This window comes from Hordeum vulgare, chromosome 2H (genome assembly GCF_904849725.1).
Source record: "Hordeum vulgare subsp. vulgare chromosome 2H, MorexV3_pseudomolecules_assembly, whole genome shotgun sequence".
Taxonomy (NCBI): Eukaryota; Viridiplantae; Streptophyta; class Magnoliopsida; order Poales; family Poaceae; genus Hordeum; species Hordeum vulgare.
In genome coordinates, this window is record NC_058519.1 from 628873118 (window position 1) to 628943998 (window position 70881).

The 70881-nt window shown below is 45.9% G+C and overlaps 4 protein-coding genes and 1 long non-coding RNA gene across 5 annotated transcripts; 3 read left to right on the forward strand and 2 right to left on the reverse strand.

Annotated features, from left to right (window-relative positions):
• The first annotated feature begins 8010 nt into the window (after positions 1 to 8010).
• LOC123428064 (probable protein phosphatase 2C 45) lies at positions 8011 to 11983 on the forward strand. Its single transcript, XM_045112229.1, has 8 exons — positions 8011 to 8217; positions 9387 to 9514; positions 9862 to 9960; positions 10055 to 10210; positions 10817 to 10903; positions 10982 to 11073; positions 11299 to 11373; positions 11468 to 11983. The coding sequence occupies exons 1-8, from the start codon at positions 8150 to 8152 to the stop codon at positions 11615 to 11617; spliced, it is 855 nt and encodes a 284-aa protein (XP_044968164.1). The 5' UTR covers positions 8011 to 8149; the 3' UTR covers positions 11618 to 11983.
• Positions 11984 to 12064: 81 nt separating this feature from the next.
• On the reverse strand, positions 12065 to 13185 carry LOC123428065. Its single transcript, XR_006622472.1, has 2 exons — positions 13028 to 13185; positions 12065 to 12398 (listed from the first exon to the last, which is right to left on the reverse strand). It is a non-coding gene; the product is annotated as an uncharacterized LOC123428065 (long non-coding RNA).
• A 12721-nt stretch (positions 13186 to 25906) lies between these two features.
• Positions 25907 to 29169, forward strand: LOC123428062. Its single transcript, XM_045112227.1, has 4 exons — positions 25907 to 26269; positions 26379 to 26612; positions 27059 to 28270; positions 28350 to 29169. Exons 1-4 carry the CDS (start codon positions 26010 to 26012, stop codon positions 28960 to 28962), a joined length of 2319 nt encoding a protein of 772 aa, XP_044968162.1. The 5' UTR covers positions 25907 to 26009; the 3' UTR covers positions 28963 to 29169.
• Positions 29170 to 29786: 617 nt separating this feature from the next.
• Positions 29787 to 33770, forward strand: LOC123428063 (glutamine synthetase leaf isozyme, chloroplastic). The gene is made up of 14 exons (XM_045112228.1): positions 29787 to 29895; positions 30020 to 30312; positions 30688 to 30727; positions 30868 to 30971; positions 31086 to 31134; positions 31258 to 31364; positions 31460 to 31547; positions 31660 to 31788; positions 31924 to 31998; positions 32314 to 32367; positions 32443 to 32480; positions 32851 to 33010; positions 33105 to 33165; positions 33372 to 33770. Exons 2-14 carry the CDS (start codon positions 30074 to 30076, stop codon positions 33509 to 33511), a joined length of 1284 nt encoding a protein of 427 aa, XP_044968163.1. The 5' UTR covers positions 29787 to 29895; positions 30020 to 30073; the 3' UTR covers positions 33512 to 33770.
• An 832-nt stretch (positions 33771 to 34602) lies between these two features.
• LOC123428066 lies at positions 34603 to 35436 on the reverse strand. Its single transcript, XM_045112231.1, has 2 exons — positions 35180 to 35436; positions 34603 to 34970 (listed from the first exon to the last, which is right to left on the reverse strand). Exons 1-2 carry the CDS (start codon positions 35372 to 35374, stop codon positions 34788 to 34790), a joined length of 378 nt encoding a protein of 125 aa, XP_044968166.1. The 5' UTR covers positions 35375 to 35436; the 3' UTR covers positions 34603 to 34787.
• Positions 35437 to 70881: the final 35445 nt, after the last annotated feature.

The window sequence follows — 70881 nt, forward strand, 5'->3', positions numbered from 1 at the left end:
CCTTCCGTTGTCTGTTCTTTTCTCTCTTACCCGGTGATTCATTGTGAAGATTCTCACGAGTTCTAGTGTATCATTCCTTCAACCTGGTTATCTTTTCCGGTGAATTTAATTCAGTTGTCCGTGTTCATCATATCCTTTTCATCCTTGTTAATTCTTTACTATGTTGGGAATTCTTACCAGCCTATGTTGTTTATTTATTCCTCTCTTTTCGATCCGGAGCGTTGAAGTTATCTCAGTATTTCTTGTTTTCAATCCTTTCTATTATTTCGAGGTGCTCAAACTCATCTAGTATTCATTTGTACCGGTGCAATATCAATCTTTCTAAGCAATCTTTTCTAACGGTTGTTTCTTTGAGTGGGCCCATAACTCATAGGTTTTCCCAGGATCTTTCCTGGCTCTTTTAATCTTTTCCCGAAGATCTCTAATTATTTCAACTATGACGTAAGTATGAATTTCATCAGTCATATTCCTTCTTCAAGATCGCTTCAAATTTATTTTTGTCATTGGCTCAACCTTCCATTATTCGTTCTTCCGGAGTATCTCAGTAGTTCTTGGTGGTGTCCTTCTCGTCGTTCTCTCCATTGAAGATTCGAAGGAGTGTTCCTCGTAAATCTTGGTTCAGTCTCTTGCAGATTCATCATTTCAGCTTTGTGCCATCATCTTATTTGCTCCAATCATGAGTGATTCATTTCTTGCAATCCGGTGCATTTCTGAGTTGTTTTTATTCTCGATCCTCCGAAGGCCATCACTTTAGAAGATTCTTCGTTCTCAGCTTTCAGCTTTCATCCTCAATTCTTCTCAATTGTTGTCTCTTCGTTCGTCTCTCGTTTATCTGGTGCCTTGCTCTAGTTTTCTCTCAGGTGGATCATGATCTCTTCATTCTCATGTATCCCCATTAATTTTTGGTATTTCCATTCAATTGTGATTTCTTACCGGTGCTTCCTTCAATTATGCCTCAAGTGGTGCTTATCTCTCTATATCTTCAAGATTCTTTCAAGAAGAATAAGTTGTATGCTTAATCCGTTGTTGTCATCAATTAAACTTGATGAAGGATTAGGATAACATAATTCTTATTCTTGTTTCATCAAATGATTTCAATTCTTCTTCCGGAGTGGCTCATGATATCAATTCCTTTTTCTCAAGTGTTCTAATCTTTTATTTCCGGAGTTCCAAGTTTTCTCAAGTATCTCTTTGTGAAGCTTCATCTAAATCTTGGCAAGGTCATAATCTTATTATTTTCTACCTTCATATCTTTGCATCATTCATTGGTATACGGAGGTCCTTCCTGGTGGTTCTTCAAGGATGTGATTTTTTTCTCAAATTGTTCTTCAAGATTCGTGTCGGAATACCTCAAGTATTCTTTCTCTTCCATTTTCAGTGCATTTTTCTTCCGTTATCCTTTGAGGTGGTATTATAGCATTCTTGTTAGTGTAGGAGCCTCGAAGAGTTTTCCTTTCAAGAATGAGATAATTAAACCCACCAATTCTATGATCATGAGATATTTCAACCCATGAATTATTCATTGAGCTATCTTGGTTTAGACTTCACCTAAAGCTTTTCCTATGGATTGTGCGATCATGGTGCTTGTCATTAATCCCAGTTCTCAATGCACCCTCTTGGTGTAAGAAGTTTTGATATCTTTGCTTTCAACTATCCTTGTTTCTTTTAGTGGTTGGTTGTCACCTCATAATTGTTGAGACGATTTTCATAAGCCCACTACTATCTTGTTTTTCGTTGTTGGTTTTTCCAACTACTACGTCAATTCTCTGTCCGGTGGCTCTTCAATTCTATTTTGATGGTAGTTGTCATTCTTTTCTTCATTCTCTTCTTCTGCTTGAGCTAGTTCCTATTCTCTTGTTCCGGAGGCATTGTAATGTTGCTCTTTTGGGTCTATTATGTTGTTCTATCAAGATCATGGTGTTCCCTTGTTCTACTTAGTTGCTTGTTATGAATATTGTCTAATTCTCTCTTCTTATCGAATTTTTTGTCCCATTTTCCTACCGAAGTGCTGCCGAAATTTTCCGTGAATTCTTGCTTGTTTGCCATATCAGTCCTCATCTCTTTGCAACCTTCAAGGATCGTTGGTGTCACTCGTTTGTCAAAGAAGCGACTAAGTTTTTACCTCTTGCTCTTTCTCATCATCTCCCCCCTTTCATTCTTAGATCTCGGGGCGAGATCCTCTTGTAGTGTAGGAGAGTTGTGACAGCCCGAGACCGACGTTTCAGAAGATTCCCCTTCTATTCCGTTTTCGTCGTGTGGTTATTTTTATTTGTTGCATCATCACCGATCATGCGCATCATCAGCATTGCATCGGCAAGCCGTTGCCGCCAGTTTTCAAAACTTGCATCCGTCCGTAGTTGTCATTTCTTCTTGTTCTCTCCGTTGACCGTTTTGAGACCAAGACCTTCTTTATTTATTTTTTATGGTTGGCTCATGAGTTGCATGCTACATGAGGTGTGCTTTATTTTTTTTGCATTATGCATCATCTCCATCATTTAGTGTTTTTTTCCTTTTCGTTCAAGTCGTGGTGCACCAACTTCCTCTCTTTTGTTTCAAACTCTAGTTGTGTCTATTTTAATAAATAGAATAGGAAAACCTATTTAAGATTAGAGAGAGAGAGAGGCCCATCCAGCAAGGAGCCCAAGCCCACCGCCACCTTTCTCCTTTCTCCGTCACCTCCTTGTACGAACCCATGGAGAACCGTCTGATCTCCTTGGCTCTGTTCTGATTGCTGCCGTACTGCCCCTTCCTCCTCTTAGCCACCCCCCTAGGGCGCCCGTGCAACCCTAGCTTCCTCCCTTCCCTCCTCACGTCGCCATCTCTCTTCATGGCCCTCTGGTTCTTCTCCTTCCTCAAGAAAACAGAGGCTGAGAGAAACAGTCGGCGTCCTTTATCGATCCCACGCCCGGGGGTCATCTTCGACGCCTTCTACACCGAGTCTCCGTCATCGACCCATTCTGGGTGGGAACTAGGCAGCCCCGCCTCCACGCCGACGGCCCCGTCATCGTCTTCCTCGCGGACCGGGAGCTACATCCGTCATCTTCTTCCTCAGGTTTCACCACCGCTGGTGGCCAGCGCCTCGCTTCTTCCTCTCCGTCGCCTCCCGGGCCTTCGTTTTGTGTCCTACGGGACCGAGGTGAGCTCCTGCACCTCCTATCTCTGCCCTTTAAGGATTCTTTCTGCATGCATCAATTCCGTCGTGTCCGAGCCATGGCTGTCGTGCTATCGCCATGGCCGATTTTGAATCGAGTAGATGCTCTCTTCCGCGGTTCCTGCATCCTCTCCGAGCAGGCATAGCACTCACGCATGCGCAGGGGCCACGTCTTGCGATGATTGCGTCTGTCGCGTGTAGCTTGTATGCCATGGTCGGGGTGTTCGGGCTCTTGCACTCTTGCACCTCCTGCACATACGCGCATGGCACACGCGTGTCCCGACACCGCTTCCCTCGCTAGTTTCCGCAACCCCGCTGGCGTTCTGCTTCTCCTGGAGTCGCTGGCATGCTCGAGTACGCCGGCTTCCAGCACCTCTGCGTGATCATGGTGACCCATGTAGTGCGTTGATGTCGCTATACTTGAGTATTTTTTTTCTTCCTTTTCTGTTCGAAGCTACCGCACTGGCAAAGTGGCTAGCGCCTCTCGAATCTGTTCAGGAGACCCCAGTTCGAACCCCACTCTTGCCCCAATTTTTATGTTCTTTTGTTCCCGTCCTTCACTTTGTTTTGGTCAAAGGCTAGTTTCAGCAGCACGTTTATTAGAACCAGAGTCCCAATTGTAACACATGCAATAATGCATCAGTCTAGCTGGTTAGCTTTCCATGCACTCAGCCAGGAGGTCTTGGGATCAAATCCTAGGGAGTTCTCAATTATTTTTGCTTATGTTAGTTAGTTATTTTTTTTCCATTCGACCACACACTCAGCCCCTTGGGCCTGATCCAATTCTGGGCCTATGTACTATGTTGTAATTCGGCCGTGCATATTTTTTTCCTGCTGCGATTTTATTAATTTCGAGGCATGCATTGTTGTATGAGTTGTGTGTCGTCCGTTTCGTATATGCCATGCTAGCTGCACGTTGTTTCCCTTTTGTCGTGCCCCCGACACATGGGAACCCGGTAACCGGGATCACCCCATCATTATATGGCATGTCACGCACGCGCTCCCTAATCGTTGACACCGGTATCTCCTCGAGTTATCGGGACCGAAACGTTGCGTGGCATCGTTTCCGTTTTGCCGCCAGGGTTCCCTTTCGATCGCCGTGGCGACACATGCTTCGTTGCATATCGAGCTTCACTTAATGTGTAGTGTTGTGTGAGGTGAATTGCCATGCCATGCCTTGCATCAGTGAACTGATCATGCATCATATTAGGTTGTGCATCATGTTGTGCTTCGTGTGGTGAATATCTGTGTTGATGTTTGTTTCCGGTTTGTTCTGTCTCGATAGAGTTCCGCAAGCGTGTCGGAATGTGAGGACCCGTTCGACTACAATCGGTTCGACTGCTTCTCGGAGTTGTTCTTCTTCCAAGCGGGGATCTCAGGCAAGATGACCATTTCCCAAGATACCATTACTATCATTGCCATGCTAGTTTTACCGTTTCTACCGTTTACGTCTCGTTGCCTACCACATGTTAAATATCAGCCTCTCTACAATGTCATGATAACCTTCAACCTGTTCGACCTAGCAAACCACTGATTGACTATGTTACTGCTTGCTTAACCATGTTGTTTGCATTACTAGTTGCAGGTGCAGTTGCTTCCATGTGAAAACATGGGCTCCTTGTTATATCACCATATTTAAATGCTATTTAATTTAATGCACCTATATACTTGGTAAAAGGTGGAAGGCTTGGCCTTTCTAGCCTGGTGTTTTGTTCCACCTTTGCCCCCTTAGTTTCGGCTACTGGTGTTATGTTCCATAATTGAGCGCTCCTAACACGATCGGGGTTGTTATGGGGACCCCCTTGATAATTCATTTTAGATTAAAGCTGGTCTGGCAAGGCCCAACATTGGTACTATTTGCCCAACATAATAATTTTGTTAATACTGAAAGCATAGGGCGTTATGAACCCGAGGAGTAATTTTACATAATACAGGGGGCCAGTGCTGATGGTGCTAGTCTAACACTAAAGCCGTTTGGGGGGCCAACCCGAGGCAACTTGGTAGATTTCTATCAGGCCACCGTACGTTGTGCTTATCCGTCGTGTCCTGAGAATGAGATATGTGGCTCCTATTGGGATCGTCGACGCGTCGGGCGGCCTTGCTGGATTAGTTTTACCTTTGACGAGATATCTTGTGCATCGGGATTCCGATGAAGCTTTGGGTAAACTCAGAGTTGAGGTTTTCCACTAGGGAATCTGACGAGATCGCGAGCTTCATGATTGAGGATTTCTATGCGGCTTGTGGTAATTTGTGATGGACTAGTTGGAGCACCCCTGCAGGGTTAAATCTTTTCGGAAAGCCGTGCCCGCGGTTATGTGGCAACGTGGAAACTTTGTTTAACACTGGTTCTAGATAACTTGAAGTTAATTTAATTAAAACTTGCCAACTGTGTGCGTAACCGTGACTGTCTCTTTCGTGAGTTCCTTCTCCGATCGAGGACGCGGTGGGGTTATGTCTTACGTAGGTAGGTGTTCAGGATCATTTTTTTGATCATCAGTATTTCACGTCCGCTATGCGTAGATCTTCCCCCTCTTATTTCCTGTACTCGTAAGTTTAGCCACCAAATATATGCTTAGCCGCTGCTGCAACCTCACCACTTAACCATGCCTCACCCACTAAGCTTTGCTAGTCTTGATACCTTTGGAAAATGAGATTGCTGAGTCCCCTGTGACTCACAGATTACTACAACACCAGTTGCAGGTACAGGTAAAGGTTACGTGACGCGAGCGCGTTGATTGTTCATTTGGAGTTGTTTCTTCTTCTTCTTCATCATCGATCTAGGATGGGTTCCAGGCTAGCAGCCTGGGATAGCAAGGGTGGACGTCGTTCTTATTTTCTCGTTTGTTTCCTTTCGTAGCCGGACCCTGCTCTTATTCATGATGTTGATGTATTATACTTATGTGACTCTGATGTAGCTTGTGGCGAGTGTAAGCCAATTCTATATATATATCCCTATTTTCAGTACATGTAATTGTAACGATATCCATTGTTGCGACACGACGAGATGTGCTTCTATCCCTGACGAGGCCCTCGTGCCAAATTGAGGATAGGGTCGCATCTTGGGCGTGACAAGATCGTCATCGAGCTGTACGTGTGCTGAACGCGGAGGTGCTGTCCGTTAGGCACTAGATCGGAACAGATCATGAGACGGATCGCAAGATGGTTCGTGTGACGGATTGCGAGACGGTTCGTGGCGTGGGACGGATCGCGGGACGGTTCGTGGGACGGATCGCGGAACGGTTCGTGGGACGGTTCGCGAGCCGGATCGAGGGACGTGAGGACGTTCCACTACATCAACCGCATTTCTTAACGCTTCCTGTTGTGCGACTTACAAGGGTACGTAGATCTAAATCTCCTCTCGTAGATGGACATCGTCATGATAGATCTTCGTATGCGTAGGAAATTTTTTGTTTACCATGCGACGTTTCCCAACATTTTGATCTCTTGATATTCCTTCCAAGTCTCAATTCTCCAACCTTATTCATCACCTTCTCGGCTGCTCCTTGTTGCTGCACCAGCACGTCACCGTTGCTTGTTGATGTTGCCCTTATCGTGATGTAGGTGCTTCCGCCATGTTGAACACCATCAATCATCATCGACGGTTTGCTGCTTCATCTATACCCGACTGTCGACGATGCTGCAGTGATGCACGGACCAATGCGACGGCCATCGGGTCATTAAAATGTCGCTGAACAACTAAAGGACCGAAGAAGGAAAGCAAGGTTGTTTTGAATCCGGTTAAGGAAAAGTGATTCGGAGATGGTTTGATGTTGCAGTAGAATTTTGATTTCCGAAAATGGACTTTAATGAAAACTTGGTGCGCGGGGTTCGAACTGTCATGTCCACGTAAACTTGTTTGCACCCTTTTTTATGCATGTTTTACTTCCAATTTTATTTCTTTGCCCCTTTTGGTTGCTTGCCACGCCCCGCATCACCTATTAAAAAACATTTTCTTTTACCTATTTGTGATGTAGAAAAGTGACCATGACTTTGTTACATGGCGCCTGGTGAACATGCTCCAAGGACATCTACAATGAATGAGCTACTGTTTGACCGCTTTATACATATTACTTCTTCCGTTCCTAAATATAAGTCTTTTAGACGATTTCACTAGAGGTCTACATACGGAGCAAAATGATTGTATACTCTAAAGTATGTCTATATACATCCATATGTAGTCCACTAGTGAAATCTCTACAAAGACTTATATTTAGGAACAAAGGGAGTAGAACATAAAAAATACTCCCTTCGTTTCTAAATATAAGACATTTTAGAGATTGTACTATAAACTACATACAGATGCACATAGACATATTTTAGAATGTAGATTCACTCGTTTTGTTTCGTATGTAGTCTTTTAATGAAATTCGTAAAAGATCTTATATTTTAAAACAAAAGAAGTATAAACCAATCAATAAAAGAATTAAACCAATCAATAAGAGAATATAAATCCCTAAAAGATCTTATATTTTGGGAGTCTGGTATCCCAAAAAGAAGCTGCAAAATGCCAATGCTCCAAAAAGCATACAGTTAAGCGCATGTCCAGTCTTCCGCAAAAAAAAAAAAAAAAAAAAAAAAAAAAAACCGCATGTCCAGCCTCACCATCACGCGCATCGTTTGGACGGTGGATCCGATCCGTCCTCGACCTTCTCGAAGAATCCTGACCCACGTTGGCTCACGTGGAAAGGGCCCGGGGGATCGGTCGTCGCGCCTCGCACGCCACTCCACCGCGTTAACGTGACGCGACACGACGTACTACGTAGGACGGACCCAAACAAAATTACGCGGTAACCCCGAGGGCCTACCCGCGAAAGAGCCCACGACGAGGCAGAGGCAGCTCCGCGTCCACTATACAAGAGAAAGAAATGGACCCGATCCCTCGCCCCCCGTCTCCGCTCCCCCCAAATCGTCCCCCGGATTTGACCCCTTTCTCCGCCGATTCGTGACAGCCCCCCCACCCCTCGGTTTCCGCTCGGGCCCCAGCGAGCTGGTCGAGGGATGGGGTACCTCAGCACCGTCATCGGCCACCCCACCGACGGATCGCCCGTCAGCGGCGGCGGCCTCAGGTTCGGACCGGCCCCCGGAATCCCTTCCCCCCCTCTCTGTGTTTACCCCCTCTGCCTGTGCTTGATCTGCTCGAATCGGCCTAGCGGCGGTCCGATTCGTCGTCAATTCGGTTCGGGGGGCGCGCACGGCCCTGTCACCGTGAATGCGGTAATCCTAGCCAGTCGCTGTGGTTCAGGCACCCAGTTTGGGCATGTTGGTTGGAGGCATCACACGAATTTAGCATGCCGACTAGCGGTGATCTCGTTGCTACGAGCGAGGAGATACTTCTCTGTTTTGTTCTTTTCAGCCGTGTCTGATACTGTAGTTGTTAGGCCACAAGTTGTAACATGCTACGTATTTTGGATCACCAAGGATGGTCATCCCAAAAGTATTTTTTGTTGCGCTTTGGAACTAACACAAAATTTGGTTGGAGTTATGTCTTAGGACATCCAGTAACCAGTTTCGCTTCATAAAAACACCTACTAGTTCATATGGAGACACAATACTTATGCCCAGACGACCAAATTATGCATTCACATCATATGCCTGAGCTAGGCATACCTAGTTGTCTTGGATACATTTTGAGGTTTTTTTGGAATGTAGGCAAATGAATTCTTGGCATTCTGAGTTGGTAAATAGCTGCAGATTGTCCTATTGGAAATACTACTGTAAGATTTCATTTGGGACTGCCTTAAAGGTGCTTTTACTTTCTATTAGTTCAGAATCAGGTGGATAATGATTGGCAAAGGAAGATAATCGGTTTTCTTACTTGTTTGAGAGAAAAAAAAGGTACTGTTGTTGATACAGGGAATCTTAACCGGCTCAGCTCCGCTACACTTCCCCACCAAGCCACCACCCACACAGAGAGTCGTGTGTAGTAGTTCCGGATCATGCCATGACAGCTCCTTCAGTAATACGAGACAATATTTCACCCTGATATGGATCGGCAAACTAATAATACATGACATGCATTCTATGAGCTGCGGCGTTTGAAAGTTATACTATTGTAGTGGCGTAATCCAGATACATGCATTGATATGTTTGTATCTACTCTGGGGCCTCTCGTAACATAGTAACTCCATATTTATATTACGTTTTTATTGGCTCAAAGACCAGTTAATTAAGACTATTGCTTTATACTAGTTATGATACCTGTTTGCTCAGTATTTCTCATTTATTTTTCTGCCAGCCAGAATAGTAAGTTTAGCTATGGTTATGCGAGCTCCCTGGGTAAAAGGGCTTCCATGGAAGACTTTTATGAGACAAGAATTGAAAGTGTCGATGGGCAGCTTATTGGTTTATTTGGAGTTTTTGATGGTATGTATCATCTCTCTTCACCTAGTTTCTGTTCATGGTTAATTTTTATTTAAGCTTAGAACTTCGCTAAGAGGGTGTTTTCACATTTGGCACAATGTGCCAAAAGATCACACTGATACTTCTTATGTTGGACTTGAATATGTAAAATATAGTGTAGCTAGCACCATAAAATTCTTTGCTCTTTGAAATGTATATTATTTTGTGTGGCTAAAGCAACCATTAATGGATAAAAGAACATATAAAATACTCACAGGGGGGTACGATAAAAAAGTTAAAGTTGAACAAGCCAAACGAATTCGCCATTTTCTTCCAAATTGGGTTGTTAAATGCATGACTCATTTTTATAGGTCATGGTGGTGCTAAAGTAGCAGAGTATGTGAAACACAACCTCTTCAGTCATCTTCTTAGGCATCCAAAGTTCATGAGTGACACAAAAGTGGCTATAGGTAATCTCCTTGTTCCTTTTGCTGCTAATCCGCTCGACCACCAAGTTGTGTGAATAAAACTAACATAATCATTGCATGGTGTTGCTATCTGCAGATGATTCTTATAAAAGTACCGACAGTGAGTTCTTGGAATCTGACAGTACTCAAAACCAGTGTGGGTCAACCGCATCAACTGCTGTACTTGTTGGTGATCGTCTCTTTGTCGCAAATGTTGGAGACTCGAGGGCTATCATATGCAGGGCAGGAAATGGTAACCAATGTTCAACCTTTTATTACTACCATGCCCCACCTATGACTTTCTTTTATTGCTTCTACTTCATACTTCCGGAGACAATGCGTTTTTGTTATAAACTTGTTCAATGATTATAGCAGAATGGACAAACTTGGTATAACTTCCAACCTACTACAAAGTTATATGATTACAGTATGGATCACTATTTTTCATTAGTAACTGGGCTTTAAGGTTTGTAGCGTATTATGGGAACATCCTGTATAGGAAACAGTGTGATGCAAATGTGTGTTACTAGGTTGAGAGCACATCATATACAGACATCTACTCAACAGCATGTTTTTATGCATGCTTGTAAAAGTTAAGAACATGTTATAAGATTATTTTGCATTTGACTGGATGTACGATTATTTTGTTTTTAATGGAGAGCTTTCCTAAATCCTGAAATATTTGCCTCGTTTTGTTAAGATGCTGTTTTTACCTGTAGACGCCAGTTCTTCTTTCATACTAAACTAGGCAATAGGCTAATAGACTCAAGCTATTTTGATGGTAAACTAATGCTATGGAAAGTACATGAGTGGTAGCACTTTTAACAGCTCTTCACTTAATGTGGTCTGGTTTTTGCAGCTGTGCCTGTTTCGAAAGATCACAAGCCTGATCAGACAGATGAGCGGCAACGTATTGAAGAAGCTGGAGGTTTTGTTATGTGGGCAGGTACTTTGCACTGCATCCTCTTGAAATTATCTGGATGAAATATGATTGCCTGCCTAATGATGATACTCTGTTCCATAGGAACATGGCGCGTTGGTGGTGTACTTGCTGTTTCTCGTGCTTTTGGTGACAAGCTCTTAAAGCAATATGTAGTTGTGGATCCAGAGATCCGGGTATGAATTTTTTGGAGTATTTACTATTTTTCATTTGTTTCTCTCTCTAACTGCATATACATGTAAGTAGGCATTCATCATCATGATTCATGTGAGTCACTGTGGAAATGAACCACTTAATTTTCTTTTTGTATATGCTGCGTTGAGGGTCTTAAGACTATTTGTTCTTTACATTCACCTTTAACAAGTGATGATCGTGTTTAGTAATGCTTTGCTGGGTCATAGGAGGAAATCGTTGATGAGTCCCTGGAGTTTCTCATCCTTGCAAGCGATGGACTTTGGGATGTGGTCTCTAACGAGGTAATTCAAGAAAACAGAAGGATTTCGAGACCTGTATTATCCTTATCATACTCCGCGTGTCTGATCTGCCCTCTACACAATATTTCCAATGCAGGAGGCTGTCGACATGACCCGGTCGATACAAGACCCAGAGGAAGCTGCGAAGAGGCTCTTGCAGGAGGCCTACAAGCGGGAGAGCAGCGACAACATAACCTGCGTCGTTGTGCGCTTCTTCCATGGTCAAGGGAGTAGCGGGCCTGCTTAAAGCAGGTGCGAAGAGTTACTCACAAGTGGCCGTTGTACTGTGATGACATACGTACATGCCTTGATTGATTCTCCCAGGTTTAAACGGACAGAAACTGGAAGTAGGATACGTGTACTCTGATGTGAGAACAAAAGTTTAGGAACCAGTGTGCCTTAGGGCTTAGGTTTAACAATAAATTTGCTGGTGATGATCGTGGTTTCGTAGTGGATGGTGTTGGATCTGACGACTGTGTTGTATCTTGTTGCGGATTGCCAAACCATGTGTGAGTGTGATGTAGTAATATCCATAACTCTCCAGGTAAAGTGACTATTGTTGTAATGAAACTGAGGAATGACAAGTATAATTGAGTTGCTGGATAGATCTTAATTTCGATGTTTTATTTTGTATGCGTGGAATCTGGAGATTTTATTCTACTGGATTGTGTTGTGTACATACAAAAACTTTGAAGAATGGCCTTGTACAGTTTCTTTCTTCTTTTGCGGGGAGAATAGCAACTTATTCTAGGATTTACAATCTAGTGGCAACAGGTCCTCGATACACGGAGGGCCCCTATGCAACCTGCAGCTACTCTGCAATTAGCGAAATGATCTGCTATCCTATTTTGACCTCTTCTAAGCACATGCTAAACCACACACAGAATGGCATGTTCAGGCTTCAGACCAGTAGAAGATCACACAGACAACGCCTCTACCGTGAATCTCTGAATTTAGTCGGGCTTCCTTCAGACGTATCACTAGTTTCGGCATTGCTCCCATGGGCGTCTTGATTTCTCTCGAAGAACCTGCATGGAAAATAAGTTCTAAAGATATCGTCACATTCTCAGTCAGCATCTTTTTTCTTTCAAAATTGACCACATCCAGATGAATCGCGTGGATCCATTCAAGCAGATTTTTCTTTTAACAAACAAAAGTAGGAGGAATAAAAGCCAGCAACTAGTTTTTCCAGTTAATTTTATCTGACCCATGCAGTCCCTGCAAGTTTCTGAAACGGCAAACTTATGGATTGACACCAAACTTTCTGTAAAAACGCCATCTAAGAGAGATATAGGACAGAACGGGAAAGAGAAGGACAGGTGCAGAAAAAACAGAGTTTCTGAATTCTTCTTGGCAGTAAGAAGAAGAAAAGGAGTGGTTGTGATTGCATGGAGAACTCAGTCCACATCACGATTTCTGATCATCAAGGCATCCTGAGGGGCCAGGTTAGGTTCGGCGAGCGAGCCTTCGTTTGTTTCCATCATCGTCCTCCAAATCAAATCAAACCAAACCAAACCTAACCTAACCAAAAGCCACACAAAAATGACGCGAAAAACAACTGAACTTAGCAGCAGCAAACTGGAGACTCAAAACAGACGACGCACACGTAGAGGGATATCGATCAGTGTTGGTGCACGCGATCAGGAAAAGCGCATACAAATTAGAGGAGGATGATCGAAGAAGAAGAGAAACTTGGGCGAAAAATGATGGTGAAGAACTGAAGAAGAAAGGAGACACTATTAATTGGGTAGCGAGGCTTGGTTGTTGCTCTGCTGCTCCTGCTCAGAGCAAGTCTGTGAGTAAGCTGCGAGTGCACAGGGAGAGGCGCAAATGGCGGTTTTTTATAGGAGAGCCGGCGGCAAACAGCCAACGATAAGCGTTCTTGGCGCCCAAGGCGTCGTCGACGACCGCGGTAGGTGTCACGCTGAACTGAACCATGTGATGGGCCTCGTCTTTCTGCTGCTTTGGAGTAGAAAACACGCCGGATAACCTTAATTAAACGGCATGATTGCAAAAGTTGTAGCTTGTTAACTGCTCCATGCGCTGCACAAGTATGTTGTTTAGTGCTAATTTGTCTAATACTGGCCCGTACGGTTTGAAGCTGAAATTTCCGTGCCTTCTTACTATTTAATTCTAAGAACTCTAGCAGACCCCGCATTTCATCGGCCCGCAAAACACGTTTGCAGTTCGCGCAAAATCATTTTTGCGGACCGGTGCGGGCTGGCACAGATGCAGACCCCCAAACGGATCCGTAAAAAAATATATTAGCGGACGGATTCTGCGGGTTCTGCTTGGGCTCCACCGCGACGACCCGCAAACAGAAAACTGCAAATCTCACATTTGACATAGGGTTTGGCAAACAAGTTTAAATTCAAACGAAATAAATAGTTTGCGCGCAAATAAAAGCGAAGTTCATTACGCAAAAGAAGACATGCAAAGGTTTGCGTCCATGTCCGGCATCATCTTGGGGGTCGATCTTCACTCCGCGCCATGGAGTCCATATTGAAGTTCATCGGCGTCACCGAATCCACCTTTGTCGCTTGTTCCAACTCCCGCATCGAAATCATCCACATTGGCACCATATGGAGCAGAGAAAACATCACCGGAACTGGAACACGGACCGGTCGAGGCGACCATTCTCCTCTTCAAGATCTCTCTCCTTGCCATATCATGCCATGTTTTTGTGAGGTCGTCCATGTCATTACGGTTCATTGACATGATCTTGTTCTCCTCGATGAGCAACAATGACATCGATTTTTTTTTGAACAATCACCGGGGGGGGAGTGAGTCCCCACCTGAATATATTACTCAAAAGGTCCGAAGGCAGGTTACATCATAGATTACAACGAGAGGTGAGGTATAGCCGCCAAGACATGGCAACCTCCCCTACTAACGGGGTCCTTAAATCTAAGGACCAAAGCGTAAAGTCCGAAACAATGTTCCGAAGAGTAATTTGTGGCGTGTGTAGCTCGTTACGAAAGACTAGAGCGTTCCTGGACTCCCACAACTTCCAGAGAATGGCGAGGGCAACTGTAGGCCAGATGTTGATATCGAGGCCGACCGGTGTCGTAGTCTCCCAAATGCGATGTATGGAGTGAGGTGGTTGTAACCCAAGGAGTGCCCATACCTGAAGCGCATATGGGCAGAGGATGGAGATGTGCAATGCGTCCTCATGATAGGTAGTGCACCGTGGATAGTCCGGGTGAGAGGTAATGGTCTTATGATGTAGGTTTGCCATCGTGCTCAACCTGTCATGGCATAGAAGCCAGCCGAAGATTCTGACCTTTATAGGTGCCTTAGAGCTCCAGATGTATCCAGCGTTGAGATCTAACTCATGGTCGGAGGAGAGCAACGAGTAGGCTTTCCTGGAGGAGAACGAGGAGCCGTGGGTGAGGAACCTGTCATCGGGCGCGTTGTTCGTGGCAACATCCTGCAACAAAGACAAAACAAACGCTAGTTCGACAGAAGCAATATTTGTTAGGCGATTCCGCATAGTAGCGAGTAAACCGTTATGCATGACTTGCGATACCAGGACATAGGGTGATGTGGAGTGGGAGAATAGGTGTGGGTATGTGTCTGCGAGTGGAGTTTGAGTAAGCCAGGTGTCAAGCCAAAAGAAGGTGGAGGTTCCGTTGTTGGTAAGGACAAAGGAGATTTTTCGAAGGGCTGGCAGTTGTTTGTTTACTATTTTCCAAAGGTAGGAGGGTGTGTGTGGTTTGCTTTGGAAGTCGAGAGAATAATGTTGGAAGAACCAATTGATCCAAGGTAAGTCTTGTTTTTGGAGTAGCTTGAAGGCAAATTTCATGAGAAGGCAATTGTTCTGGAGAATCAAAAAATTTATGCCTAGGCCGCCTGCATTTTTTGGGGTGTAGACATTTTTCCAAGCTATGAGGCGCCTCGCTCCAGAGCAATTTTCGTCCGCGGCCCAAAAGAAGGACCGTCGGATAGCGTCAAGCCTTTTGATGATTTTTTTTGGTAGCCTAAAAATGGACATGAAATGGGTAGCAAGAGCGTCGAGAGTAGATGAGATTAGAGTTAGCTTGGCGCCACGAGAGAGTAATTTAGCCGCCCAACCTGATAAGTACTTCAGGAATCGTTGTATGATTGGTTCGAAGGCAGAGGATGGTAGGCGCATGTGTGAGAGAGGTAGGCCTAGGTAAATTTGGGGAAAGGTTGAGATGTCGCAGCCGAATGTGGAGGCGATGTTTTGGGTAATGGTGGTATCCATGTGGAGCGGGACTAGTGTAGTCTTGTGAAAGTTGATAGTAAGACCGGTAGCCAGGGCGAACTGGTCTAGAATATCTTTGAGGGTGGCCGCGGCTTGTGGAGAGGCGTGAGCTATGATTAGAGTGTCGTCGGCATACTGCAGCACAGTAGGCGGATGGTCCGTGTATATTGGGTGGCATAGCTGGTCCGGAGAGAAAGCCCGTAAGATCAGGCATTGAAGAAGGTCGGTGATGATTAGGAACATGTAGGGGGACATGGCGTCACCTTGCCGTAGACCGTTTTGACAGTTAATCCATGGTCCCGGATTCCCATTAAGGACAACTGTCGTCCTACTAGAGATTAGGAGCGTTCGGATCCAGTGAATAGACTTGGGCGGGAACCCTCTAGCAAGCAGGATTGCAAGGAGCGAATCCCAATTTATTGAGTCGAAAGCTTTGTGGAAGTCCAGTTTGAGCACGATAGTGGGCGCCTTCCTAATGTGGCATGCACTTAGAAGGTCCGTAGCATAGATGAAGTTTTCGGCAATGCACCTGCCCGATATGAAACCACTTTGGTCCCCATGGACAAGAAGGGGAATGATTGGCTTATCCTGTTTGTAATAACTTTTGCGATCGCCTTGGGAGGGCAGTTTTGCAAGGATATGGGTCTGAAATTTTCGGGAGTTCCGGCCGAGTCATTTTTGGGAAGGAGAATCATGTGGGCCCTGTTAAAGCGTTTGACATCGACCCGAAGGTTGGCGAAGTCATCGAAGAAGGGTAGGATTGTCAATTTGATGTTGTGCCAGAATCGCCTATAGAAACCTGGTCCTAGACCATCAGGCCCCGGGCTTGCATTGACATTCATCTGAAAGAAGGCGTCCTTAATTTTTTGAGTAGAGAAGTCTGAGTCCAAGTGTCTCAATTGTGGAAGCTGCGTCGGGTAAAGGTCCGCGATGTTAAAGTGCCATGTTGGCACTCTCTTTGTGCCCAGCAGATTTCGGAAGAAGTTGTGAAGGATGGCCGCTTTATCATCATGGGCAGAGAACTCCACCCCATTATCTTCGAGGATTGCAATGTTGTTCTTGCGGAATTTTTGAGAGGCGGAGACATGGAAAAATTTTGTGTTCTCGTCTCCGTCAATTGTGGCTTTTACCTTTCCCCTTTGTTTCCAGAAGAGGTCTTTCTGTCTAATAGCTCTTTGGAGAGATGTGACAAGAACGATTCCGAGGGAAGCCTCGGGTCGAGAGAGTGTTCTTTTTTCTTCCAGACGGTCGATCCTGTCTATAATCAGTTTGCAGTCAATCTCACGTTGGTGTACTGGTCTAAGTGTTTTGGACCAACTTTTGAGGTTCGCCCTAGTGCGTTTTATGGTCGAGGCGAGGGCATGGTCTGATTTGGTAGGCAGAAGAGGGCGTGCCCAAGCCTCGGTGACGATACGTTTGCATGCCGAGTGAAGGGTCCAGAAGGACTCAAACCGAAAAAGTCGGGAGCGAGGGATATGAGAAGAGATGTTGACCATCAGCGGGACGTGGTCTGAGGAGAAGCGCATTAGGGAGGAAAGTGTAGTGTTAGGAAACTGTTCGCCCCAGGCGAGGTTAAAAAGGCTCTGTCTATGCGTTCAAGAGTTGGATTTATCCGATTGTTGGACCAAGTGTACGGCTGCCGACGCTCCTCCCTCTCCTGCAAACTTCCAACGATGCTGCTGCTGCGGCTGCCGGCGCTACCGCCACGGCCGCCGCCGCGTCTGCCGGCGCTCCCTCCGCGGGTGCTGGCGCTACCGCCGCGGCTGCCGGCACTCCCTTGGCTACTGCCGGCGCAACAATTTCGGATGCTGCCGACCCTACTGCCGGCACAAAACAGCCGCACCTCACCGCCGCGACAGTTGGAGCTTCTACCGCCGCGCTTGCGTTCGGCTCATCAATCATCACCAGCCGTACTTCAATCGACGCGTCTGCGATGCAGATATCTCAGCCACCATCAAAGCCATGCAACATGGGCGATTGCCTCATGCATGCGCGAGAATACCTCCGCTTCCAACTACGCCTGGACGAGGCGGATGGCCTCGACTTCCAAAGCCATGTTTGGTCGAAGCTTAGGTCGGGGTTTCCCCGACCAGTTTCGACAGCTCCGCCTCATGCTTGCTTCTCGTCCGCTTCCGACCATCCAAACTTCAGCTCGACGCTCCGCTCGTGGCCACGCTGCTGCAATTCCGCTTTGGCGGCGTCGCCCAAGACTTCTCCGTTCACCTCATATCCCACCTATGTTTCTCTTTCCTAGTTGCCAACCGCAAGATCGCCGACTACATTCTCGCTCGATCGCCCATAGCCTCCAACCACTATGTTGCCTGCATCTACGACAGTCTGCCACCTCTCGCGAGGAGCCTGCCGTCCTTCCGCCTTTCCATTGCCTCGACTCCGGATCCTGTCACTCAGCGTTTGCTTTCTTCTCACGAAAGGAAGACTGCTTCGACCAAGCCGCTTCCGACGACGAAGACGGGGGACGCGGGCAAGAAGCTGTCCACGGCGCATGATCGTGGCTCTTCCTCCACAAACACATCTCAGCGCCGGCATCGACAAAGCTCTAAGGTTAGGCCATTCCGCCCTTGCTATGCGTTTAGTAGATTCATTATGCTTGACTATAGATGCCAGGTAACATCTCCATTACCGCCACCTTCCAAGCCAAATGCTGCCTCACTTTGGATTGCTGCCGTCTCTGAATGCATAATCCCGTCGGCCACGTTGATTAACGGTGCTCTCGACCATCGATTTGCATCTCAATGTGTCTTCAAATGCGTTCAGCTCAGCTCGGCTCTCTTCCGAGCACAACCCTTCTCTCCTTCTGTTAGAAACGAAATAGTTTGCCGCTCGCCGCTCGTGTTTTCAAATTTCAAACGGCTGCTGTTCACTTGCCCGTTGCGTGCGAGCGAGGCGTCTACTGCTCCCGCAGTACGTTACGATGAGATTTCAGCTGCGCGCGCGGCGGAGCTCCCTCCCTCAATTCTCGGTGCATATCGCATGCCCGACATATCTCACCCTATATCTACTGTCACCATGTCACGCGAGAAATAGCCAAAACCCCTCCATGTTGTGCTGCTAAACAAGGATGCGAACACGCCGAAAGAAGCTTCCACTGCTACCTTGCTGGCCGCCGGGCACGAAGAACAATGCCGCTCGGGTCAACCGGACCCTACACTGCCTCTCTCTCCCACGCCCCCATGCCCTGTGCCTCTCTCTCTCCCGACCGCGAAAAGCAAGGCATGGTGCCAGCCGCATGCACTACACATTCGCACACCTCCGCCGTGCACCTGGTCCACCGTGCTGTCGTCATTGACCGCGGGACACAAACCCATCACAGCCCCAGTGCATACTGCTCCGCATGCCCCTCTGCGAATCCATCGTCAGCCTCCTCCCATGCAGCGCATTGTGATCCACGCATGCAAAAACACTGCCCGACGCCTCCCATCATCAGCATGGCTGTTGTGGCATGTCCAACGCCACCTAACCTCACCTGCCCCACCGTAAACCGAGACGCTGCGTCGAGCCGCTCATACAGAGACGTTCTGCTATCCACTATGTCCAAACCGACAGCAAAACTACATGCCTATATATCACCCATGCAGCTGCACCGTTCTCACACAGCTCGTTCCACACAACAACAACAATCCATCCTCCGCTGCTTTCGGTGCCTGGCTACAAACCATCGGGTCGATGGCTGCCGGGACCCCGTACGCTGCTCGCGCTCCGGCCACCGGTCGTTCAGGTGCAAATCCGTCTGTCTGCACCCCTTCTTCCCATCTCTTCCTACTAGTCCAAAGCCTAACCCGGCCTTCCTCCGCATCGGCGACATGGCCAACACCACCGGAACCCACACCACCTCGGGCTCTTCCACCGAAGCCAATGACGATGAATCACGCTCCATCTGGTTCGGCTCGCACTGCTTCTTCATCAACAGAAGCTCCACGCCGATGCTTCCCAGGCAGTTCGGCACGGCTACCACCACAGCACCTCCTCCACCAGCGACGACGGCCGCTCGGGTCATTGGCCCACTGCTGTTTATTCCTCCACCAAGCCATCGTCCTCTCGACAAACTACACGTGCTCGCGCACCCACACAAGCATCCCACACTACCACCGTTCCTCCACCCCATCCTGAACCAGACCATATGCTTCCACCATTCATGCCACCAACATCGGCCGCTGAGCTGCCGCTGATCGCTCCACCTCCGTGCCTCATTCTAGAGGTTGATCACATGTGCTTTGTGCACCTCGCCTCCCCCATGCATAACCCATTCGGTTTTATCAAACGCGCTCTCGATGCGAAACGCAACAACCCTTCCGTCGCCGTCACATCCTCTTCCCGCGGCGCCGCAATGCTCTACTTCCCCAACCGTGATGCTCGCTGGAACGTCACCGGCCTTGGGGACATCGAGTTCGAAGGAAACACTCTTTCCTTCGAGCGTGTCGAGCACATGGACAACCGCGCCATGGCCAACTTCGACGACCTCATGGAGATCGAGGCCAACGACTTCCCCCACGAGCTTTGGCATGAGGACGGGGTGAAGTACTTGTTCACGCACCTCGGCTCGGTCTGTGCCCTTGACCAATACTGCATCGGCGCTGGCGACTTTGTCAGCGTGCGCGTGATGGTCATGGTCACCCGCGGCACGCGCCTCCCGCCTGCCATGGTCGTGCTGCTCCCTGGCCGCGACCTCATCACGGTCTCCCTCACCCAACTCGCCTTCCAAGCCCACGGCATCGGGCCAGATGACCCGTCACCCTTCTCCTCGAACGAGGGTGCCGGCTCGGACCCCTACGACTACCACGACAACGCCAACCGTGCGTCCACTCTTCGCGACTTCGCGGATCGGGCTAGAGGGAGAGGGCCTCCTCCCTCCCGACACGGCTCCATCTGGTCCAGACGCGCCGATGCTGCCGCCAAGAAGCGGCATGAAGCACTCGCGCCCACCATCGCACTACAACCTGGGGCCGCTTTGCCGGCTATACTCATCCCCACCATGTCGTCTGCGTTATCTCCGCATGCTCCGCTCACGCCTCACGACACCTATGCAGCCATATTCGTCTCCACTACCACGGAGCACGCTGACGGCGAGGCTAGTGCCCTCCCGGTCGCCTCAAACGAGGGTGCAACACTCATGCCACCCGCGATGTCGCCTTCTCTATCGGTCGACCTAACCACTACAACACCGGCCGCCAACAACACTTTCTCCCCCAGCATCGTCGCATCCGGGGGGCCCAAGGCCTTCTCCTCCTCTTCCGCTGCCATTTCCAACCTAGACATCCACGACAACGTCATCCACAAGCGTGCTGTCTACTCCCACCGCGTCGTCTCCGCTTCAAAGCTGCGTCGCAGTGCATGCATCACCGACAGAGAGACGCCGTTCTACTCCATGATCGCGCAGAAGGCATCGCGCCTCAAAGCCTCTCGGTTCAGCCTAGCAAAGGCATCTCACGATCTTGTGGCTGTTGTGCACGGGTCGTCCCTCTGCCTCTCTGAAGGGGAGCCTTCCGATACCGATGACGTTGCAGACAAGCTTGCTCACATTGCGATCGTCTGCAGAGCTGACACCGACGAGGCAGATGCTATTCACGCCGCGGGTGCCCTGCCCTCTCCATGAGGAGTGCTAGATTCGTAGCCAGGAATGCGCGCCCTTCGGAAGGGAGCGCTCGGTCCATTGCACCTTCAGCCGCGCCCATTTCTCGTCCTCTCTGTAATCTCAATAGGTTTAGGTTGTTTATGTGCATCGATAGGGTAGTTTCTCGTTGCACCACTTCTTGTTTTCCCTTGCTGTTTCGCTGCCTGGCCTCTGGTGAACATGTGTTTGCCTATGAATCAATCTAGTTTCTCTGTTATGTCCTGGAATGTGCGTGGACTTGGTGACGATGATAAGTGCAAAGATATTCTCTCCGAGCTTATTACGAGCAGGCCATTGATAGCCCTCCTTCAGGAGTCTAAGCTGCAAAACATCCCTGTCACTAAGTTACACTCCTTCTTACCGCTCTTCCTAGACCAAACTATATCTATACCCACCACGGGATCCGCCGGAGGAATCTTTTCTGCTATTAACTCGCACAAACTAACCCTCACTAATCACAACCACGGACTCTTTTCCACTTCTCTCAATGACATCGATTTGGTTTCAGAGGCGCGTGCTTCTCTCCTCAATGGCAGCTTTGCGGAGCCCCTCTTTCTTGAGCATTTGTCATTTTTCTTGCTTCTCTTTTGCCTTCTTCTCGACCAACTCTTTCTTGAACTCCAACGACTTCAGCAACATCAACTCGTTTGATTGCACCATGGCATCAATCTTCTCGCTCAAGCTCGCTGCTTCTTGCTCTCTCTTCATCTTCTCTTTAGTCTTTTTGTCGCCATCGAGCTTGTGCAAATTTCTTGGGCCATCATCATCCTCATCTTCATCCATGTTTATACGTGAGCCTCTTTTTGGTGGGGATTCTGTGTCGATCAACTTCCACTTGTCGCACTTTTGGAGCAACTCCCAACAATGCTCTAATTTGAAGAATTTTCCTTCCGAAGCTTCCATGTCCTTGTATCTATGTTGAGCAATCTTGTCCTACAAAATGTGAACAAAGTGATGCAATCATTTCCCATGATACATTATGGTGATGCACAAATTGAACAAAGGAAAAACAAACTCACATAGTCGGACTCCACGGTGCCACTTGGAGGTGCATTGCGTACTTGCTCCAAGCAAGCTGTCCAACGGCTGCACATAGGTTTGATATTCTCCCAACACCCTTGAAGTGACCGAAATGTGCGTGCAGTCCTATTAGATACTTTTTCATAATGCGGAAGTATTGATCTTCGATCCTTTGCCAATATCTCTTGGCGGTTTGAGAAACACCCGTGCATGCATCAAGAGACACCGCACTCCATGCTTGGATCAAAGCTTGATCTTCCAAGATCGTGTAGTTCTTCGATCTTTGGCTTTTCCCACCCTTTTCTTGCGATTGCTCAAATGCTTCCACTTCGATCTCCTCCAATTCGTCTGCAACACCATGATCATCCACGCCGCCGTCCGTTTCATTGTAGTTGAATGGTTTGAAAGAGGCTTGATCAATGTCAACCGCGTTCATGTCCAACATGTTCATGAACTCGGTTGTTGCATTGTTCGAACCACCGCTATAGCGAACGATAACAAGTCACGAGCTATCAAGATTAATGGCGAAAAATGAAAAGAAATCGCCAAGACCGAAGAGGCATACCTTCCGGCCATTTCGTCGAACACCTCGGCCGCGGGGGGAGCGGAATCGTTCAACGGCATCGCCGGAGCACCTCCTTGCGGGGGGTGAAGTCAGAGGTTGAATCAGGTGGCTTCCTTGAAGCCGGAACCTTCCTCCGCTTTACGCCCGCGGCCTTGCCGACCTTCTGCGCCGCCGGCTGGGATCGCACTGCGGTGTTGGCGTCCAGAGCGCGGGCCGTCGCGGCGGCGGCAACCGTATTCCCGCCTTGCATGCCCACGGTGCCCTGCCTCTTTCGGGAAGGCGCGTCGTGTGCTTCGGCGACGGTGGCGGGGCAACATGGCCGGCGACGAGATCCGCCCGAGGGGAAGGAGCATGCGCGACCTCGACGGTGACGGGGGACAACATGGGGTCCTCCATGGCGGCGAGGAACGGCGGGGAGGAGGAACCGGAGCTTGCGGAGGGGGGAGGGGGGGTAATGGTGGCGGAGGGTGCGGGGAGCGGGGAAAGGGCGCGCGGAAATGTCCCTCCCGCCAAATCTCGCGTCGGATAGGGGTTCAGCTCGGGTCGGCCTCCCAACCCGTGAAGATGGTGGTTGGGGGAGAAGATTTGCCGCGCCCCGCAAGAAATTTGCGTGTCGGCGCGGGATGCGGGGTCTGATCGTGTGTATTTTCCGGCCCCGACCCGCAATTTGGCGGTTATTTTGCGGGCCGGGGCGAGATACGGGGTGTGCTGGAGTTGCTCTAAGCTGGCCCTCGTGTTGTTTTAGGGTTTCGAATCATGTCCAACTTCACAGGCTTGTTGCGGTTTAAGGAAGGCAAATAACAAGCAAAACTAAATCTGTTAGAGCATCTCTTGTAGAGCCCTCAAACCCTCAAACCCTTAAAAATAAGCGTTTTTTTTACAGTTTTCATCGGAAAAATGGCGTAGACTAGAACCCTTAAACCCGTAAAAAAAAAAATTAAAGATCCAACCCTCAAACCCCTTCCCAGCCTGTAGAAGTGAGGGTTGGGAGGGAAAACTGCCCCCAACCCGCACTCCACTTCCCACCTCGCGCGGGAGGCAGTTGGTTCCCCGCGCGCGCGAGGAAGTAGCCTCGGCCACCGCCGCCCCGCGCTGCGGCCGCCGCCCCGCCTCCCCCCGCGCTCCGGCCGCCGCCCCGCGCTCCCTCTGCACCCCGGCCGTTGCTCCTCCGCGCCCCGGCCGCCGCCCTCCTTGCCCCGTCGCCCTCCGCATCTCGGCCGCCGCCCACCGCGCTCCGGCAGCCGCCCCACCGCCCCCGCGCCCCGGCCGCCGCCCCGCCGCTCCTCCGTGCCCCGACCGTCGCCCCTCCGCGCCCCGCCGCCCTCCGCATCTCGGTCGCCGCCCACCGCGCCCCGGTCGCCGCCCCGCCTCCCCTCCGCTCCCCGGCCGCGTCCCCCGCCCCACCCCGGACGCTGCCCGCCCACGCCCGCCTCGGTCGGCCGTCCCCGCCCTGCCCCGGTGATTTTTTTTACTTTTAAGGGTTCTAGTCTTTGCCCCTGTTTTTCAACCCTTAAAAGTATCAAAAATGGCCAATTCTCAACCCTTAAAACTGGTTTTAGATTTAAGGGTTTGAGGGTTCTACTAGAGATGCTCTTATAACTCTGAGTTGTTATAGTCGACCCCCCGAAATAGGAATCTCGCTGCCAGATTTTTGGATAGAAGCCAAGATAGTGGGACGCTAGGTATAAATCATCCTTTTTAGCAATTGGTGGCCAAGTATTTAAGTACAGAGGGATTACATATTAGCATTTGTTGAAAAATAATTTATGCTAGACTTACGGAAGGTCACCCTATGGATTTAAGGGGATTGTTGCCATGTAGCTCTAGAGCATCGCGTCCTACGTGGCAGACTGACCGGACACGTATGCAAGCCTCATATCCTCAGTATATTTGTCTTCAATATGAGGGCTCGTGGATAGACCGAGCGTATAAGAATGATATGAGGGGTTCGTTTGTTTTTTCTCTCCTGTTCGGTCACTGATCGGGTGCATCCGCGGGTGTATGAGGGATCGTTTGACGCGTCCGATTATAGATGCTCTCAAGATTGAAAATAGGGAGAATGAATGGCCCACCCCATGAAATTCAGGAGGGAGAGAAAATAAGTTAAGAAGGAGTCCGTAAAACATCTCTAATTATCGATGGATTTTGTGTTGGGGGGGGGGGGGAGAACATACTGAAAGTCATTATGTACCCGTCGACCCATGCTAGTTATTCAAGGTTTTGGTTTACTCTTGACTAAAAAGTCATGTCTCTCTATGTGATGTCTTTGAAGGTGAGGCGAGACACCTTCATATACAACATCCTCGTGCCGTTGAAGATGCTAGAGCTATTTCTCTTCCTGACATTTCACATGGTGTAGTTGAAGAAATCACCACTCCACTGTCACAAATCCGATCTTGGACAGTGTTAGTGACTTTAGTCCCATCTCAGATATGGGAGGAGGCTAGGAGCTCCTTATAAGGGAGAGTGTCACACTCCCTTCAGGTCGGTCTTTTAGGATGTTGTGGGCTCTTCGCTTGTAGTGGTGTCTGATGCACATTAAAAACGTCCGAACGTATGCTGATGGACCAGGAGCTAGGCCTAAACCGCTAACAAGTGGTACCAGAGCTATGCCCCACGCCACCCTAGGAGGGCTTTCCTAGGAGGATGCGAGTGAATTTAATCCCACCTTGAATACGGGAGGAGGCTAAGGAAGAGTGCCACACTTCCTTCAAACTTGTCTTTTGGGATGTTGTAAGCTCTTCGTCTGTAGTGGTGTCCGATGCATACCCAAAACGTTCGAAGGTATTTCAATGGACCGGAAGCTGAGCCTAGGCTGCTAACATCCACCTCCTTTGATATTCTTCAAAACACCCATTTCATCAAGCATTAATTAAATGTAGATATATTTTTAAAATATAAATTCATTCATTTTATTTTATATATAGTTCATAATATATTTTTTAGAAAAACTTACATTTAGGAACGGAGGAAGTAGATCCGAAGATTTTTATTTATTTTATGTGTGATTACATTTCGGTCAATTATGTTGGCGCTATCCTCAAGCCAGTGAGCTCTCGCGGAAAGCGTAATATCACGAGGAAGCATGGTATCCGCCAACCAAGAGGCAACACGGCATCACGCTTCTCGTTTCCGCCGTCCCCGCCGCCGCGCAGCCCCGCTCTAGCTCCGCCACGAGCCGTCGCGAGACGCCGGGAATGGGGAATCCCGACGGGGCGAGGAAGAAGAAGAGGAGGAAGGGAAGCGGCGACGAGGCGGCCGCCTCCTTCGACCGCGACGTCTTCCCCATCCTCCTCGCGGCCGTCGCGCCAACCTCCGGGCCGAACCAACGCGCCTCCTCCTCCTCCACCGCCGCGCGCCTCCTACGCCGTCTTCTCTCCCGCTCGCCCCAGGCTCCGCCGCTCTCCCCCCTCCCCGGATCCCTCGTCGCGCTCCTACCGCTCCTCCTCACCTCCAGGTACCAAAAGGGGAACCCCCCCCCCCCCCCCCCTCCCTGTGCAGCAATGCACTCACGGATTCACCGTCTTAGCCTGCTCAGTTAATTTGTTTTGCGATTTGTGATGCAGCTCGCATTCCGTGGCCGCGCTGAGCTGCGAGGTGATGGGCGCGGCGGCGCTGCAGTCCATGCAGGCCGGCGAGGCGCTGGCATCCGACGGCGGGGTCGCCGGTGGCTTGGCGCGGGCGCTGGGGAGTGGCAGCCAGCGAGTGGCCGAGGCTGCCTGCAATGCCGTGATGGATCTGTCGGCGTCTCCCGTTGGCCGGGAGCGTCTCTCGGCCTCCCCTGTTCTGCCGAGGCTTTTGTGAGCATCCAACTTGTTGTTCTAGGTTAAAGTATACCATAGCCATAGCTTATACGGAGTAGTTTGTCTGATTGCTATGAATAGTCTTCCAGAGATTCAGTGAAACTTTTGATTTAACTTGTATATCCTTGAATTTCAGTTGTGTTCATGCACTAGCTTGTTTTCCTACTGAAGATTCTGAATGTGTGAAAGTGCGAATAAATTTCAGAAGGATGAAAACCAACCTTTATCTTCACAAGAGCAAGTTAAGCTATGTGTACATTAAGCCACGGCAGTTTTCGGCATCGAACCATCAAACGGTTTTTGTCATATGATCATATAGCTTTGCATTTTACCGGCTATATCTAGAACTAGGCTAGCATCACAGTCTGTTGTAATTGGTGAAAGAGATACTCCTTGTTTGTACTTCCTGAATATCTTCAGTCAGTGGAATTGACTTCCTTTAGGTATCTATTTTCTCAGGTGGAATCTATTTCTGGGGCTGTTGGTAGCGGGAGCACCGAGTGCCAATCAAGGTTTTCAGAGCCAAGTAAATGTTTGTACTTGATCATCGACACAGTGGTGCTCATGGTGAACTCCTGTAAAGTCGACAAGTTACACAATCTGCAACAAGAGCTAGTAAGAAAAGTCACGCATTTGTTGTATGAAGGATGGAGCCAAGTTAGACTCTTACGGTCGTCAGCTGACTGCGGCAACTGGAAGGATCAACTTCAAAGCAAACCATATGAGATATCTGAGGCTATTTTTAGGCTTTCGATGGATCTTGCTTATCCAGTCCAGCTGAAACCTGATGAAGTCAGAAAAAGCTTTTTTGGACAAACGGAATCCGACTTTCAAAAATTTACCCTGATGTACTGGGAAAACTCACCTTATTTATACAGGAAGAAACAAAGTGATCTGGAGGGGGATGCTGTGTTCACTGCATTGCATAATGCTTTTGATCTTAGAACACCTGATGCTATCATCGAGTCGTTCATACATGGCCTTGTTTCCTGCCCTGCTATTGCTTCGGATGAACTCAACATAAATTCCTTTCTCCACGAGGTTCATGATTCCTTGGGTGCTCCTGTGAAGTATAGGCAAGATGTAAGAGTCGTGAGAACACCAGATCAGACCTCAACAGGATCTGGGGTAGAGGAGCATTTCTTCGATGATGGAACGGTCTTCCCAGATGCAGCTGCATTTGTTGAAAAATGTAAGGGCGCAATCAAGAACGGTTTCTCAATCGCCTTGCGCGGCATGGAGTTCCGGTCTGAAAAGATTGCTGCTGTAGCCTCTGCTCTAGCTGATCTGTTTGGTCAGCCATCTGTAGGGGCCAACATATACTTCTCACCCCCAAGATCTCAAGGCCTGGCCCGGCACTATGACGACCACTGTGTGCTTGTTTGGCAACTACTTGGATGCAAGAAGTGGAAGATCTGGCCCAACACAAGGCCAATCTTGCCTAGACTATATGAACCCTTTCACTCTTTAGATGGCTTGGTGGATGATAGTGGCGGAAGGGTGGAAGTTCTACACGAAGGAGACATAATGTATGTTCCTAGAGGCCATGTGCACGAGGCTCACACTGACCTCGATGAAGGTGAATCTGAAGTCAATGCGTCCACCAACTACTCGCTCCATTTGACCCTTGCCATCGAAGTTGAGCCACCCTTTGAGTGAGTATTATTCCTGTTGCAAAAATAAAAGGCATCCCTAGTGGTTCTGTTTCTCACCATTTATCTACCTTTGTTACAGATGGGAAGGATTTGCGCACATTGCTCTGCACTGCTGGTTGGAGGAGCAGGAACTTGTGAGGAGCCCTGGATCTGCCAAGTCCAAGGTGGAAGAACAAGCTCCGTTATTTGCTCTCCTGCTGCACGTGGCCATCAGGTTGCTCTCTGATGATGAACCTACTCTCAGGAAGGCGTGCATGGCCACGGCAAAGCTCCCGTCATTGAGCAACTCTCTCCGAAGCAGCCATAGATCAATCTTTGCCGATATACTCGACAAGATCGGCAGTAACAACAACTTGAAGGATGCGCTGAGGTCGATCGAGCTCGCGGTCAAGGCGAGGAACGACGAGCCCTTCCAGTGGATGTCCTGGCTCCGACATCTCCCGCAGCAGCACGGTCGCAGGAGGATCGACTTCAGCGACGTCCTGGGTCGTTTGGAGGAGCTTATCGACATGTTCAGCTCCGACAGGGAGCGAGCCTCGTCCGACTTTGCTGACTTCAGGTCGAGCTTCTGTGGGTGCGCCGTGTACGACGATGCTCGCCGTGAGTTCGAGGCGCTGCTCGTCATGTACAGGACGGCCCGGACGCGGTACGCCAAGGGCATGCTGGCGTTGCACGGGAAGCACGGAGGGTAGCTAGCTGCTCCCGAGTTCCCCCATTTTTGCCGAACAGTTTTCATGTACACACGCTGCGAACGGCGTCCGTTGCAGCGCTGGTTGTTTCGTCGGTCGTGCAACCTGGACTAGTGTTTGGTGTCCACTTTTGCCGTGCTACGATGTACTAGGATAAAACCACCTTCTACTGTGGTTGCACAAGAACGCAGAGCCAAAAATTTTTACAGAGCCCATGTGTGCTGCTGCTGGGCGCTGTCACAGCGCCACTGCTAGTCCGTCTGTCCCCGGCACCGGGCAGCTCGACTGGGAGTGGAGGTGGACCAAGCTATGACAGGCCACCGTCCCAAAAAACATGCAGCATCTGACAAAGGGGACGAAGGGATGACTGTCCATCCATCCATCATCCTATACGGCTACCCCAATTATTGCCCCCGGGGTCAATGAGACACGTCGCGCAGCACATAGTTTGCTTGCGTTGCAGTGCTGGTCTTGCCGCGCTCGTTGGCCGTCTGGTTTTGGTTGGAGAGGTCGCCTCTCGCCTGGCTGGGCTTGGTATGGCGGGAGACGGACGTGACAAGGAGAGGCAGCCGCATCTTTCATTTCATATCCAGAGCCGGAGGGGAGGGGAAGGAACAAGGAACACATTGTAAAGTCTATCCGAGATGTGTGTGTGTGCCTTGTTTGGGCAGACGGCGCTTGGTTTCTGGCCTGGTTTGCCTCCGTTGCAGCTGCAAGGGGCGCCTCAAATCTCGTCCACCCAGAGCCCTATCGCCTAATCAAGAGCCAGATGCCACTGCCCGCCCCGCGGCCACTAGAATCTCCCCCCGCAATCTAAAATACTTATACCACCCACCCCCCGCTTCCATAAATATTATTTCCAGCGCGATCTCACAGGTCGCCCCTCTCCTCCCTCGCCCCCTCGCCTCGCTCCTCTCGCCCGCGTCGCTGTCTCTGGTGAGTACGGAGTTCTCCATGCAATGCTTCTTCCATTCTCTGTTGCATTCGATCGGCGGCAATGGCCCTGCTTGCTTTGCTTTGCTTTGCTGCGACTGATCACGGGCTATCTCTCTTGCTGCAGGTTTCGGGGCGGCGGAGTCGCTGTAAGTAAGTAAGTAGGTACGTAGAGACGACGATGGCGCAGGCGGTGGTGCCGGCGATGCAGTGCCAGGTGGGGGTGAGGGGCAGGACGGCCGTCCCGGCGAGGCAGCCCGCGGGCAGGGTGTGGGGCGTCAGGAGGGCCGCCCGCGCCACCTCCGGGTTCAAGGTGCTGGCGCTCGGCCCGGAAACCACCGGGGTCATCCAGAGGATGCAGCAGCTGCTCGACATGGACACCACGCCCTTCACCGACAAGATCATCGCCGAGTACATCTGGTACGCCCGCCGTTGTTTCCGAGTCATATTAGCAGCTTAGGATAGGCCAAACCTGCACTTTTAGGGGATTGCACTAGGTTTGATTAGATTAGCACGTGAGCGAGCACTGCAGTGTGGATTTGCGCCCTTAAAGTGGATATACACTGCTAATAATAGATAAAGCTTCCAAAGGCGTGATGGGTGATTAGTGATTAGTGACGACTCACTGCTTTTGCCTTTGTAGTTCCGGCACTTGAATAAGATTTTGGGCAGTGGACACCCCACTTTTGGGGTGCAACCAGGAATAGATCCTGTCATGTCATGGCACGTACCACTATCATGTAGTCGCATTACTATTAATTAACAAATCTGACTTTCTTTCTTCACACTGTGCAGGGTTGGAGGATCTGGAATTGACCTCAGAAGCAAATCAAGGGTAAGATCTTCATGGCCATATCGCTGTTTCCTTCCATACATACTACTACATCACACTTGTCTCTGGAGTTGACTGCAGAGCATTGTTTCTGTACTTTCTATTTCTGCCACTGACAAGAAAATGCAATGCTACTGTTTCAGACGATTTCGAAGCCAGTGGAGGACCCGTCAGAGCTGCCGAAATGGAACTACGACGGATCGAGCACGGGGCAGGCTCCTGGGGAAGACAGTGAAGTCATCCTATAGTAAGGGGACAATTACAGTTCATGTGTTCTTCAGCCTTGCACACACAGTCTAATACCGTAATCTCGATATCGACTTTGGCTGACTCTGTTCATGTTTTTCTGTCCTGCTTTCAGCCCACAGGCCATATTCAAGGACCCATTCCGAGGAGGCAACAACATACTGGTACCTTTCTTCTGGATGTGCTTTATGCTAATCATGAAGAAGTGATTAGTAGTGCTAGTGGTCACTTTACTGGTTACACATATACAATTGGCGTGTTAGTTAATACGGAATTTGTTTTTTCAGGTTATCTGTGACACCTACACACCACAGGGGGAACCCATCCCTACTAACAAACGCCACATGGCTGCACAAATCTTCAGTGACCCCAAGGTCACTTCACAAGTGCCATGGTAACTACGCATCGAGTACCCGTGCTATATAAAATCCTGCTATTTTCTGATCTCGCTTTTGTTTGCATACGAAACTGAAACATTTGCTTTTCTAGGTTCGGAATCGAACAGGAGTACACTCTGATGCAGAGGGATGTGAACTGGCCTCTTGGCTGGCCTGTTGGAGGGTACCCTGGCCCCCAGGTACTGCATCGAGAAGCTTGATTTATCAGATGACGATAAACCTTAGGCTGACTGAAATGTACACTTCATTGAACAACAACCAAGTAGTAATATTTGTGCTCAAATGTTGCAGGGTCCATACTACTGCGCCGTAGGATCAGACAAGTCATTTGGCCGTGACATATCAGATGCTCACTACAAGGCGTGCCTTTACGCTGGAATTGAAATCAGTGGAACAAACGGGGAGGTCATGCCTGGTCAGGTAAGCCTCCGTATTTATATGCGTGCATGTATGCTTGTTATGTGTGAATATGTGTGATGTTTGCGACCTCTTCTTTCTTTCAAAGGAAAATCGAACTGTTTAATAAGTGAAAATTCACAACCTGTATTCATGCAGTGGGAGTACCAGGTTGGACCCAGCGTTGGTATTGATGCAGGAGACCACATATGGGCTTCCAGATACATTCTCGAGGTACTTCGAACAACTATCCATGGTTCCCTGATGGCCTGATACCACAGAGCTTTTGTTATTTGCTTTTAGTTAGCTTAGTATGGCTAATAAGTCAACTTTCTTTGTTACATTATTGTAAACCTGATAGGTGCATGTGCTATGAGCTTATGATTTATTCTGACACTTTGAAGAATGCCATTCTTAAATACCATAAAAACAGTTTTCGCTAAAACATCAGAACCCATAAATCCATAACTGACCAGGTGACCATCCTTTGTGATATTAATTTTCTCATTAATAAGCATTTCTAATTAACATCCTACTCACTGTAATCAGAGAATCACGGAGCAAGCTGGTGTGGTGCTCACCCTTGACCCAAAACCAATCCAGGTATATTTCTGTAAGTTGTTTGATGAAGCAATTTATATATTAGAAGTTCGCAGTCTGAAGATTTATCTGATGTAGGGTGACTGGAACGGAGCTGGCTGCCACACAAACTACAGGTTCCATTCTGTTATGTTAATATTTGTTCATCGTGCGTAACTTTTATAAAGTATATCTTGTCGTTTTCTTTTGAGAAACATATATCTTGCCGCATGTATATATTGAAAAAAAGCATCAGAAAACCTATTGCAGCTGACTAGCTGTGTTAGAGTAAATACTAAGGAAAAATATTCTTCGAAATGCAATGTTTCAAACAGGGCATGGATGTTCAGTGCTGGTTATTTTAAAATTACTATAAATGTTATTCCGAATAGACATGTATTTTCTATAGTTAGTTACTAACGGTTTAAGTAGTTTTCTCATTACTCGATAGAGTATCACCTTAAATTGCAAGTGAAAAACTGTGTTTTCTTCTTGTGGTAAATGTAGCACATTGAGCATGCGCGAGGATGGAGGTTTCGACGTGATCAAGAAGGCAATCCTGAACCTTTCACTTCGCCATGACTTGCACATAGCCGCATATGGTGAAGGAAACGAGCGGAGGTTGACAGGGCTACACGAGACAGCTAGCATATCAGACTTCTCATGGGTATGGGTGGAGCAAACCTTTTCTTTCTTTTTTATTTGTATTTTCCTTCCTATTTATTTACAAGTTATACTGATCACAACACTTTGTTTATCAGGGTGTGGCGAACCGTGGCTGCTCTATTCGTGTGGGGCGAGACACCGAGGCGAAGGGCAAAGGTATGTGCTCTCCCTTGTTCTGCAACCCTACTTGCAATGGTTGGGAATGCAGAAAAAGAACTATGATGTCCCAATTAAAATTCAAATAAAATTATGACAACCCAAATAAAATTCAAATAAACCTCTTGCCTATGTATATCGGTACTACGTGTCGTAGCTTGGTAATCTGCAATTTCAACTGAAAACAATGCCTTGTTGCCCAACAGGATACCTGGAGGACCGTCGCCCGGCCTCCAACATGGACCCGTACACCGTGACGGCGCTGCTGGCCGAGACCACGATCCTGTGGGAGCCGACCCTTGAGGCGGAGGCCCTCGCTGCCAAGAAGCTGGCGCTGAAGGTATGAAGGACCTGAAAAAAGGACGGATTCTTCTTCCGGGGAAAAGAAAATAAATCGGCGGGCGGCGAGACCGTTGGCCGTCCATTCTTGTTGATCCTGTGGTTCCGTCGGGGCACTGCCTGTACAAAATCCTCACAGTTTGTAGAACCACTCCCGCGTGTTTTTTCCGCTTGAACTGAGTCCATTTGATCTGTTGGGTCTGTACACTCGCTGTACCTGAGTCCATTTGGAGAACTACGTTATTATAAAAGGATAATGAATCGCACAGAGGATTCCCCCCCCCCCCCCCTTTTTTATTTTAAACAATGCTGCACATACATAACTTTACATAGGTTTTACAAAGAGGTGGATTTTGATTGGAAATTAAGGGGAATAAAGGCCTCACCCCGTTGAAAATCAGGGAGGAATGGTTAGTTAGAAAGAAAGAATCCTAATCAACGTGTAACCTTATGTAACTCTTTGTATGTCTAGCATTTTGTTTTATTTCAGTTTGGTCCGTCTGTAAATCTTGGTGTCCCGTACGAGAGTACGAAGCTGTGGGACGCTGCTATGGCCACTGGAGGACGGTGGTCCGTTTGTTGGTGGTGGCTGCCGGCTGCCACTGTTGCCGGACGGCCCTCTCTTTCTCTCTCAGCTCGAGGACACGCTCCTGTCTGAAGAAATGGGACAAGGAAATGTGCATCGCAGAGTTATGCTCTGCTTTTATGTTCTTCTTCTCCTTTTATTGAGTAATAAAACTAGATCGTGCCATGTCGCGGACGAAGTCGTGCAGCCGGTCTACTCCCTAAACGCACGGAGGACATGACGAGCGTGCCCTCACTCGTGCAGCTACTGAACTTAACAGAAAAGTAGTGAAGAAACTGGCTAACTGAAAGAAAACGCCTACCGATTTTGGTTTATTTGCGCAACTGAATTATGCCGACAGCCACCCTGTGCTCGCCCCTGGGTCATGCCGATCCCTGTGCGATACCGTTGCTAGTGTTGAACCTGCTGGGTGCACGGTGCACCCCACGGGCCATAGAGTACCGCCCTGGAGAGAGCCAACCCACAACAAACAGCTACTCATACCGTACAGCGAATCAGCAAAGACACAAGTGTGCATCTCGATTTTTCTTGTAACGAAGATCCACCTCAAATCGTTGGCTTGGCATCTTTTACAGAGACTGTCAGTAACTCAGGATGCACCAATTCCATAAAACTTGACTACTGCTTGCTAAAGGCACAAAGAACAGGACATTGATTGAACTGGGCAAGATCACACACGAAATGAACAGCCGGAGGCCTATGGCTTGGGGTGCTTTTTGTTTTTGTGCGCCGGCGGGGAGCTGTGGCCGTGCATGGCCACGCCGCTGTAGTCCGCGCTGGAGATCAGCCCTTCCGTCGCCACCGGGTCCTCCTCCTCGTCCTCCTTCCTCCAACTTCCCTTCTTCCTCTCTTCGGCACCCATGGCTTCCATAGGCACAACCTGCACATGTGCACCTCATCATCAAGAGAAACTCTGGTGGTGCACTGGTGCTATACATTTTCTTCTGAAGAAAGAATTGTCTGCCGGGCAGGCACGCGGCTAATCAACGGATTCAGCTGTTCAGCTGCAAAGTCTCTGCGCAAACTACACAAGAAACTCTGTTTTTTTTTTTGCATTTCTGAATATCTTTTGGGGGCAGACGTACTGACCTCATGCTGCTCCTCGTGCTCGTCTTCACGCCGGTAATGGTGGTATGCTGCTTCTTCTCTGCCTTTGCGACCTAGAACACGGTCGTGTAGGCTGTCCAGGGATGGGTGCTGAAGAGAAGATCTGGAGGAGGCATCGTCCGCGAGAGTGGCTAGAAGTAGGCTTGAAACACACACTACGGTGAGCAGCTTTTCCATGGTGGTGGTGGGTGTGGCCGTGTGGCAGATGACAATAATGGAGGGAGAGAGGAGAGGAGGAAGGTCTTGTAGAACGCTCTCTCATCCGTGTATGTATTAGGTACACATGGGCGACGGTTGCACAATGGCGCCTGTCCTTAGGCACATTTGCAAATTAGGCCCCATTTGAAGAAATGAAAAAAGTCACCATGTAATGGGCTTGGAGCCGACCTGATCTTGTCAATGAGAGTTGAAAATTATTTGTTGCCCCAAGGACCAGCGCCTTTGCAGAGCAACCAATTAGCGAGCGCTCTTTCGGAAGCCTCACAACGATTTCTTTCGTGCGCCGTCACTTGACACGTTTCCAACCGCCGTCACGTATCGCGCTATGAGCGTTTCCTTTAGATTTTTTTTTCACACGCGTTTTCGCTTTTTTGAGTAGTTTTTTCCTGAACTTTTTTGGTGTTACGGTTTTTTATCGGTCTTTCGTAACTTTTGGATTAAAAAAATTCAACTTTTTTTCGCAAAAAACGCGTTTTTGACGCCAAAAAACACGTTTTCTGTTTTTTCTAAGGCACGGTTTTGCTTCCGCGAGAGGCATGGTCATGCCTCTCGAAAAGGGAAAAAACTCGTTTTTTATTTATTTTTTGCGAGAGGCACGGTTTTGCTTTCGTGAAAGACACAATTTTACATTCGCGAGAGGCACGTCCGTGCCTCTTTTTTTTTTACGAGAGGCACGATTCTGCTTCCACGAAAGGCACGGTTTGCCTTGACGAGAGGCACGCGCGTGCCTCTCTTGAAAGGGAAAAACGCCTTTTTTTTTGCTAGAGGCACGGTTTTGCTTCCGCGAAAGGCCCGCTTTTGACTTCGCGAGAGCCACGCCCGTGCCTCTCCCGAAAAGGAAAAAACGCATTTTCTGCTCTCCTTTTTTTTCCACGAGAGGCACGGTTTTGCTTCCACGAGAGGCACGGTTTTGCTTCCGCGAAAGGCCCGCTTTTGCCTTCGCGAGAGCCACGCCCGTGCCTCTCCCGGAAAGGAAAAAACGCATTTTCTGCTCTCCTTTTTTTTCCACGAGAGGCACGGTTTTGCTTACGCGAGAGGCACGGTTTTGCCTTTGCAAGAGGCGACCCGTGCCTCTCGAAAAAGAAAAAACACGTTTTCAGTTTTTATTTTCTATCGCTTGAGGCACGGTTTTTTCGTGAAAAAAAAGCTCGTCAAAAGCTATCAACATGAGATCTAGTTTTAAAGATCTCGACACGAGAAAGCCAATGGTGAAAACGGTTCGAGATTTGGACGCACGGTTTAGGAGATAAAACGTTTTGAAAGTACGGATCTACGAGAAAAGAGAAATTTTTCGGGTTACGACAAGTGGCACGCATACAGTGCACCATTTGTCGCAACCCATGAAGATGAGAGTAATAATTGAAAGGTGTACTCGCTAATTAGTGATTTCGACGCCTTTGGAGTCGTAGTTGTAGCTGTTGAACTCTTGAATCGATCGAAGTGCCTAAAACAGATCTTGCCTTTTGCGCACGTACATCAAGAAACCCTAATCCACCTTCCTTCCACTGAGGAGACAACAAGGAACCTACGTCGGATCCCTCTGTCCACTCTGTCCTGATGGACGAATTTGACGAGGATCGAAGCCCGGAATACCAACTCGAAGATGAAGTGCCACCATTTGTCTAAGCGCCGCTTTCGTGAGGACTAAAAGACTCTAACCTAAACTACTTGTTGGAGCAGCGGTGTAGGGGGGATATATGGTCTAATCAGTGGAGCTTGGAGGAGAGGAAATGCTGTCCTAACCACATACACATAAGGAAAGCAAAATATTGTATCATCACCTCTGGGTGAGAATACACATTTTTCAACATTGAGATGTCACATGTGGTACATAGTGCGGTGGAGTTGGAGATGGAGCAGTAGTTATCCATGAATATTTGTACAAGAAAATTGATGGGAAGAATTTAGAAAAATGGAAGGTACGAATATCCATGGAGTTTGTTAGTGGTTAAGAAATATAAACACAAAATTTGGAGACCAAGGCAACTAAATCTAATGTATGACAATTAGGTGCAAATGTCAAACTAACCCAGGTTATAAAAGGTAGTTGTTCGAGTATAATGTTCGCCCTCGTCCATCATTCGGACCTTAGGTCATCCACTTGAGGAAAATGTGTTGCTGTCATACAAAACTTTGCACTTTGAGGCCCAACAACGTCTACAATTATAAAGTTGTGTAGTAGACATCAAGCTCTTTTCTCGCGCTGTTGCCGGGGAGTTGAGTGCTTGAAGGTATATATTTAGATCTTCGATTGCATCTTTTAGTTTCTTGTTTATCACTAATTTGGTTTATAAAATAAAACTACAAAAAAGGAATTGAGGTCGCCTCAAATGCTTCGTCTTTATAATGTCTTTCGTGAAAATGATGGATCAAAACATTGTGCTAAATTGTTAGAATAGTTCAATAAAATCTTTGGCATTAAATCCTTCAATGATGAGCATGCGAGCAATGTTGTTAGTATGAATTCTATGAATATCCATGATGCTAATGATATGCAAAGACACAAGCTTGGGGATGCTATGTTTGATGAAGATGATATTTTTAGTCCCTCAAGTTTTGATGAGCAAATTGATTATGATGATGGCATGCCTCCTATCTATGATGATTATGGTGATGACATGTATGCTATAAAGAGTGATAGTAATCATGAAACTTGTCATCATGATTTTAATGTTCAATTTGGTTATACAATCAAGTGACTCATGATATTTATTTTGCTGAGTTTGCTCCCACTACTATGAATGATAAGAAAATTGCTTATGTGGAGAGTAATGAAAATTATATGCTTGTGGATCATGAAAAGAATGTTGTATGTGATAGTATATTGTTGAATTCCTTCATGATGCTACTGAAAATTATTATGAGGGAGGAACATATTATTAGAGCATATTTCTCCATATGTGTTTTTGGTAATTGATGACAATCCCTATAGCCTAATGGTTGCCTTGAGTTATATTCGAAGGATTTGTCCATAGGCACTTCTTGAAGTCCATCTGTTGGTTTTAAGGAGTTTATATGATGACCAAGGTGGTATTCAAGGTTTTATCCAAAGATTGGCCATGGGAGAGTTGAGCTTATTGCAAGCATGTCTTGAAGAAGAAGATTGTATGAACATTCATGTTTACCTTCAAGACTTCATCTTTATAAAGAAAGAAGATAAGATATAAGGTTGATCAAGACTAAGTCAAAGAGTGAATCAAGTTGACCAACACAGAAAGCATACAAGATGTACCAAGAGGGATCAAGTGGTCCCATGGTATGGTAAGCATTGTCAATTACGCTTTGTGTACTAACGCATGGCGTACGTGAGAGTTCTATGTGGGGTTAGGTATGTTTCCATGGGCTTGCATCAAGAGGAATATCTCATACAACCCATGGAGGATGAAATCAAATGGAGATCATTATCAAGATTGCGGTGTGCAAGTTCAAGTGGAGCATCAAGAAGAGATCATGCTTGAAGCTTGCCGTCCATAGTGGAGTATGGGGGAATAATCTACTAGTCTTCATCGAGCCGGCACAATCAAGAAAGGTGGTCCATCTTTAAGAGGACAACATCGTCATCATCTAGCTCAAGTGGAGTATGCACAAGGCAAAGGTTTTCCATTGATATGTTTTCTGTTTTACTGGTCTCATAGTGTTAGTTAGGAGACCGGGTTATAGGATCGATTGACGTACTATCAAGGGGGCTCTCAAGTGAGTAGCTTGATCCTATCGTTCGTTGAGAGCTCAAACCATTGCATTCTTGGCATCATCATCTTTCTTGGTTCTTGGTTGACTTTTCTCTATGTGGGTTCTTGAGCTTATGGTCATCTTCATGAAAAGCTCGAGTTCATCAAAGACAAAGTTCATGTACATCCTCTATGATGTTTTCGATGTTGGAGTTTTTGCCAGTTCTTCATTCATAGAGGTTTCACATCTCTATATCATTGGCATTTTCATAACTTCATGTTGTTAAGATAACCAACAAGTTTGAGTTTGCTCAATTCGGAGCTCGTATGCAAAAGTTATGGTAGTTTTAGTGCGAGGACAGGTTTTCTCTCTCAAGTGGAAGTACTGACGCCCTCCCCTTTTGGCTCCTCTTCTGCTTAGATTTTTTTCTTTGGCATCGTCGGTGCCTTTGCCCATTTTGAGCGGAAGTACCGTTGGGGGTCTGAGTGGTAGTACCGCTCTCGCGGTACTATCGCCCTACCCTTCCGGCCTCTCTTTCTCTTAGTTTTTATCTCTGGTGCCTTGGGTGCGTGTGATCATTTTGAGCGGAAGTACCACTGGCAGTAGAGCGGTAGTACCGCTCCAGCGGAAGTACCGCTCAGCCCAACGGTAGTACCACTTGTGCACAACCTCTGCACATAACGGTTGGATTTGGGAAGACCTATTTTAGGGGGTCTTCTTCCCAAATGGTTTTTATCACTTGAGTCGTGTTCTTCCCCCATTGTTGATCTTCTCCGAGCTTGCTAACTCTCAATCCCTCCAATGATTCTTGCTAGTTCTCGAGGGAAAGAGAGAGGAGATCTAGATCCACATTTCCACCAATCACTTTCTCCTCTATGTGAGGGGAACCCCTTGGATCTCGATCTTCGAGTTCTTTGTGAGTTCCTTGTTCTTTCTCTCATATTACTCCATAACTTTTGTTGTTGTGGAGGGATTTGAGTGTGAGGGACTTGACCACTTCGTGTGTTCTTTACATTGCATTAGTTGCATCGGTTTGAGTTCTCCACGGTGATACATGGAAGTGAAAAGTTGAGAAGCTTATTACTCTTGGGTACTAGGTACCCTAGAGCTTGTTCTTCTTGGGTGCTTTGGCATCCTAGAAGTTTGGTGGTGACTTGGATCTCAATCATTGTGGTGTAAAGCTCCGGGGAGATTGCCCCGAGCATTTGAGGTCATCCCGGAGCCACAATCCTTTGTGGTGAAGCTTCGTGGTATTGTTGGGAGCCTCCAATTAAGTTGTGGAGATTACCCCAATCTTGTTTGGACGGGTTCAATGACCACCCTCAAGGGTCCCTTAGTAGAATCACGACATCTTGCATTGTGCAAGGATGTGAGAAGATTACGGTGGCCCTAGTGTCTTCTTGAGGAGCATTGTGTTGGGGAACATCGCATGGGAAACAAAAAATTTCCTACGCGCACGAAGACCTATCATGGTGATGTCCATCTACGAGAGGGGATATTCGATCTACGTACCCTTGTAGACCGCACAGCAGAAGCGTTAAGTAACGCGGTTGATGTAGTGGAACGTCCTCACGTCCCTCGATCCGCCCCGCGAACCGTCCCGCGATCAGTCCCACGATCTAGTGCCGAACGGACTGCACCTCCGCGTTCAGCACACGTACAACTCGACGATGTTCTCGGCCTTCTTGATCCAGCAAGAGAGACGGAGAGGTAGATGAGTTCTCTGGCAGCGTGACGGCGCTTCGGAGGTTGGTGATGATCTTATCTCAGCAGGGCTCCGCCCGAGCTCCGCAGAAACACGATCTAGAGGTAAAACCGTGGAGATATGTGGTCGGGCTGCCGTGGCAAAAGTTGTCTCAAATCAGCCCTAAAACCTCCGTATATATAGGGGGAAGAGGGGGAGCCTTGCCTTGGGGTCCAAGGACCCCCAAGGGGTTCGGCCGAGCCAAGGAGGGCAACCCTCCCCTTCCAAACCGAGTCCAACTAGGTTTGGAAGGAGGAGTCCTTCCCCCTTTTCCCACCTCCTCTCCTTTTTTTTTCTCTTTGATTTTCTTCTATGGTGCATAGGGCCTTCTTGGGCTGTCCCACCAGCCCACTAAGGGCTGGTGCGCCACCCCCAAGTCCTATGGGCTTCCCCGGGGTGGGTTCCCCCCCCCCGCCCCGGTGAACACCCGGAACCCATTCGTCATTCCCGGTACATTCTCGGTAACTCCGAAAACCTTCCGGTAATCAAATGAGGTCATCCTATATATCAATCTTCGTTTCTGGACCATTCCGGAAACCCTCGTGACGACCGTGATCTCATCCGGGAGTCCGAACAACATTCGGTAACCAACCATATAACTCAAATACGCATAAAACAACGTCGAACCTTAAGTGTGCAGACCCTGCGGGTTCGAGAACTATGTAGACATGACCTGAGAGACTCCTCGGTCAATATCCAATAGCGGGACCTGGATGCCCATATTGGATCCTACATATTCTACGAAGATCTTATCGTTTGAATCTCAGTGCCAAGGATTCATATAGTCCCGTATGTCATTCCCTTTGTCCTTCGGTATGTTACTTGCCCGAGATTCGACCGTCAGTATCCGCATACCTATTTCAATCTTGTTTACCGGCAAGTCTCTTTACTTGTTACGTAATACAAGATCCCGCAACTTACACTAACTCACATTGCTTGCAAGGCTTGTGTGTGATGTTGTATTACCGAGTGGGCCCCGAGATACCTCTCCGTCACACGGAGTGACAAATCCCAGTCTCGATCCATACTAACTCAACGAACACCTTTGGAGATACTTGTAGAGCATCTTTATAGTCACCCAGTTACGTTGCGACGTTTGATACACACAAAGCATTCCTCTGGTGTCAGTGAGTTATATGATCTCATGGTCATAGGAACAAATACTTGACGCGCAGAAAACAGTAGCAACAAAATGACACGATCAATATGCTACGTCTATTAGTTTGGGTCTAGTCCATCACGTGATTCTCCTAATGACGTGATCCAGTTATCAAGCAACAACACCTTGTTCATAATCAGAAGACCCTGACTATCTTTGATCAACTGGCTAGCCAACTAGAGGCTTGCTAGGGACAGTGTTTTGTCTATGTATCCACACATGTATATAAGTCTTCATTCAATACATTATAGCATGGATAATAAACGATTATCTTGATACAGGAATTATAATAATAATTATATTTATTATTGCCTCTAGGGCATAATTCCAACAGTCTCCCACTTGCACTAGAGTCAATAATCTAGCCCTCACATCATCATGTGAATTACATTGTAATAAATCTAACACCCATACATTTCTGGTGTTGATCATGCTTTGCCCGTGGAAGAGGTTTAGTCAGTGGGTCTGCTACATTCAGATCCGTGTGCACTTTGCATATATTTACGTCCTCCCCTTCGATGTAGTCGCGGATGAGGTTGAAGCGTCGTTTGATGGTCTGGACTTCTTGTGAAACCGTGGTTCCTTTGCTAGGGCAATGGCACCCGTGTTGTCATAGAACAAGGTTATTGGATTCAGTGCGCTTGACACTACTCCAATATCCGTCATGAACTGCTTCATCCAGACACCCTCCTTAGCCGCCTCCGAGGCAGCCATGTACTCCGCTTCACATGTAGAATCCGCTACGATGCTTTGCTTGGAACTGCACTAGCTTACCGCACCCCCATTAAGAATAAATATGTATCCGGACTGCGACTTAGAGTCGTCCGGATCTGTGTCAAAGCTTGCATCGACGTAACCCTTTACGGCGAGCTCTTCGTCACCTCCATACACGAGAAACATCTCCTTAGTCCTTTTCAGGTACTTCAGGATATTCTTGACTGCCGTCCAGTGATCCACTCCTGGATTACTCTGGAACCTGCCTGCCATACTTATGGCCAAGCTAACGTCCGGTCTAGTGCACAACATTGCATACATGATAGAACCTATGGCTGAAGCATAGGGGACGGTGGTCATATGCTCTCTATCCTCATCAGTTGCTGGGCACTGAGTCTTACTCAATCTCGTACCTTGTATAACTGGCAAGAACCCTTTCTTGGACTGTTCCATTTTGAACCTCTTCAAAACTTTATCAAGGTATGTGCTTTGTGAAAGTCCTATCAGGCGTTTCGATCTAACCCTGTAGATCTTAATGCCTAGAATGTAAGCAACTTCTCCTAGGTCCTTCATAGAGAAACTTTTATTCAAGTATTCCTTTATGCTCTCCAAAAACTCTACGTTGTCTCCAATCAGCAATATGTCATCCACATATAATATTATAAACGCCAGAGAGCTCCCACTCATTTTCTTGTAAATACAAGATTCTCCAACCACTTGTATAAACCCAAATGCTTTGATCACCTCATCAAAGCGTGTGTTCCAACTCCGAGATGCTTGCACCAGCCCATAAATGGATCGCTGGAGCTTGCACACCTTGTTAGCATTCTTAGGATCGACAAAACCTTCGGGTTGCATCATATACAACTCTTCCTTAAGGAAACCGTTAAGGAACGCCGTTTTGACATCCATCTGCCAGATTTCATAATCGAAAAATGCAGCTATTGCTAACATGATTCTGACGGACTTAAGCATCGCTACGGGTGAGAATGTCTCATTGTTGTCAACTCCTTGAACTTGTGAAAAAACCCTTTGCCACAAGTCGAGCTTTATAAACGGTCACATTGCCGTCAGCGTCCGTCTTCTTCTTAAAGATCCATTTGTTCTGAATAGCCTTGCGGCCCTCAGGTAGTACTTCCAAAGTCCATACTTTGTTCTCATACATGGATCCTATCTCGGACTTCATGGCCTCTAGCCATTTGTTGGAATCTGGGCCCACCATTGCTTCTTCATAATTTGCAGGTTCATTGTTGTCTAACAACATGATTGACATGACGGGATTACCGTACCACTCTGGAGCAGCACATGGTCTCGTCGACCTGCGTGGTTCGACAGGAACTTGAACCGGAGTTTCATGATCATCATCATTAACTTCCTCCTCAACTGGCGTCGCAATGACAGAGGTTTTCCCTTGCCCTGCGCCACCATCTAGAGGGATGATAGGTTCGACAACCTCATCAAGTTCTATCTTCCTCCCACTCAATTCTCTCGAGAGAAACTCCTTCTCGAGAAAAGCTCCATTTTTAGCAACAAACACTTTGCCCTCGGATTTGAGATAGAAGGTGTACCCAACTGTCTCTTTTGGGTAACCTATGAAGATGCACTTTTCCGCTTTGGGTTCCAGCTTTTCAGGCTAAAGCTTTTTGACATAAGCATCACATCCCCAAACTTTAAGAAACGACAACTTTGGCCTTTTGCCATACCACAGTTCGTATGGTGTCGTCTCAACGGATTTGGATGGTGCCCTATTTAAAGTGAATGCAGTTGTTTCTAATGCATAACCCCAAAACGATAACGACAAATCGGTAAGAGACATCATAGATCGCACCATCTCTAATAAAGTACGATTACGACGTTCGGACACACCATTACGCTGTGGTGTTCCAGACGGTGTCAACTGTGAAACAATTCCACATTGTCTTAAGTGAGCACCAAACTCGAAACTCAGATATTCACCCCCACGATCAGACCATAGGAACTTGATCTTCTTGTTTCGATGATTTTCAACTTCACTCTGAAATTGCTTGAACTTTTCAAATGTTTCAGACTTGTGCTTCATTAAGTAGACATAACCATATCTACTCAAATCGTCAGTGAAGGTGAGAAAATAACGATATCCGCCGCGTGCCTCTACGCTCATCGGACCGCACACATCGGTATGTATGATTTCCAACAAGTCACTTGCACGCTCCATTGTTCCGGAGAACGGAGTTTTAGTCATCTTGCCCATGAGGCATGGTTCGCACGTGTCAAGTGAATCAAAGTCAAGTGACTCCAAAAGTCCATCGGCATGGAGTTTCTTCATGCGCTTTACACCAATATGACCTAAGCGGCAGTGCCACAAAAATATGGCGCTATCATTGTTAACTCTAAATCTTTTGGTCTCAAGGTTATGTATGTGTGTATCACTATCAAGATTCAATATGAACAATCCTCTCACATTGGGTGCATGACCATAAAATATGTTACTCATAGAAATAGAACAACCATTATTCTCTGACTTAAAAGAGTAACCGTCTCGCAATAAACAAGATCCAGATATAATGTTCATGCTCAACACAGGCACTAAATAACAATGATTTAAGTTCATAACTAATCCTGATGGTAACTGAAGTGGAACTGTGCCGACGGTGATTGCATCAACCTTGGAACCATTTCCCACGCGCATCGTCACTTCATCTTTCACGAGCCTTCGTCTATTCCGCAGTTCATGTTTCGAGTTGCAAATATGAGCAACAGAACCGGTATCGAATACCCAGGCACTACTACGAGAGCCGGTTAAGTATACATCAATAACATGTATATCAAATATACCTGATTTTTCTTTGGCCGCCTTCTTATCAGCCAGATACTTGGGGCAGTTGCGCTTCGAGTGACCCATACCCTTGCAATAGTAACACTTTATTTCAGGCTTAGGTCCAGCTTTGGGTTTCTTCGTCGGATTGGCAAGAGGCTTGCCGCTCTTCTTTGAATTACCCTTCTTGCCTTTGCTGTTTCTCTTGAAACTAGTGGTCTTATTCACCATCAACACTTTATGCTCTTTACGGAGTTCAGACTCTGCAACTTTCAGCATCGCAAACAACTCGCCGGGTGACTTGTTCATCCCTTGCATGTTGTAGTTCAACACAAAGCCTTTATAGCTTGGCGGCAGTGATTGAAGGATTCTGTCAGTGATAGCCTCTTGCGGGAGTTCAATCCCCAGCTCAGCTAGACGATTTGAGTACCCAGACATTTTGAGCACATGTTCACTCACAGACGAGTTCTCCTCCATCTTGCAAGCATAGAATTTATCGGAGGTCTCATACCTCTCGATCCGGGCGTTCTTCTGAAAGATGAACTTCAACTCCTGGAACATCTCAAATGCTCCATGACGCTCAAAGCGACGTTGAAGTCCCGGTTCTAAGCCATACAAGATTGCACATTGAACTACTGAGTAGTCCTCCTTACGTGTTAACCAAGCGTTCTTAACATCCTGGTCAGCCGTAGCGGGTGGTTCATCTCCTAGCGCAGCATTAAGGACATAATCCTTCTTCCCAGCTTGTAAGATTAGCTTAAGATTACGAGCCCAGTCTACAAAGTTGCTTCCATCATCTTTCAACTTAGCTTTCTCTAGGAACGTATTAAAATTCAGGGTGACTGTCGCGTGAGCCATGATCTACAACACAAATATATTCAAAGTGGACTTAGACTATGTTCAAGATAATTAGAGTTTAACTTAATCAAATTACTCGCTAAACTCCCACTCAAAAAGTACATCTCTCTAGTCATTTGAGTGGTTCATGATCCACTTACACTAGCTCAAGTCCGATCATCACGTGAGTTGAGTATAGTTTCAGTGGTAAACATCCCTATGCTAATCATATCATCTATATGATTCATGATCGACCTTTCGGTCTCATGTGTTCCGAGGCCATGTCTGCACATGCTAGGCTCGTCAAGCTTAACCCGAGTGTTCCGCGTGTGCAACTGTTTTGCACCCGTTGTATGTGAACGTTGAGTCTATCACACCCGATCATCATGTGGTGTCTCAAAACGACGAACTGTAGCAACAGTGCACAGTCGGGGAGAACACAATTTCGTCTTGAAATTTTAGTGAGAGATCACCTTATAATGCTACCGTCGTTCTAAGCAAAATAAGGTGCATAAAAGGATTAACATCACATGCAATTCATAAGTGACATGATATGGCCATCATCACGTGCTCCTTGATCTCCATCAGCAAAGCACCGGCACGATCTTCTTGTCACCGGCGCCACACCATGATCTCCATCAACGTGTCGCCATCGGGGTTGTCGTGCTACTCATGCTATTACTACTAAAGCTACATCCTAGCAAAATAGTAAACGGATCTGCAAGCACAAACGTTAGTTTAAAGACAACCCTATGGCTCCTGCCGGTTGCCGTACCATCGACGTGCAAGTCGATATTATCTATTACAACATGATCATCTCATACATCCAATATATCACATCACATCGTTGGCCATAGCACATCACAAGCATACCCTGCAAAAACAAGTTAGACGTCCTCTAATTTTGTTGTTGCAAGTTTTACGTGGTGACCATGGGTATCTAGTAGGATCGCATCTTACTTACGCAAACACCACAACGGAGATATATGAATTGCTATTTAACCTTATACAAGGACCTCCTCGGTCAAATCCGATTCAACTAAAGTTGGAGAAACTGACACTTGCGAGTCATCTTTGAGCAACGGGGTTACTCGTAGCGATGAAACCAGTCTCTCGTAAGCGTACGAGTAATGTCGGTCCAAGCCGCTTCAATCCAACAATACCGCGGAATCAAGAAAAGACTAAGGAGGGCAGCAAAACGCACATCACCGCCCACAAAAACTTTTGCGTTCTACTCGAGAAGACATCTACGCATGAACCTAGCTCATGATGCCACTGCTGGGGAACGTCGCATGGGAAACAAAAATTTTCCTACGCGCACAAAGACCTATCATGGTGATGTCCATCTACGAGAGGGGATATTCGATCTACGTACCCTTGTAGACCGCACAGCAGAAGCGTTAAGTAACGCGGTTGATGTAGTGGAACGTCCTCACGTCCCTCGATCCGCCCCGCGAACCATCCCGCGATCACTCCCACGATCTAGTGCCGAACGGACGGCACCTCCGCGTTCAGCACACGTACAGCTCGACGATGATCTCGGCCTTCTTGATCCAGCAAGAGAGACGGAGAGGTAGATGAGTTCTTCGGCAGCGTGACGGAGCTCCGGAGGTTGGTGATGATCGTATCTCAGTAGGGCTCCGCCCGAGCTCCGCAGAAACACGATCTAGAGGTAAAACCGTGGAGATATGTGGTCGGGCTGCCATGGCAAAAGTTGTCTCAAATCAGCCCTAAAACCTCCGTATATATAGGGGGAAGAGGGGGAGCCTTGCCTTGGGGTCCAAGGACCCCCAAGGGGTTCGGCCGAGCCAAGGAGGGCAACCCTCCCCTTCCAAACCGAGTCCAACTAGGTTTGGAAGGAGGAGTCCTTCCCCCTTTTCCCACCTCCTCTCCTTTTTTTTTCTCTTTGATTTTCTTCCTATGGTGCATAGGGCCTTCTTGGGCTGTCCCACCAGCCCACTAAGGGCTGGTGCGCCACCCCCAAGGCCTATGGGCTTCCCCGGGGTGGGTTCCCCCCCCCCCCCCCCGGTGAACACCCGGAACCCATTCGTCATTCCCGGTACATTCCCGGTAACTCCGAAAACCTTCCGGTAATCAAATGAGGTCATCCTATATATCAATCTTCGTTTCCGTACCATTCCGGAAACCCTCGTGACGTCCGTGATCTCATCCGGGACTCCGAACAACATTCAGTAACCAACCATATAACTCAAATACGCATAAAACAACGTCGAACCTTAAGTGTGCAGACCCTGCGGGTTCGAGAACTATGTAGACATGACCCGAGAGACTCCTCGGTCAATATCCAATAGCGGGACCTGGATGCCCATATTGGATCCTACATATTCTACAAAGATCTTATCGTTTGAATCTCAGTGCCAAGGATTCATATAATCCCATATGTCATTCCCTTTGTCCTTCGGTATGTTACTTGCCCGAGATTCGATCGTCAGTATCCGCATACCTGTTTCAATCTCGTTTACCGGCAAGTCTCTTTACTCATTCCGTAATACAAGATCCCACAACTTACACTAAGTCACATTGCTTGCAAGGCTTGTGTGTGATGTTGTATTACAGAGTGGGCCCCGAGATACCTCTCCATCACACGGAGTGACAAATCCCAGTCTCGATCCATACTAACTCAACGAACACCTCTGGAGATACCTGTAGAGCATCTTTATAGTTACCCAGTTACGTTGCGACGTTTGATACACACAAAGCATTCCTCCGGTGTCAGTGAGTTATATGATCTCATGGTCATAGGAACAAATACTTGACACGCAGAAAACAGTAGCAACAAAATGACACGATCAATATGCTACGTCTATTAGTTTGGGTCTAGTCCATCACGTGATTCTCCTAATGACGTGATCCAGTTATCAAGCAACAACACCTTGTTCATAATCAGAAGACCCTGACTATCTTTGATCAACTGGCTAGCCAACTAGAGGCTTGCTAGGGACAGTGTTTTGTCTATGTATCCACACATGTATATAAGTCTTCATTCAATACAATTATAGCATGGATAATAAACGATTATCTTGATACAGGAATTATAATAATAACTATATTTATTATTTCCTCCAGGGCATAATTCCAACACATTGTGCCTCCACACCGCTCCAAACGGAGATTAGCATCCGCAAGGGTGTGAATTTAGGGATACATCGTCATCTCCGCGTACCTCGGTTATCTCTTACCTGAGCCGTTTACTTGTGCACCTTACTTTGTGATAACCATATTATTTCTTGTTATATATCTTGCTATCACTTAGTTATTTATCTTGCTTAGCATAAGTTGTTGGTGCACATAGGTGAGCATAGTTATTTTAGGTTTTGTGCTTGACATATTAAACGTTAGTTTTATTCCGCATTTGTTCAACCCTAAACTATAATTATTTTAAATCACCTATTCACCCCCTCTAGGCGACATCCACGTCATTACACATATGCTTGTAGGTATTGCAATAATATCAAGTTTTCTCTTTATCTATTCAAGATTTTGAAGTTATACTTGTTTTGCCTTCCTATGCAAGTTGATTCTTGCTGCAATAAATTGCTTGATTAAAAATTCTCAATGCATAGGAAGTGGGTTGAACTTAAATGTGCTTGACATGCGATAAATGATGCTCTCTTGCATGTTTCAGTTACTACCTTCTATGTGAGCATCATTGAAATCATCATGCCTAGATAAAAGGCATTAAAGGAAAGTGTTTGTTGGAAGATGATGTCTACTACGCAACCTTCTCCTTGTAGACGTTGTTGGGCCTCCAAGTGTAGAGGGTTGTAGGACAGTAGCAATTTTCCCTCAAGTGGGTGACCTAAGGTTTATCAATCCGCAGAAGGCATAGGATGAAGATTGTCTCTCTCAAGCAACCCTGCAACCAAATAACAAAGAGTCTCTTGTGTCCCCAACACACCTAATACATGGTAAGTTGTATAGGTGCACTAGTTCGGCGAAGAGATGGTGATACAAGTGCAATATGGATGGTAGATATAGGTTTCTGTAACCTGAAATTACAAAAACAGCAAGGTAACAAATGGTAAAAGTGAGCACGAACGGTATTGCAATGTGTGGAAACAAGGCCTAGGGTTCATACTTTCACTAGTGAATTTCTCTCAACAATGATAACATAATTGGATCATATAACTAGCCCTCAACATGCAAAAAAGAGTCACTCAAAAGTCACTAATAGCGGGGAACAAACGAAGAGATTATTGTCGGGTACGAAACCACCACAAAGTTATTCTTTCTGATCGATCTATCATAGAGTTCGTACTAGAATAACACCTTAAGATACATATCAACCAAGACCTAATGTCACCTAGATACTCCATTGTCACCTCAAGTATCCGTGGGCATGATTATACGATATGCATCACATAATCTCAGAATCATCTATTCAACCAACACATAGAACTTCAAAAGAGTGCCCCAAAGTTTCTACCGAAGAGTCAAAACGTGTGCCAACCCCTATGCATAGGTTCCCAATGTCATGAACCCGCAAGTTGATCACCAAAACATACATCGAGTACTCACATGAATCCAACGTGTGCCAACCCATATGCATAGGTTCCCAATGTCACAAACCCGCAAGTTGATCACAGCAGATAGACACGTGCAAGACATACATCAAGTGTTCTCAAAGACTCAATCCGATAAGATAACTCCAAAGGGGAAACTCAATTCATTACAAGAGGGAGAGGGGGAAGAACATCATAAGATCCAACTATAGTAGCAAAGCCCATGGTACATCGAGATCAAGACATCTCAAGAACACGAGAGAGAGAGAGATCAAACACATAGCTATTGGTACATACCCTCAGCCTCGAGGGAGAACTACTCCCTCCTCGTCATGGAGATCGCCGGGATGATGAAGATGGCCACCGGAGATGGATTCCCCCTCCAGCAGGGTGCTGGAACGGGCTCCAGACTGGTTTTTGGTGGCTATAGAGGCTTGCGGCGGCGGAACTCCCGATCTAGGTTTCTTTTTGGGGGTTTCTGAATTTATAGGAATTTATGGCGGTGGAATTACGTCGGTTGGGCCTACGAGGAGGTCACAAGCCTGCCCTGCGCCACCTAGGGGGGTGGTGGCGGCGTCAGGTCTTGTGTCTCCCTCGTGGCTCTTCTGGCCTTCTTCCAAAGCTTCAGGGGTCTCTTTTGGTCAAAAAAATTCATCGTAAAGTTTCATTCCATTTGGACTCCGTCTGAAAATGGGCCAAAAACACGGAAAAAACAAAAACTGGCACTTGACACTGAGTTAACAGGTTAGTCCCAAAAAAGATATAAAATAGCATATTCATGCATATAAAACATCCAAAGTTGACAAGATAATAGCATGGGACCATCAAAAATTATAGATACGTTGGAGACGTATCAGGAGACAACCTAACACTTTTACTTTCTATTTTTGTATGTTCACATGACTAAGCTAGTATATATTAATCATGTTTTGTGTATTTTATTTTAATAACCCAAATGATAACGCAAACATGTGTGGTATCTCTACACTTTGTCCACACGCCTTAATCTTTATCTGTTTTGGTTTGCACGAATCTTAATTATTTTTGATAAAATTGGAGTCCCACGTAGGCGTAGTCTGTCGTGTGGGGGTTAGAGCGCTCTCCCACACGACCCGTAGCACGCGGTTGCCAGCTGTGGCGTGTGGGCGAACCGTTCCTCGCCCACACGGTCACCATCTAGTCCATGCCATGTGGGTGAACTGATCTTCGCCCACACAACACTCGTACAACAATAGATGGCAATTATAGTTGTGCACATGTGGCAACTAGTTAATCACACATGACAACTATGGTTGAACATACATGACAACTATGGTTCGACAACACGTGGCAACTATGGTTGACCATACATGACAAGTATGGGTTGACCACACATGGCAACTTCCGTTAATTAGACATGGCAACTATAGTTAACAAAAATAGAGAAGTTTCCATGCTTTACAACTAAAGTTGCCATCCCAGGGTAACTAAAGTTGCCATCCCATGGTAACTAAAGTTGCCACCAAAAAATGTCACGGCGGAATTGCTTCATGGCACATATGCAGGCTGGAGATGAGAAGTTGTTGTTGGGCGTGTGGCACGAAGTAGCATCGCCCGAATGTGCACGCAGTTTTAATGTTCGCACACACATGACCGTGTGGGCTGCCTCCTGGGTATACCACAGAGGGTTGTTTGGTCGGGTGTCCATTATGCCACACATGTGATGAATATCAGGACTCTTTAATAATGTGCCAAGTAAAGCCTTTGGGATAGTGTGGATACTTGTTGATTTGATTGTGTGCAAAAACGGAAACTTTTGCGTCCAATATATGAATTATGTCATTTTAGTGGAGCGTCTAAAAAATCTAAAAAATTTACATATTTTTTCTATGAAAATTCTCTCCATTTTCCCATTTTTTCAAAAGTTTCAGAGATAGGGAATTATGGTTTAAGTTCAGATCTTTACAGAGTGTTCTGTTTTTGACAGCTTCTATTTTGCATAAATAGTTTGCTTGTTTTAACATTTCCATAGCTTATATTTAATGATATAAATTATGTGAATGATGTAATACAGTAGGTATTATGTGATAAAAATAGGAGTCTTGTCTTGGTAGTACCTAAGTGAATGATCTATCTTTATTACACTAATCCATCTCACGAAGTTACGTTAAGTTTTGTGTGGTTGAAGTTTTCAAGTTTTAGCTGCGATACCGATACGAGGAGAATAAGGAGTGGTAATACTCTAAGCTTGGGTATTCCCAAGGCACCCCAAGGTAATATCCAAGGAAGACTAAAGCTTCCAATCTTGGGGATGCCTGAGAAGGCATCCCCTCTTTCGTCTTCAATACTATCGCTATATCTTACTTGGAGATATATTTTTATTTTTCACATAATATGTGTTTTGCTTGGAGCGTCATTTTATTTTGTCACTATTTTATTTCTGCTATATATAATCATGTTTTTCAATAAAAAAATTCAAGAATTGCCTTTAGAATGCTTGAATTGCATGTGTGATGTGTGTTGTATAAAAACAAAAACTTTTGCTATAGTGTTTGAATTATGAGACTTTACTGAAACGCGGAAAGTTTATGAAATTTTTGTGCAACACTTTCATACAAATTCTTTATCATGCCCTAAATTTGGAGAATTTTTGGAGTTAGATAAGTACACTTTTGAAATTAATTTGCTACAAACTATTCTATTTGGATAGATTGCTATCATAGTTTTGTTATCTACTTATCCTAGAGTTTTCATGGCTTATATTGGAGAATATAAATCATGGAAATGATGGTATACAATACCTAATATTTGAAAATTATTATGCAACTTGTCTTGGAAGTACATGAAGTGTTGATTTAATCTTATGTGTACTAACCTATCTCACGAGCTCTTTTCAAGTTTTGTGTGGATGAAGTTTTTCAGACTTAGGTGAAACCGGGATATGAGAGGATTGAATGAGATACAAAAGCTCAAGATTGGGGATTCCCAAGGCACCCCAAGTAAATATTATCAGAATTTTTAAGCATTTAAGCTTGGGGATGCTACACAACCCACCTCCCTTCGTCAACAAATATTAGTTAGCCTATGTTGGGTCTAACTTTTCATTTTTCCACGTGATATGTGCTAATTTTGGAGTGTATTTTTTTATGTTTGAATACATTTTTTAGATCTGAAAATCTTTATTGAGAGAGAGTCCTCACATAGCTACTTAATTGTTTGACTACTCATTGATCTTCACTTATATCTTTTGGGAGTAGTTTGATGTTTATTCTTATACTTCACTTATATCCTAAGAGAAAATGTTGAATGAATTGAATGTCATAAATATGAAATTAAATATTCTTCATATGCTTGTCCCATCAGGAGTAATGACTTCAAATACAAAAAGTATAATAAGTAAAATTTATTGAAAGTTAACAAACACATCATTGGTTGCTTGAACAATTCATGAAAGTATATTGAAGGAAGAGAGATTTAACATATAAATATACTATCTTGGACATCTTTTATGATTGTGAGCCCCCATTAATTATTTACAAACTTGATCAAATAGTTGATGTTGGACAAGGAAGACAACGTAATGGTTATGTTTGTTTATATTCCCATAGAAGTTATATTGTCATGGATCCTATAACATGTGGTGCATGCTTAGGATCTTTTGCCAGCTGAAAATTCATAGTAAGTAGAGATACTACTTGTGCATCCATAAATCCTTAAACCTAGTTTATTGCCATAAGAGTCCACCATATCTACCTATGGATTGAATAAGATCCTTCAAGTAAGTTGTCATCGGTCCAAAAAGCAATAAAAACCTGCTCCTAAATATGTATGATCTTTTATTGGAAGGGAAAATAAGCTTTTTACGAACTTGTGATGGTGAAGAAATAAAATCGATGGATTTCATAATAAAGGTTGCTACCAGAGGGGGCAATATAAAGTGATGTTCCTTTCCATTAAGAGTTTGCACATACAAAAATAAAAAGTGCATGGCAATCTCTACTTCCCTCTGAGAAGGGACTATCATTTGCTTTTATGTATTCGCTTTCTGTATTTACTTTTATGTAAAAGTCAATAATGCTCATCCATATTCCAATCTATTAATTCTTTAGTTGGCAAGCATCATGTGTTGGGGAAAGATGGAGGCACATACATCCAATTGAATATAGGTGATCATGATTCATTATTATTGACATTATTCGTGAGATAAATAAGTTGGAAGGTGAAGCATTAAGCCTCTATCTTGCTATATGTTCGACTGAAATTGTTTGTTCTAAAAATATGCTTTGAGTGTCAACAATCAGGGAAGACTAAATGATAGTTGAGTATGTGGAATTTGTTAAATTAAAGCTCTTACATAGACCCTTCCCGAAAATAAGATGAATTGTAATTGTTCGATGACCGAGAACATAGTTTGTTGGTTTCAAGAAAGTTTACGGTCTATACTTTACCATGTGAATAGCTTGCTCATGAGGACTTTTTAGAGAAATAGTTATTGGTTATGATGATAAAAAAAGCGGTTGAAATTATCATTGATCAAAACTATACCCTATGCTAGCATTCACACTTCATACATTACTTCTTTTATCATTTACCTACTAGAGGACGAGTAGGAATTAAGCTTGGGGATGCTATGTATCGATAATTTATGAAGTATTTGTTGGAAATATGCCCTAGAGGCAATAATAAATTAGTTATTATTATATTTCCTTGTTCATGATAATCGTTTATTATCCATGCTATAATTGTATTGATTGGAAACACAATACTTGTGTGGATACATAGACAAAACACTGTCCCTAGTAAGCCTCTAGTTGACTAGCTCGTTGATCAAAGATGGCCAAGGTTTCCTGGCCATAGGCAAGTGTTGTTACTTGATAACGGGATCACATCATTAGGAGAATCATGTGATGGACTAGACCCGAACTAATAGACGTAGCATGTTGATCGTGTCATTTTGTTGCTACTGTTTTCTGCGTGTCAAGTATTTGTTCCTATGACCATGAGATCATATAACTCACTGACACCGGAGGAATGCTTCGTGTGTATCAAACGTCGCAACGTAACTAGGTGACTATAAAGATGCTCTACATGTATCTCCGAAGGTGTTAGTTGAGTTAGTATGGATCGAGACTGGAATTTGTCACTCCGTGTGACGGAGAGGTATCTCGGGGCCCACTCGGTAATACAACATCACACACAAGCCTTGCAAGCAATGTGACTTAGTGTAAGTTGCGGGATCTTGTATTACGGAACGAGTAAAGAGACTTGCCGGTAAACGAGATTGAAATAGGTATGCGGATACTGACGATCGAATCTCGGGCAAGTAACATACCGAAGGACAAAGGGAATGACATACGGGATTATATGAATCCTTGGCACTGAGGTTCAAACGATAAGATCTTCGTAGAATATGTAGGATCCAATATGGGCATCCAGGTCCCGCTATTGGATATTGACCGAGGAGTCGCTCGGGTCATGTCTACATAGTTCTCGAACCCGCAGGGTCTGCACACTTAAGGTTCGACGTTGTTTTATGCATATTTGAGTTATATGGTTGGTTACCGAATGTTGTTCGGAGTCCCGGATGAGATCACGGACGTCACGAGGGTTTCCGGTATGGTACGGAAACGAAGATTGATATATAGGATGACCTCATTTGATTACCGGAAGGTTTTCGGAGTTACCGGGAATGTACCGGGAATGACGAATGGGTTCCGGGTGTTCACCGGGGGGGGGGGGGGGGGGGAACCACCCCGGGGAAGCCCATAGGCCTTGGGGGTGGCGCACCAGCCCTTAGTGGGCTGGTGGGACAGCCCAAGAAGGCCCTATGCGCCATAGGAAGAAAATCAAAGAGAAAAGAAAAAAAAGGAGGAGGTGGGAAAGGGAAGAAGGACTCCACCTTCCAAACCAAGTTGGATTCGGTTTGGAAGGGGAGACCTTCCCCCCTTTGGCTCGGCCGACCCCCTTGGGGCTCCTTGAGCCCCAAGGCAAGGCCCCCCCCCTCTCCCACCTATATATACGGAGGTTTTAGGGCTGATTTGGGACGACTTTTCCACGGCAGCCCGACCACATACCTCCACAGTTTTTCCTCTAGATCGCGTCTGTGCGGATCTCGGGAGGAGCCCTGCTGAGATAAGATCACCACCAACCTCCGGAGCGCCGTCACGCTGCCGGAGAACTCATCTACCTCTCCGTCTCTCTTGCTGGATCAAGAAGGCCGAGATCATTGTCGAGCTGTACGTGTGCTGAACGAGGAGGTGCCGTCCGTTCGGCACTAGATCGTGGGACTGATCGCGGGACGGTTCGCGGGGCGGATCGAGGGACGTGAGGACGTTCCACTACATCAACCGCGTTCACTAACGCTTCTGCTGTACGGTCTACAAGGGTACGTAGATCACACATCCCCTCTCGTAGATGGACATCACCATGATAGGTCTTCGTGCGCGTAGGAAATTTTTTGTTTCCCATGCGACGTTCCCCAACAGTATTAATGTCATATTTACCTATGTTTACAATACTTTTATATGGGTTTGATGCACTTCCTATGATTTAATTAGAACTAACTGAAGTGACGTTGTTTTCAGCGGAATTACCGTGGGTGGTGTCTTTGTGCAGAAAATAGAAGTTCTCATAATCGCCTGAAACTTTTTGACGATTTTTCAGGAAGAAATAATAAATATTGCAGCAAAGAACCACTTGAGGAGGGCCACCAGGTGCCTACAAGCCATCAGGGTGCGGCCACCCCCATGATCACGACCTGATTGCTTGGGACCACCTCGTGGTTCCGGTTGATGTGATTCCAAAGCTAACAAATCCTATATATTGGGAACCCCCCAGAAGTTAGCCTAGAACTTCCGCTCTGCCACTGCAGCTCTCTGTGTGGAAGAAATCCCATCCAGAGCCCTTTTCGCTACCCTGTCGGAGGGGCCAATCATCACCGGAGGCCATCTTCATCATCCCGACGATCACCATGACGAGGAGGGGCTAGTTCACCCTCAGGGCTAAGGATATCTATGTATTTGATGTGTCTCTCTCTCGTGTTCTTGAGATGTTACTGTCTTGATGTACCATGGGCTTTGTTAATATACTTGGCATATGGTGTTTGCCCCTTGCTTTCTTGATGTGATGAATTGAATCTTTCCCCTTGAGATTTTGTTATGTCGGTTGAATATTGGATTTCAGATCACTTGGTGTATGTCTTGCATGTGGATACCCATGGTGACAATGGGGTGTTCTATTGATTCACTTGATATAAGTTTTGATACTCAACTTGCGGATTCTTGTGGTGACAATGGGGTAATCTATGCATATAGGTTGATACACGTTATTGTCGTACTTTCTCCTATAGAAATCTTGGGGTACTCTTTAAGTTCTTGTGTGTGTTGGATTGAATATGATGACTCTGAAATTGTTTGGTGCATGTGAATAATTAACCCATGGATACTTGAGGTGACATTGGAGTATCTAGATGACATTAGGATTGATTGATATGTATCATAGGTGTTCTTCTTGTACTAACTCTAGGGCTGTTTGTGACACTTATAGGAATAACTCAATGTATTGATCGGAAAGGGTAACTTTGAGGTGGTTCGCTGCCTACAACAATTTCTTTTTGTGTTCTCCCCTAATATGAACTTTGGAGTGATTCTTTGTTGCACGACGAGGGATGATCATATGATTCTATTATGTTATCATTGTTGAGAGATTGCACTAGTGAAAGTATGAACCATAGGCCTTATTTGCAAGCATTGCAATATTGTTTATGCTCACTTTTATCACTTGTTACCTAATTGTTTTTATTTATTTAGATTATATAAATACATTTCTACTATCCATACTACACTTGAATCACTATCGCTTCGCCGAACTAGTGCACCTATACAATTTGTCATTGTATTGGGTGTGTTGGGGACACAACATATTTCTTGTATTTGATTGCAATGTTGTTTGAGAGAGACCATCCTCACCCTACATCTCCCACGGATTAATAAACCTTAGGTCATCCACTTGAGGAATTTGTTGTTTTTCAACAAAACTTTGCACTTGGAGGCCCAACAACGTCTACAAGAATAAAGTTACATAGTAGACATCAAGCACCCCTTATCGTAACCACTGCGAGAGGAGGATGACGGCAACAGCACCCCGATGTGCCTCTAAAACATGACGGAGAGCCCCACTAGGCCCCTGATACGGGCCACAACAAGCTCGCGAGGGGCGCGTCCACAAGCCAAGGTAGGTGCCACGACAGACCTCTTAGCCGCTCGCACTGTCCCCCAATGTGTCTGCCTCCCTGGAGCACAGAGATAACCCGACCGACGGTGTCCGATCAGCCCTCAGTGATGTGTGGATCTGGTCAATGCAGAACCGCCGCCCACGCTGCAAAGGCCCACTTCATCACATGAGACACTTGCGACCCGGCCGCCCATGCCCTACACCGCGCCGCACATAGCCGACCTGCATCAGATCCATTGTGCGGCGGGGGGGGGGGGGATCACGGCCCACGTCGACCAGACTTTGCCCGGTGACGCACCTAGGCGGTGGCGAGGGGAGAGGGCCCGAGGCCAACGACACTAGGGTCATGGGAGCAATGCGGGAGAAGCAGGGGGCGACCAGGACGTGATATAAAAACACATTAGCAAACATGGGGCATGCATGGGCAACAAGCTTGGTTGATAACCATTGGTGTAGGCTTACTATGTGCGAAAGTCCTATTCTACTCCCGAGGTCAAATGCTTCCTCATGAAGAGTAAAATCAAAAAAAATTATAAAAAAATCTAAAAAAATTGTGACAAACTTTGATAAATGTTTTACATGCGTACCAAAATTCATCATGAAATAACATTCGTGAAAGTCGCAGAGAAAAAACAAAATCAACAGTCCAAAATGTATCCAAAACTAGCATTTTTGGAGCAGCGATTTTTTTTGCCACGACTTCCAACAATGTTATTTCAAGCTAAAATTTTGTAAGCATACAAAGGATTTGTCAAAGTTTATTATAAAAAAAATCAGAATTTTTTGAATAATTGTACTATTTTTTTAATTTTACTGTTTATGAGGGAGCATTTGAGCTCGGGAGCTAAAACTCCATGTTCTATTATGTGCAACGTGTATAATCTTTCCAAACCTCTGTGTTATCATAATGTGAATATGTGATCTTGATTAATTGAGTCCGCGAGCCATAACATCACATGTGACTGAACCTGCGAGTCATGAGTGAGAGGAGATGTCTAATAGTGGAGTATACAATAATTTGGTAGTAGGGGCCGGCACGCGGAGCCACCACATTTGGCTACTTGCTGCCGTATATGGCTTCTTTTTCTCGTGGGGATCCCCGCTAAATCCTGACAACAAAACCAGAGAGGACCCGGCACCAATAGTCGCACCCAAAAAAAATCCAAAATTGACCGATGCTGCCTGCACGGCCATCACCGACCCACGCCCCATGTTGAGCATGTTGTGGGACGTATGGTGTCCGAGGGAATGGGCCTATACCATCCTCTGTGCTTTCATGCATGGATTCTGTCAGTGCAATGGTGTGGCTCAAGCTGGTTGGCCATTCGCTGGTGCCCGACAGCTTTCATGTGACATGTCTACTCTTTCGGTAGATTGTGTGACCATGTTGGGAGGAAGTTCTTGGCACTTTCTATGTTCTCTCAAAAAGGTTTTCACACTTCCATGAACAGCACACATGTACTCTCTCCGTTGCTAAATATAAGTCTTTTTAGAAAATTTACTATGAACTATCTATAAAACAAAATAATAAATTTACACGTTAAAATATATCTATATACATCTATATATAGTCCATAATAAAATCACGAAAAAGACTTATATTTACAAACGGAGGGAGTAGTCCTTTCTGATTTAAAGGATTTTCATAAGAATTTTGAATTATCAAAATTCTTAGAAGAAAAAGCTACATTGGTTGTTTAATTCGTATGGTTGAATCTTATGTGAATTGTCCTAGTGATTCCTTTGTACTACATTCTATAGGAATTTTAGCATTTACTCAAACCTTTTGAAAATAATCCTTTGTTTTTGAGTGATGCAATCAAATAAACCCAAAAAAATGTAGCATTCAAATGGAGACGACGTTGCAATCATATGTTTTTACTGTTCCTACGATTTTCAAATTCTGTGAATTAAAAGGGCCCATAACTACACTACTAGCTACGTCCCTGTTTATTAGTCCTCTTTGTATTTTGGTTATATTTTAACCAACTATAACTAACAAAATGTAGTTTATACATGGCAAGAATAATATTGTCCGAAACTATGTTCAAATACGAATTGATGATGTAATTTTTAGTGACAGGCATTAACATTTAATTAGCTAAACCTATAACCAACATATAACCTAAAATACAAGGACTAATAAACCTTGACAAAGGCTATACTTGTAGCTGAACATAAAGTGTGTGAGTCTGAATATCCTCTGACGTTCAATCAATCAAATTAGATAGACATGATCTACCGTCACAACAGACCAGAATGAGCTGGAGGTTGAGGTGTCAACTCAGCTAACCAGGCAAGGTTATTGATGGCCGATAGCTACTTGGATTCGGCATGCCCGGCGGCGAGAAGGCAATTCCAAATCTGTGTCTTTCCGTGTAGTCCATTTGTAGGTCGGAGGTATGCTTGGCAGTATGCGTTAGCATGTTAGCTTGCACAATATTGTAAGTTTGATGCAAATTATTCTCTGTGATTAGAGTATGTCATCACACGGTATGCGGGGCTCGAGACACCGAGGTCAGGCTCATGAAGGCTTCTTTTATCAGAGCTGTCGATCTTGTCTCTTGCTAGCCAAGGAGCTATCCAGTTTTCTGCTCCACAATAAGGACATGTCAACTAAAATAAAATGAATTATGAGTGACGGTTCTAACTCGTTCCATATAAATAGTTTTGTTTATGCTGAAAATGTGCAATAACAGTGTGTACATTGTACTGGGCGATTGAGTGCTAATGCTTCCCCTTTTACATTATGAGGACTCAGCTACGTATTTTTATTAAATTTAAGTAAATAATATTTTCTCCCTAAAATAATATAAAAGTATTTGAAACACTACTTTAATAATCTAAAAGCTTTTATATTTGTATGCAGAGGGAGTTCAAGAGAGTAGTCTGAAAAAGAAAAGAAAGTTCCCTTTCACTGAGGTTTCAATGTATTTCAATAATTTCAGTAGACATCAAAATATTTACCTTTCGGTCGAAATATTCCAGTCATTTCAGTTATATGCAAGAATTCAAATATATTTCAAAAAATCAAATGTTTGAATTTCATGTCAGCGTTTGATAGATAAGACCCCGTTGTCAGGATAAGTTGGGACATTCCTAATTGCCATCGCTGTCGTATCCTTTAGTATGAACGGTAGTCGTGTAGTGAAAGAAGAAAATGCAGAGGACTGACATGCATGCGGCGCCACGGGGAGCTAGACACGTACATACCTCCTTTGTTTTAGGCTACGTACACGGCTATTAGCCAACACTGTTTCTCTATAGCAGAGGAGAGGGCGATCCTATACGGCGCACAATTCGCCCACAAGTGACCTGGCGCAAAACCCCTTCACTTTTATTTGAGATTTGTTTCTAAATTTTACAATCATTGTTTTGTATATTGAATTAAAAAGATGTTCAACAATTCAAAAAACGTTCATCGAATTCAATTTTTTGTTCATCGGATTTAGAAAATGCTCGTCAACAATCAAATTTTGTTCATTGAACTAAAAAAATGTTCAACAATAAAAAAAAAATTCTTTGATTTTTTTTGTTCATCAGATTTAGAAAATGTTCATCAACAATCGAAATTTGTTCATTGAACTAAAACAATGTTCATCAAATTGGATTTTTGTTCATCGTTTTCAAAGAATGTTCATTAGATTCAAAATAAATTCAATGGATTCAAAATGTGTTCATTGCTTTATCAAAAAGTATATTCTTGAATACAAAGTTCGTTCATCAAGTTCAATAAAATTTCATCAAATTCAAAAAAATATCATAAAATACTAAATAATTATCATCATTATTAACAAATGCTCATAAAAAATCTTTAAAATCACAAAATACTCATTCTTTTGAAATCATGAATATATCTGAATTCAAGAACTATTTTCGGAATTCATAATTCTCAGTTTTTTGAAAATTTTCAAACCTTTTTATAATCCCGAATTATTTTAACATTAAACAAAACAAGCACAGAAAATAGAAAAAGTAAAGTAAAAACGAAAACGAAATAAAACAGGACGCGCGGGGGGCTGGAGGGTGCGCGCTTCCCATACTGGGGCCGCCGAGGTCGCCAAATAGGGGCACCCCAGAAAAGCAGCCCATCCCGGCCATTCCGGCTCTCGTGTGCCTTGTTTCAGCGGTCCAGCGAGCCTATTGGGCTTTCAGCCCGACAGCCCGTGTCTTCGTACTACGAGCATCATAAGAGATTTGAACAACTTTCGTTCAAAAAAAATATAGAGAGAGAGAGAGACTTGGACAACCTGACGAGGGGATTGAGTATAACGATATCAGTGCGTCATTGACTCATCGACGAGACACCATGATTGTGAAACGTAAGGAGAGACACACGGAGATGACATGTGCGACGGTCATTCTTCGCCGGGTCACCGCTTTTCTCACCCCAACTCCTCAACCATACACGTACTACTAGGTCACTGTAAAGGGCGCCAACGGCAGGAACTTCAGAAAACCCGACAGAGACGCGCACGGAAACTGAAGGACGAAAGGTGGCACGCTACCTCTCCGTCGAGAACCAGCAGGCCGGAGCTCAGCTCAGTTGGTCAACCCGTCCAGTTTCTAGTAGTCGACATGAACCGTCAATGACAAGGTTCACCTAGCTAGCCAAACAGTGCGTGAACTAGCACCCGCAGTGGAACGCGGCAGGGCACGGCCGCGCCGACGGTGCTCCCACTTGATCGCGGAAAGACGATCGTGCCACGCCATGCAGAGCACATGGGGTTTTAGGTTTGGAAAAAAGTCCAACACAAACCTTAAAGTGATAGACGAAAGCTAAATCAAACTCTAAATTTTGAATCTTGAAAATTAACACTCTGAACTTATAATCCTGGTTTATTTTAACACTCTGGATCTGTTTGACACGCTGATAATACTACAATCCCGATCGGAATTACCTGCTACTCTCTGGGACGAGAATTGGGTCAGCCCACTTTACCGGAACAAGAATTGATGAAGTTTAAGAAATGTTGATGCTTTTCAAAAACTGTTTGGTTTTGGGGACGGAAAAGTTGGCCGGGATGACAGGCGGCGAGCACCACCCCACGCCCTCTGCTCCTACCGTTGCGCGAATGCCGGGCGCCGCACGTATGTCCCCGGCCGGCCCAGTGCACCGCCCTACCACAGCATGCATGCGGCCGTCGGTGGCGGTGAGTGCTCTCTGGCCTGGACGACGACGGTGGTGTGGTGTGCTGTGTGGCTTCTGCACTTGTCTCCATCGACCTCGCTGACCGGTCGCTTCGCTGCTCCTACGTGCGCCGGCCTTTTTTCCTTTTCCCTTCACCAACCGATGAGATAGTGCCGGCAACGCGTCCTGCACGCATGCATGCGTTGCCCAATTCCGTTCCCACGATACGCCGGCCGGACGATCGAGCCAACTGACGCCTCCACTACCGGACTCAGCCACCGAGAAAGAATTTCGTGGACAGTAGTATCCTGTGCTTTCTTGGTGGATCCAGGTCAACCGCTTTCGCGCATGCAACGTGCGGTCCACCGTACGTGCCCGGTGCATTGCATCACTGTACGTGACGAGACCGAGACCTCGCCGGCTTCTTCTTTTTTTTGCAGAGGAGGGAGACCACTGCAAGTCTGCAACCCACAAGCAGTGCTACGAGCCGGATAAAATTACTGATCTAACCATTTTGATAATCTTTGTCACAAACTTAACTCGATCTAAAAGAATCTCTTGATCTGACCCTTTTAGAAACGGCACAGTCCGTGACGTTGCTGCTGCACGTAGAAACGCCAGTCTAGTTGGACGTTTCCGCTCCACGTTCATTGTTTTTTTTTTGGCGGGAGGGGGGAGGCCAGTTTGATGCATATCCGAGAAAACTTCTTTACGCAAGAAGAACTGAAAAATATCGAAGGAGCAAGACATGAAGTATGTAACCTCGAACACAAATGCACCTGCATGAGCGGTAAATTCAAAAAATAAAACAACTGAATATTTTTGTGTATGTACATCAATGAAAGTTCTAACATTCTGCAATTTTTTACTTCGAAATGACATAAGTGGAGGCGTGTACAAAAAAAATTGGCACTAAAATAAGACCATTTTGAAGCATTCATTTTTCTTTTTGTTCTTGCACACGCCTCTGCGGATGTCTTTTCGGTTGAAATTTTGCAAGATGCTAGAAAACTCGTTGAGGTCCGTCCATAAAAAAGAAGATTTATTTTTACTATCTTTTTGGAATTTACTGTCCATACAAGTGCATTTGCACTTGAGATTAAAGTAACACTTTCTAGGAGGAGCAACGCTTTGTAAGGATAATTGTAACACCATTTGTTTTGAGTGATCGGAATAGCAGATGTGCGCCTACGTTTTGTCTTTTTTTTTTCTCTTTTTTTCTTTTTTTCTTTTGGAGAGATTACCCAATTTTTATTCATCAAACACGAGAGAGTGTGGGATACAACTCGGATCATGGGATTGGTCAAGCCAGATGAGATGAGGGACGAAGCCAACATGCAAGCATAGGGGGGACAAGTTTGTTCATCGAAGGAGCAAAGTTCATATGAAGTAAAAAAATTAACTACAACAATCATTATTATAGTAGAAAAATCAATTTGTTAGGGGGGTCTAGCCCCCCCCATTGTTCCCTCCTAGAATCGTGCCTGTGAGATGTTCCAGATTTAAGGATAATGAGAACTTTGCTAGACTATGTGCTTTGACATTGACAACACGACCTTCAAAACTAAAATTACATTCAAATAAAGACGCTTGTAACTTAATCTCGCTGATAATGGCTCCATTGCTGCCTCGATTGCCTTTCTGGATGTCACCAATCACATGTTTAGCATCAAATGTATAACAATTTGAAGGAGGTGAAGATCTCATGCTAGCGTCAAAGTCTCCCTCACTAGTGGGGACATGGCCTATAGCCCCGGCCCGTAAGGGGCTTTAGTCCCGGTTCACCAACCGGGACTAAAGGGGCGGGACTAAAGGCCTAACCTTTAGTCCCGGCCCTGTTCCAAGCAGGGACCAAAGGTGCTCCATGTGGGCGCCTCGGAGCGCCCTCAGGCGCAGGCCCTTTAGTCCCGGTTCTTAACACGGACCGGGACTAAAGAGTTTCAGATTTTGTTTATTTTTGGGTTTTAGGGTTTTAGGGTTTAGGTGTTCGGGAGATTAACGTGATGCCTCGTTTGGTGTTCGGGAATTAGTTTTGATATAATTCTAAATAGAAATAATTATGCATATATATATATATAAGATTAACTTATCTTACAAGCGAGCATATATATACAATTATATGAAGATCTGAATTATCGGGACTAGAGCCCGTCTATTCGATTACATGGACCAACATCAGTAATGGCCCCTAGCTACACTAAATCGTCCTTTGTCATCTATAGCTTCCGTCCTCACAAAGGTCGCAAGCTCCTCTGCAACAGCAATCGCGCGTTGCTCTGGTAGGGACTTCTCCCTCATGGCCGTGTACTATATAAGAAGAGGAGATGAATATGAATATCAATCATGATAACAAAGAATGACGGGTAAAAATAGAGGTGTGAATGTTCATTGCTTACGTCGAATATGTGATCCTTGTGCTCACAGGTAAACGTGCGAATGGTCTCGCAAACATAGTATCCGCATAGATGCGTCCCCCGTGGCTGCTGGTCGCACTTTACGAGAATAGAATATATATAATCAAAATAATAATCTAGCATCATAAATGTATTGAAAATGGAAGTATATCATACTACTACTTACCTGAGCCGCTCTAAAGGTCAGCTTCTCAGGCTCGATACCGGAAGTCACGCACTTGAACCGCTTCCAAACCCTGCCCGACAAGCATAATGATTTGCTAAGTTTTTCATTAATTGATATATCAGAAAATCATCGAAAGAGACCGATAGAGCACAAGAATGATTGAAATTACCCTTGGAGCATGTCCTACAGGCTTTGGAACTGTTCCAAGGGTCTCGATAATGGGTCGAAGGCATCAACTCTTCCTTCCCTTATCAATTTGAATGTCCAACAGAATCCAATGGAAGCTGCACATGTGTGTGTATATATATATATATATGTGTGTGTGTGTGTGTGTGTGTGTGTGTGTGTGTGTGTGTGTGTGTGTGTGTGTCAGTAACTTATCAATTACACTTATAAGTGAATGGACACAACAGAGTAAATACCCTCACCTGAAGTTGTATGAAAACAGTATGTGGTCACAGAAATTTTGATCTGTTAGAAACCTTAGAAGGTTTTCCTCCGTCTCCTTGGGTTTATTAGTTAGCGTCGCTATATGTATTTTATCTGGGTCAATAAACCCAATATCTAGGATGTTCCTATTTTTACAATCCAGAATCTTCATTCTCATTAATAGAGTACAAGTTATATATAGACAATGAATTGAAATAACTAAACAAGTTATATGTAGACAACGAATTGAAAAACTTACAGACAATAGAAACTCATAAGCGATTTGTCGAGGGCTTCGGCATTGTACATCTGGAAGAGTTCATCAAAGTCGATATGGATTTCTTCGGGGCGGCCGTAGTACTCCCGTGGGACACTCACCACGATCATCGTTCTCCCATTCTTTGATTCACTTAAGTACCATGTATGCAAGTAACGCATATTTGTTGGGAGATCATCTTTGCTGACCAAAGGCGCTCCCATGACAAACTGTGGCTTAGGGGCTACCACAGCCTTGGGTAACCTGTCGTCTTGGGAAGCCAGAATGTCTTCAACCGGGATACCCATTCATCCGCCCACTTCTTTGCTAATTCCAAATCTTGCCCCTGCACCGGAGGGGGGACATTCTCGGGTAACACCCTGAGGGGTGGGATCGACTGTTTGGCCTGTTGTCCAAGCTGAGGAACGTCTGATCTTTTTTTGCTTGTAGTTGAACTTGATTTGCTTCCACTTGCACTTGCACGTGATCTGCTCTTTTTCACTTCCTTCTGCAATGTGCGTGTATAGTCATCAGGCTTATGGTTTAAGTCATACTGTGATGGAAGGGTCGTGAAGTATTTTGCATATGCTATTTGCTTCTCGGTGTATTCCGGGCGGGGCTCGGGTTCCTTTTTTTTCATCTGCGCATCATGATGTTCCTTTGTTATCCTGGCATTTTCCTCGGGGGTACGATCATAAGGTCTGATAGGAAGATTAGCATGAGGTACCTTTGGGAGGGGCGACAGTTTGCGCTTTGGGGGGCTCCGTCGCTTAGAAATCATCGGCGGAGCGTTCTTGCTGGCACGCTTCCGCTTAGTATCCGGAGCGGGCGGCGGCGGAGACGGACGACCCAAGTCCGGCGGCGGTGATTGAGATGGACTCGTGTTGTGCTGGCCGACGTCATGTGGAGGGCTTGGAGGTAATGGAGGTGTAGGTGACCTGCGACGACTCGGAGGCGGTGTTGTCCTTGGGGCCGAGCCTGGAAGCTTGATGTAGTTCTTGTCCCATAGGATGACTCCACCCAGTACTTCTCCGAGTGTCCTCTCATCTTCGGGTCCAGCTATGTCGAGCTCCGTATCATGAAACCCCGCCATGATTTCATCCACCCCGACTTTAGCAAAGCCAGCTGGAATCTCACGGCCATGCCAGCGTGCATCGGGGCCAGAAGGTAAAGCTTGTCCGACGGCCACCTTCATGGATATGTTCTTGAATTTCTGATGGAGTTCACATGATGTTGACTCCTTGATTCCATCCATGGGGTAGCCGGGGCCGCCCTCTATCATTCTTCGTGCATCGTCGGGCGGAGCCTCAGATTCACCCACGCTGCTTTTCCGCTTAGATGGGGCGCCGGTAATATCAAGTGCAGGATCTTCCTGGCGCGCTACTCCTCTAAGCTCATCAATCTGCTTCTGTTGCTCGTTAATCCTCGGAAGCAACTGGTTGAACTTGTCATTCTCCTCATCCTGCTGCCGCTTCTTTGCTCTCGCTCGGCTTCTGTAAGTGTCTTGGTCTCTGTCAAACCCAAGCCACCACGGGTAAGAAGGACCGAAGCCTCGCGTTCGTCCTCCATGTTCGTCATTGCCGAGGACCAGTGTGAGCAAATCTTTCTCTCTATCTGCAGTGAACTTTCTTTTTCCCTCCTTAATTTCTATCACTATCTTTTTCCAATTCTCCCTGGGTATCCAAAGACCGTCACTGCAGATGAGGTCCCCTGTTTCTTCGTCGTACGAACCACCATGCGCAAGGAACCAATTTCTTGCTCTCAATTCCCACTCATCACGGAGTGGTTCAGGTATGATGCCTTTAGCTAGCAGATCTTGCTCTTTCTTAACCCACTTTGGGATGGCAGTCTCATAGCCCCCTCGCCCCAGCTTGTGGTGATATTTCTTCTTGTCGGCATTTTTCTTGTTCTTTTCTGATAATGCCTGGGCATCTTCTGACTCCTTGTACTCTTGAAATGCCTTCGAGTGATTCGCCTGTTTGGCTAGATACCCCTCGAATACTGGCACTTTCTTTGTCTTCAGATAGTTTTTACATAGCTTCTTCTTCCAGCTACGGAACAGTTCGGCCATCTTCTTTAGAGTCCACTGCTTGACTTTGGCCCTCAGTTTGTCTGCGGCGTCTTCATTATCACATTCTGGCAGGTTGAAATGTGACATGAGATCATTCCAAAGATTATCTTTGTACCTTTTGGCGACATAGTCACTATCGGCTGGCCCTTTGCGCTTGTTCCACTCCCGAATGCTGATCGGGACGTGATCCCTAACGAGAACTCCGCATTGCTTCTTGAATGTGTCAGCAGCATTCTTAGGAAGCTTGGATTCGCCCGTAGGCAATATCACCTCAAAGGTGTAATGCGTCCGTGCATCAAACTTTCTAGTCGGGCCTCGTTTCGTAGCTTTGCTCGATGTGGAGGCCTAATAGGGAGAAACATTCGTCAAATGAATGTATATGTATACAATATAGAGCTATCTCCAATATTTTTCACATATTACAAGTGATTGTCGAACTTCATATGTATACCTCGCCGGACTTTATTATTTCTCCACCGGCTTCTCCACCGGCTTCTCCACCAGTGGAGCTATCACCTTCTTCGTCATTGGACCTATCTCCTTCCCCATCGGCTTCATCTTCGTGTCGGTCGACCTCCATTCCATATCCGGAGGGGTTTAGATATGACGACGGAGATTCAGCTCGTTCAACGTCGGGGCCGTCTTTGATTATATCTTCGAGCAGTTCTTCCTCTTCGAGGTTCCTGATATGTGGATCCATAGCTCTGCAAAAAAACGGACATTTGATTAACTAATAAACTAACAAACTATATAAGAGGGGTTGGAAACTTCGAAGTGTCGTTTTATATAGGAGGACCTTTAGTCCCGGGTCTTGGCTAGAACCTAAACTCTAAAATATGTCTAACGGATTCTCTTAACCTTTAAGGATTTAACAAAATGGCGACATTCTAGATGTGTAGAAAATGATCATGTTTTTCCTGATCTCATCTACCCTTCTATATGTCACATTGTCTAGTGTCAAAGGACTTTGTTGAACTTTGTACCAAAAAAGAATTGTTCTATCAGGAACTCCGTTCCAAAACAACTTTAGTCCCGGGTCGTGGCTCCACCCGGGACTCCTAGATTTCTGCATAGTATTCAAAGTAGGAGTAATTTTCCAATTTGAGCATTCGATAAGCAAAACCAAATCGTAAAATAAAGTAGTATTCAAATTAACATGCATTCAATTATAAGCAAAACTACATCATCTCTTTTGTCCGTACATCGTCGAATATTATCACTAATACTCCTCGAATACTATCATACATATAGCATCACTGATACAGCTAGAACCGTAGCGCCCGACGGGTATCGTCGCGGGCGGTGGACACCCAAAGAGAAGGAACCATCACAGGATCATAGCTCCAG

Bases quoted from the DNA above. Each gene is read 5' to 3' on its own strand.
- LOC123428064 (XM_045112229.1), top strand. From the start codon at position 8,150: ATGGGGTACCTCAGCACCGTCATCGGCCACCCCACCGACGGATCGCCC. The intron at 8,218-9,386 runs GTTCGGACCGGC...TTTTTCTGCCAG, and splicing joins GTCAGCGGCGGCGGCCTCAG to CCAGAATAGTAAGTTTAGCT. The intron at 9,961-10,054 runs GTAATCTCCTTG...TGCTATCTGCAG, and splicing joins TGACACAAAAGTGGCTATAG to ATGATTCTTATAAAAGTACC.
- LOC123428062 (XM_045112227.1), top strand. From the start codon at position 26,010: ATGGGGAATCCCGACGGGGCGAGGAAGAAGAAGAGGAGGAAGGGAAGC. The intron at 26,613-27,058 runs GTGAGCATCCAA...GACTTCCTTTAG, and splicing joins CCTGTTCTGCCGAGGCTTTT to GTATCTATTTTCTCAGGTGG. The intron at 28,271-28,349 runs GTGAGTATTATT...CCTTTGTTACAG, and splicing joins GAAGTTGAGCCACCCTTTGA to ATGGGAAGGATTTGCGCACA.
- LOC123428063 (XM_045112228.1), top strand. From the start codon at position 30,074: ATGGCGCAGGCGGTGGTGCCGGCGATGCAGTGCCAGGTGGGGGTGAGG. The intron at 30,728-30,867 runs GTAAGATCTTCA...CTACTGTTTCAG, and splicing joins ACCTCAGAAGCAAATCAAGG to ACGATTTCGAAGCCAGTGGA. The intron at 31,365-31,459 runs GTAACTACGCAT...TTGCTTTTCTAG, and splicing joins GTCACTTCACAAGTGCCATG to GTTCGGAATCGAACAGGAGT.
- LOC123428066 (XM_045112231.1), bottom strand. From the start codon at position 35,374: ATGGAAAAGCTGCTCACCGTAGTGTGTGTTTCAAGCCTACTTCTAGCC. The intron at 34,971-35,179 runs GTCAGTACGTCT...GCACATGTGCAG, and splicing joins AGCACGAGGAGCAGCATGAG to GTTGTGCCTATGGAAGCCAT.